At 41.6% G+C, this 72,089-nt stretch overlaps 3 protein-coding genes across 4 annotated transcripts; 1 reads left to right on the top strand and 2 right to left on the bottom strand.

The window, feature by feature from the left end:
• Positions 1 to 4,015: 4,015 nt before the first annotated feature.
• Positions 4,016 to 15,188, bottom strand: s100v2 (S100 calcium binding protein V2). Its single transcript, XM_038285888.1, has 3 exons — positions 15,032 to 15,188; positions 10,169 to 10,300; positions 4,016 to 4,561 (listed from the first exon to the last, which is right to left on the bottom strand). Exons 1-3 carry the CDS (start codon positions 15,038 to 15,040, stop codon positions 4,394 to 4,396), a joined length of 309 nt encoding a protein of 102 aa, XP_038141816.1. The 5' UTR covers positions 15,041 to 15,188; the 3' UTR covers positions 4,016 to 4,393.
• Positions 15,189 to 21,751: 6,563 nt separating this feature from the next.
• Positions 21,752 to 25,363, top strand: LOC119784043 (uncharacterized protein K02A2.6-like). Its single transcript, XM_038285892.1, has one exon. It carries the CDS (start codon positions 21,752 to 21,754, stop codon positions 25,361 to 25,363), a length of 3,612 nt encoding a protein of 1,203 aa, XP_038141820.1.
• A 10,165-nt stretch (positions 25,364 to 35,528) lies between these two features.
• Positions 35,529 to 65,480, bottom strand: tpm3 (tropomyosin 3). 2 transcript variants are annotated; one of them, XM_038285922.1, is made up of 10 exons: positions 65,256 to 65,480; positions 64,533 to 64,658; positions 57,091 to 57,224; positions 53,336 to 53,453; positions 53,088 to 53,158; positions 50,317 to 50,392; positions 42,486 to 42,548; positions 42,286 to 42,355; positions 37,168 to 37,250; positions 35,529 to 35,858 (listed from the first exon to the last, which is right to left on the bottom strand). In XM_038285922.1, exons 1-9 carry the CDS (start codon positions 65,367 to 65,369, stop codon positions 37,168 to 37,170), a joined length of 855 nt encoding a protein of 284 aa, XP_038141850.1. In that variant the 5' UTR covers positions 65,370 to 65,480; the 3' UTR covers positions 35,529 to 35,858. The 2 variants fall into 2 exon arrangements, with proteins under 2 accessions (XP_038141850.1, XP_038141851.1); XM_038285923.1 differs by having other exon boundaries at positions 35,529 to 35,860; positions 37,172 to 37,250.
• Between the last annotated feature and the right edge of the window lie 6,609 nt (positions 65,481 to 72,089).

The following is a 72,089-nucleotide window of genomic DNA, read 5'->3' as shown; positions in this document are numbered from 1 at the left end:
AAAGCAGTTTGAAATGTGCCTTGATAAAGTTCACTGTTATGTTGTTGTAATTAGAAGCATACTATGCAGTTTTGTTTTTTATATTTGTTGGTGCACTTGGAATTGAAGTTGTTTGTCAGTTAAATGAATGAAAATGTAAACAACTGACAGTAGTAGTCCATGTATGGATTTATGTGTATATGTTGTTCTGCATTTACAAAACAGAATATATTGACTTCAGTATGTTGTAATTTCTTTTTTTGTTGCCGTGATTACTCATATTCTCTGGCCCCTTATTTTGCCTCAGATTCATGAACTGGCCCCAATTCCAAATTAATTGAATAGCCCTGCTCTAGGCCATCACTCCACCAATATTTTAAGGAGAGAGCAAAGATTGGCTCTTTTTTTTTTATTCATAATTTCTTTGCTAATTGAATGTCAATGACTTTTGGTCTCATCTGGAGACTTGATAAATGTCTTTAGATTGGACCATAATGTGGAGCTTTTTGGGATCTTTTCGCTTGTTTCATGTTTTCAGGATACACATTAATAGTTTCTTCGTTCTAACGTCTGAATGAGCCTCCAGAAACTGAAACTAATCATTTGGTCTTGAACGGTGAGAGGCACCTCACAGCATCTATCTACAAGAAAAAGGGGAAGTGATGCTGGGGACTGGAGTTGCAGGGTCCCCTGATACCTGATAATACAGAAACTTCATGCCCTCTTTGCACAACAGGATGCAATTCATCTGTGAGGGGGAATCATTTGTTCATCCAAGGCTCGGTAACCTGTAAGAGGAGGAAAATAGGAGACACTGCTTTGGAAAAGTGGAATTTATACACTGAAATAAATTCTAAGTCTAACTAAATTTTTTGAATAATATCTGCATTTTTCTTAAAGTGACCAAGTAAATTCAATTCAATTCAATTCAGTTTATTTATATAGCGCCAAATTCACAACAGATGTCATCTCAAGGCACTTTACAGTTCAACCAGATCATACAGTCAAATTGATACAAAGTTTTCTATCTAAGGAAAACCAGTTGATTGCATTGACTCAAATACAATCCCCCACACTAAGCATGCTTGTAGCGACAGTGGAGAGGAAAAACTCCCTTTTAACAGGAAGAAACCTCCAGCAGAACCAGGCTCAGTGTGAGCGGCCATCTGCCGAGGCCGACTGGGGTTCAAGGAGACAGAAGCAGAGATACAAAAAGCAGCTGTAAAAGGCGGCCCCGTCCAGGAAACACACAGCCAGGCAGACGAGCTCCAAGGCAGCTCCCATGCCAGAGGACGAAGAGAGGACATCCACTCAGTCACGGTCAGAGAAACAGGACCACACTGGAAAACAGGCCGATCTCCAACATCTATTAACAAGGGTGTTGATAGAAGCAGCACAGCTGATGTTTTTTTCCAGGATGACGTCACAGCCAAACAGGAACAGACGAGGCAAAGCTACTCTGAGGAAAAGCAGAGAGAGCAGAAGGTTAGAGATTGAACTAACAGATTCTGCAGAATAGGAGAACAGAGAGAGAATGAAGCAGAATGATGAAATGGGGGTCCCTATGTCCTCCAGCAGTCTAAGCCTATAGCAGCATAACTATAGAGATAGCTCAGGATAACCTGAGCCACCCTAACTATAAGCTTTATCAAAAATGAAAGTTTTAAGCCTAGCCTTAAAAGTAGACAGGGTGTCTGCCTCACGGACTAAAACTGGTAGTTGGTTCCACAGGAGAGGAGCCTGATAACTAAAAGATCTGCCTCCCATTCTACTTTTAGAAATTCTAGGAACCACTAGTAAACCTGCAGATTGAGAGCGAAGTGCTCTGTTAGGAACATAAGGAACAATCAGATCTCTGATATCAGATGGAGCTTGGCCATTTAAGGCTTTATATGTGAGAAGGAGGATTTTAAATTCTATTCTTGATTTAACAGGAAGCCAATGAAGAGAAGCCAGGATAGGAGAGATATGATCTCTCTTTTTCATTTTCATTAGAACTCTGGCTGCAGCATTTTGGATCAGCTGAAGGCTTTTAACTACAGTTTGTGGACTTCCTGATAGTAAAGAATTACAATAGTCCAGCCTTGAAGTAACAAATGCATGGACTAGTTTCTCAGCATCACCCCTGGACAGGATATTTCTAATTTTTGCAATGTTCCTCAGATGAAAGAAGGAAATTCTAGAAACCTCTTTGATATGGGATTTAAATGACAGGTCCTGATCAAAAATAACACCAAGATTTTTTACTTTATTATCTGAAATCAGTTTAATCCCATCCAAATGAAGTGACTGGCTAATTCACTAATAAATGGGACACTTTGTCGATGGAATACAACAATTTACATTTTTAATAACAAATAATCAACTGCAGTCTCTTATTTTAAGTGCATAATATGTAATAATCTTATTTTAAGGGTAAAATACTCCTTTTGTTCGCAGATCATCTGATTTACCACACAAACTAAGAGTAAATACTGTTTTAAGAAATTTGCACCCATTTATTCCTATCCTATTATTCCCATAGTGTGCCACCTGCTCTAAATATTTGTTAAAGGAGAAGTCCGGTCATATTGAGAATTCAAATTACTGAAAGTTCTTTAAATATTAAATTATTCTATCTTGTTCAATAAATGATCAGTGTTTTTAATTCAGAGTAATTTTCATGTGAATGTGCTTTACTGGAGGCATCCATGTTTGTCAAAGAACACTACTGCCACCTACTGGTTAGTGACGTCACGGTGCGGTATCGGCTGTTGATCAAGTCCCAGTGCTGTATCTGGTGTTTGTCACAACGCGCTATTATCCAAGTCATCTTGAAAACATTCTTCTTCCAAATGTTGGCTACATATTACGGGTTTTTTCTCTGGCCAGAAGTTCGATGGCAGATCCTCCCTCTTCAAGTTGGCGATCCAACGACCAACCCGTCCGTGGAGGATCAGGAATCAGAAAGGTGAAATAACTCTTTTTTTTCACTTTTACCCGATGTATTCCAGCATCCAGCTGCCATGCACGTGGGCATTGTCAGTTTCACTATAGCTCTGGTGAATTTCAATGATGAAGTCCTCTGGAAATCTTCAATAATTGTTGTTGATTGCAGATGTGTCTAGTAGTTCCCATTGATTTAGCTTGGAAAGCGGGGAGAATGGCGCTAGGCTTACCGCACCGTGACGTCACTGCTGGAGGATGGCAGGAGGGAGGGGCTACTATATTTGGGCTAAAATGGCCGCTCCCAGAATCACGGATTATTTTATTTTTTACTGATCAATGCTAAATTCATTAAATCAAAGCAAATGTATTAATTTTAGGTATAAATAATGATCCATTGATCATTCCTTGCTGACTAGACTTTTCCTTTGATGGTCTATGTTAAAATATTTCCTATAAACTCTGGTCTTTTGTTTTGTCGCATGAACAGAATCTTGTGTTGGAATAAAAAAAATGCCACCCTTTCACAAACTGCAAACAATGTATTCACATAAGTGTATTTAACTTTAAGTAGGTAAATAAGGAATAATTTTTACCCTTAAAATAACATAAGAATAAAATAACTTAGATTTCAATTTTTTAGCAGTGCAAGAATAGGGTGTGGCTGTAGAGAAGGCCTCTGCTGGTTTCCTTGTTCAACCACAGTCATTTTAACCTCACCACCATCATTTCATAATCCTGAATTTAAACTGTGACATCATTCTGGGTCTATATTCAGTTACAACAGAACCAAGCCTCTCTTCTGCTTACCGCAGACATCTCGTCTGAACATGTACACTGATTACCTGCCGGTGAGGAACAGACTCTGGTAATGATACAGAAAGGCCTGAAACAATCAACTCTACTGAAGAAATGATCAAATGTACTGATTGAACGGCAGAGAATTCATTCACTCATTAAATACAAACAAAGGCAATGAATGAGGAGACATTTACCAGGGGGTGAAACTAAAATGTTTATTTTTGAGCAAAGAAGAAAGGTCTCTATTTGTGTGGTTGGACATCAAACATTTGTGATAAAAAAAATACACATTAAAGATTTTTTTTTTTTCTATTAGGTTTGTTTATTTAAAAAAAACTGTTTTATCTGTCAAAGGAAATCTCAAGCAAAATTTCAGCTTCGGCAGAAGAAAAATCTGGGAGTTAATGAGATATTATTTCATTCCATGTAGAATCAGTACATTTTCCAGTTGTATTTACTCTCAGAAGTTGTGATTTATTTCCCATGACAGTGACAGAGATGAAATCATTGGCAGATAAAGATTACACGATTTATATACCTAACCTCTTCTACGATAAGGGTTAAAAAACAATGGGTGGCATTGGAAATAACATCAGACATTTCCTATCCTTAAAATGTAAATATGAAAGTTGGAAACATTTGTTGAACTCCAGGCTGAGAACTTGTTAACAAGCTGAAAGCCTGCCCTTCACAGGAGAATGCAGCTGCATGATGAACCCGCCCGACTGAGGATACCATGCTGGTCAGAGGCTACTGACTCAATTAAGCTCCAGAAGTGTTTGAAAGAGATGCCTTCGCCATCTCCCACACCCATCTTTCTCAGAATATCTCCCATTCCTTGGTCTGTGTTGACCCCCTGTGTGCACAGAAAAAAAAATGAGAAGGGTGATTAATCCAAACTGTACAGCAAAAACCAACAAACACTCCACTGTTTGTCCCTTTTGCATTGTGGCCTGGAATAACAGCGCAGACCACGCTTCAACATTGAGCATAAATCAAAAATATCTGCATCATATCTGCGACACGCTAACTGCAACACACTGCTGCGGGAGTATAACCCACCCTTTAGTGTGAATTAGGGATGGAACGGTTTGTGAAAACCGTCCGAACCGTTCGGTTCGACTGTCTCGGTTCGGTTCGCGTGTGTTGCGTTCGGTTCATGCGCAGCTCCGTTTTCTCATAGGTGAAGCGTTTACACTCCAGAGCAGAAGGTGGCGGTACTGCGACCAAAGCCAACCACCAGTAGTAAACAAGAAGAAGAAGAAGCGAAGCAGCGTAGCCGGGTGTAGCAGAAAAAAATCAGTTGTTGTGGAGAATTGTGTGGGTATGGCGAGTGGGAAAGAACAGGAGTTGGAAGACGCGCCAGCAGCATTTTATAGGTCTGCTGTATGGGACCACTTTGCATTTAGAGTGACCTACGATGACGGCGGAAAGAAAGTTGAGCATAAAAGTGCAACAGTGTGCAAGCATTGTGCAACACGTTTTGTTTATGCTAACAGCAACATGACCAACAAGTCATGCTAACCCCGAAATCCCTCATACTCCATCAGCGCCTTGCCCCACTGCGCTCCAGACCGCCTGCTCAAAGCAAAGCCTACAGCCTCCACTGTGGCTCCCGTCCGCTCCGCTCTGAGTTCCTTGGAGATGGTAGAGAGCATGCGCCAGATGATTAAATTCAAAGCAGCAAAACATGCGGAAATGATCCAGGGTTTCCGCATTTCATTAAAAATAATTACAATTCATTATTTTTTGGGATTTTTTCATTAATTTTTATGGGATTTCGGTGTAACAATCAACAAACAACGAACCGAACCGAAAACCGTGACCAGAAACCGTGAACCGAACCGAATCGTGGATTTTGTGAACCGTTCCACCCCTAGTGTGCATGGAGGCTTAAGGCTGATTTATACTTCGAAACTAGGTAATCTGCGTAGGTGTCGCAGTGAACGCAGAGACGTCCCCGCCCCCCCCTGACACTCTGCCGCACCTCTCCCAAATTATAGGTGACCGCAGACAGGAGTCCTGTGATTGGTCAGTCTTACATCCGCTTTACTCTATGCATATTTCCTGTTTGCTACCTTAGCGGCTTGTTTTGTTTGTATGACCGCGATTGTGGAAAACGACTGGTGAAGATGGACCAGCCAGAAGAGCGAGGTGCGCGAGAACGCTGGGACCCTTTTTCCACCTGGATCCCTGCTCTTTTTGGCCCTCATGTCCCCCTGTTGTCGCAAAAACTTGCCCCCATTTCCTCACGGCCTCGGCAGTATCTAGAACCACAGCTAGTTTCTGATTTTTTTCGCTTTTGCAGTATGGCTTGGAGTAACATAGTGCAGACCACGTTTCAATATTGAGCATAAATCAAAAATGTCTGCGTCATACCTGTAACAAGCTAACTGCTACACACTGCTGCGGGAGGATAACCAGGCCTTTAGTCTGCTACCCATTTTGTCCTTTGGACCAAATTTCTTTGCAACTTCTGGGTCTTCCTGAAGTCTTTGCAAGAAGTTTCTACTTTTCATCAAGTTTTCCGATTACCTCCTCCTCCGAGGTTATGTTTTCATAGAGTTTGTGTGTTTTGTGCTTTTCAACTTATGGACATAATTTAATGAAATTCTAATCAGAGGCGTTTCTCGTGCCAATGAACAATGAATTAAATGTTGCCGATGATTCTAATCTAGATACAGGTATTGTTTGAAAGATTCTCTAACATTGTGAGTTTGGGAAATTTGGCGAAACAAGCAGTCCCCCCACACAGCCTCAGTATCAGACTCAAAAAGTCTGGAGTAATTTTACTGAAGACCAAAACACAAGAAAAGGGAACGTTGTTGGTTTGTTAGCAGGATCGGTTGAAAACTTACTAATGTATTTTAAGAACTTTTTTTTTTTTTTTTTTTTACCAGAGATGCCGATCATAGAAAGTTTTTAGTTATAGATCTAATTCACAATTTAGGGCGAAATGTGCTGCTTGGCTGTGGCCTGTGTTCTCAGAGGACTTTTCTAGTTATTCATTCAACTCCTCTTAGAGTTAGAAATAAGCATTAAGGAATACTTGGTGGGTAATGCTGACTCCATTACTAATCCTTAAGCGTTTCTCGCACAGCATCTTAGAAAATAAAACCTGTTTACATCCCATCGAGGCAAGGCTAATTCATTTATAAAACACATTTCAGTACAACACTAAGTGCTGCATCTGCTGTCAGCAGAAAAAAAAGGAAAGTTGGAGGGAAAATGTAACTAATGAAATTTAGATAGCAAAGAAAAAAGCCATTTTAAACAAATATGTTTTCAATCTGGATTTTAAAAAACGGAGGGTTTCTTTCTGGGAATTTATTCCAGATTAGTGGAGAATGAGCTGAGCAGAAAATTGATAAAATGGATGAATTGAATTTTCTGTTTAAGAATATTTAGTTTTTAGAAAAAAAAAAAAAATAAAGTAAAATAAAAAAAAAAAATTCAGCATTTCTTGGGCTCCTATAGTTGATGATAACATGAAATTATAATTTATCTTTCTTAAAATGTGTAGGCCTAATTATAACTGCTAAACTGTTACATTTTCATTGTCAGCTGTGAAACATTGTTTTCTAAGCATTTTCATAGCTTGAAATGTGTTGCCCTTAAAATGTGTCCCGCCCAGAAGGGCAGATGAGAACTTTTCCATGTTTGCTTCTGTTTTCTGCAGAGTAGATCTGAGTGGTTGATGCATTGATTAATGATCTGTAATGTATACTGGAGCTAAATAAGCTCCTGTATTTTAGAGCCTCTGTAAGTCCAGCTAAATAAAAGTCATTTAGAGCCGCAAAAATAGAATGACCTCTAAATTAAACAACTTTTTTTTGTTTTTTGTTAAAGATGTAAAATGGTAAATCTGGTGCCATTTTAACAACAGCTCATTTTTAAAAGAGAGACAAAAATGTTAAATTTTCATAAAGATGAAGCATTGATTTTAGATTTTGTTCTATAGGATGTTAGTTTACAAGTGAATTTGACAAGAAATATAGATCTAAAAACACATTTTTATTTTTGGATAGAATTCTATGGTGAAACTTAAATTAAAATGTTTTTCTAAAAACCTGCTGGTAAGAATAATATTTGTTAATAAACTATATTTAGAACCATGATTTGGCCCTTTATCATTTTTAGGAGCCCCTGTAGAGGGTCCACATGTGGCCCTGGAGCCGCATGTTGCAGACCCTTGTTACGAACTAACAGACGTATTTTGAAGTTTTGAGATACACCGTTTGATATTTGCTATAACAAACTGCTTTTGTTTACAATTAAGTTTTTTTTGTTTCAGAAATCCAGTTAGCAGCAAACTTAAAAAAATAATATATATATATATATTTAAAACAAGTGGAATCAAATCAAGGGAACAAAGTGTTTCAGTGGTCATCCAAACAGGAAATGTCTCTGGCATTTAACACACAAAGCAGGAAGTCACATGACCTCAAACACTCACATAACTACTGGGAATTGTAGTTTTTTCCTATTAGCTTAACATTTCCTGTTGTTGCTTAGCAACTGAGGAGGTGTGGGAAAGGAAAATGAAATGTTTTTTTTTCCTTTCTCTAAATAGTTATCACATTTATCATTTATAGACTAAATCTTTTTAAGAAGTGTCCAATTTTGCTGAACTTTCTGGAACAGTTAAAATTTTCTCTCTCCTCTTCTGTATACAATATCAATTATACCAATTAAAATCAGCAGTTAACAAAAGTACTTCTTAATTACACCAACAATTATAAAAAAATAAAATAAAACTATTTTAATGAGTTAAGATGTTTACAGGTAGATGACTTTTAAAAACTTAAGTATGACTTATGATAGTGGTAAGTATGCAGTGCATCAATCAAACAATGTTAACCGTATCAGTGTGTGCAACATCCAACCATAAAGGGCTATTATGTCTCAGTGTTTGTAATATATTATATTTTAACTGTCTTATATTTCAGTTAGACTGAAAAAGGTCAAAAACATCGGCTAAATGGTGATAACTCAATATTAAACTTTAAAATCCTAATATTTTCTTAGAATTGGTGTTTAATCGTTTTAGATGAAAAGAAACTTAAATAAAGTTCACGTTGACCCATTTTTATAGCCCTATCTTTTTCACACGAGGGCATGCAGAAGAATCTGACTTTTTCATTTACACAATAGCTAAAAGTAGCAGGGGGAATATGGCCAGGTGGTTTTGCATAGATCTTGGAATCCTGAGGTTCTGAGTTTGAGCCCCACTCCCACAGACTGCCACTCTGGGTCCCTGAGCAAGACCCTTAACCCCAGACTGCTCCCCCAGGGCGCTGTGCAATGGCCGCCCAATGCTCCCCAAATGGATGGGCTAAATGCAGAGAGTTTATTTTGTTGCTGTTCTATAAAAGGAATAAAAAGCTGGAAAAAAAAAATACACTAGAACTTCCTGACTGCCTGCAGGTGAGCCCCCGATAGGGTGACCAGATTTGGGTTTCTGAAAAGGAGGACACTTTTGTTTGGGGGGGTGAGGACTGCTCGGCCGCTGACTGGACTGGACCTCAGCAGAGAGCCATGAGCCTCAGCTGGAGGAGCGGGGCTGGGGACCCGTAAGGCAGATGAGGAGAAGCACGGGGCCACCGGTGTCCGGGCTACCGTTACGGGGTCAGGTTCGATCACTCCGTCCCCCGCTGGCTCCCTACCCCCGTCCACCGGAGGACCAGCCCCAGAGCTGACGGCTCTGTTCAAGTGCCCGGTGTGTTTCGACTACGTGCTGCACTGTAGTCGATCAAAATCCCGGACGATTTTGAAATCCGCCCCGGACATTTTTTTAGGTCTGAAGAGTAGGACATGTCTGGGAAAAAGAGGACGTCTGGTCACCCTAGTCTCTAATTGGTGAAATTGGTCCTTCTGGTGGAATACAGGCAGGCTAACGTTAGCATCCTTATTTGAAAAATGAAACAACAACAACAACAACAAGCCACTTTCACAATCAGGATGTTTAGGGATAATCCAGATGTTTAATTGTTTCCAACAACCACCTTTTAATTAATTATTAATGAGTCAGATTTCTGGTTGTTAACTCCATTATTCATGAGTGCTATTGTGATCCTAACTTTTAGAAACAGCATTGCATTAACACTCTTCCTAGTTTTGTGAATACCAAAACATAATTTACAATAATGTGTGTAATAATTAAACAAGAGAACCAGCCAAATAAAAGGGATCTGTTTATGTGTTTTAAATGTATTAAACCAACAAAGAATATGCTGAAGATGAGTCAAGTTCCTGCTTGTTGATAAAGACTGAAGATTAAAGAGTGTTACAGTGTTTTCCTTGTTTCTGTTTGCTGGTGCGTGCCTGCCTGGCTCTGCTGAGTCGGCTCCTGACCGCCTTTGTTTGAGCTGAGTAAGGTGAGGCCAGTCGCCACACCCAGGTGCTAGAGTCAACAGCAGACTGGGCTTAGAGGGAGGCACGTGGAGTCTACGGGTGCTTTTACCTTCGTCAGGTTAGGCATCTGGGAGGACAAAAGACCTTTGAATTCATCTGTTTTCAGTGTTGGACTGTTGTCCGCTGAGGCTGAATGGAACTGGCTGACCAGTGTATCAATGGCCTTCTCCAGGTCGGAATACTAAACAGGAACAGAGACAAAACCGTCCATTAATCACCAACTTTTAACAATAACAGAAACAAATCCAGAATGATACAATAGCTGGGTCTGTTCTTCACTTCACTCTTTAAGTATGGAATTACATCACGCCACAGCGCTTCAAATTATCCGCATATCCTTTGACTCCTATTATTATTATAGTATTCACACTAAAATCAGTTAATGATCAAGTTTACAAACTGCAATTAAAAATGTTAAGCTAACCAAGTCATTATATGTTAAAATGAGTGCATTTTTTTTCTTTAAAGTCAGTCACTTTGCCAATGGAACAAGACAATTTACATTTATAATAAGAAAAAAATTGCATTGTCTTATTTTAAGTGCATATTATATAATTATCTTACTTTAGGAGTAGAAATACTCACTCCCTTGGCAGATCATCTTATCTATCTACTTAAATTAACTGGAAATACACTTACACTGAAATTTTTTTACTTATTTCTCCCTTGCTTTTGCTGTGCAAAAGTACGGAAGAGGATTAGGGCCACTGGAAAAAAAAAGAAAAAAGTTAACAGATTTTTTTAATTTTATTTCAGTATATTATGGGGAAAAACTCAGAATTCTGAGAAAAAAGTCAGAATTCTGACTTTAATCTGACTTTAACCTCAGAATTCTGACTTTTTTATTGCCAGAATTCAGTCAGAATTCTGAGAAAAAAGTCAGAATTCTGACTGAATTCTAGCAATAAAAAAGTCAGAATTCTGAGGTTAAAGTCAGATTAAAGTCAGATTAAAGTCAGAATTCTGACTTTTTTCTCAGAATTCTGACTTTAATCTCAGAATTCTGACTTTTTTATTGTCAGAATTCAGTCAGAATTCTGAGAAAAAAGTCAGAATTCTGACTTTTTTCCCCCATGTTAAACTGAAATAAAATTTAAAAATCAGTTAACTTTTTTTTTTTCAGTGGCCCTAATCCTCTTCCATACAAAAGGCAGCCACAACAAGGCTCTAATAAAAAAGTGAATAAAAATAAAGGTTTATGAAAATTTTTCACCAACAAATGAGTAAACAGAACATCCTGTCATGTTTGTGGACCTTTACCAATTGTTTCCATCATTTACCGGCTATGTTAGACAGGGCAGAAAGGGTGGAAACCACTGAAACAGAGACGTGAGGAAATTCCACACGAGCTGTTTGGAATGCCGTAAACATTCCTGGCAAATCGGCACAATTTGATGTTCGCCTGCATTCTGTGCAATTAGTCTCACAGATAACTTCAGTCATTTGTTTTCAATTAGTCATATTCCAAAGCAGCGTCATGACCACTGAAGCCAGACCTGGATCCTATCTCCATTGCATTGGCGATAACTCAATTCTATCTTCTGTTTAATTTCAGCAGCTCAAGCAACTCATTGATCTGATCGAAAACAATTTTGATCTAACTTTGCATGTTTCGAATGACACGCCACGGATGGTTGTGAGGAATGAAGAGCACTCATGAAAGCCTGGAAAGATGCAGAATGAACATAGAGAAGCAGAAACTGAAGGCAGATGTGCTTTTATTCTATTATAGCTTCAGATAAATAAGTGTCCTGTGATTCTGCTCTGATTTTTGAACCTTTTGGTTTTGATAACTACTGAATTCTTATTGTTTTGAAGGCACCAAAACAATTCATTCTAAAATATTCTGTCATAATTTGTGGACATTTAGATCTAAAGAGAAGCGTCACCTCCTGGTTAGACCCTGTAATTCAGTAAAAAGGTGGAGTCAGAGTAAAAAAATATGCACGTCCAGGAGAAGGTCAGTGGCTGGAAGATGGAGGGGATTTTGCTGCCATTCAGCTGCCATCTGACTGGGAAAGGCCATGTTGAAGGGCTGCTACTGTAAGCTTTCTCTAGTTTTCATCTACTGGAGCGAATCAACCAGGTGATGCAATGCGTTGATGCTATGCCTGGCTGTAAGAAACAGGAAGTAAAGGTAGCAAGCAGGTGCAGATCCCTGATGAGTAATGGAACGAGGGATTTAATGAATGTTGCAATCAGGCAAATTAGTATTAGTATTAGTATTTGGGATGGTATCTGGGTCTGTAAGGAGAGAAATATAATAATAATTCTGGCATTCAGGGTGCTGGTGGAAAAAAATCTGATCAATATTGATGTAAATGTTTGTTGTGTCAGAACTTATTATACAAATGTGTTTCCATCTCTTCTTTATACCACTTTCTTAATTTCCATCAAGCTCTTCTGATCTCATACTTGAAAATGTCCAAACAAAGATGTTGATGAAAGAAAGTCCCACTTTAGTTATTAACCCCCCCCCCTCCTTTTCCCTAGTTTGCGACTACACATATATGGAAAAAATGAATATTTGTAAAAACATTTTTTTCTTTACATTAACAGAAATAAGTTGGGACAACTAAGGTGATTATTAAATAATTTTGTTTCCATGAGATCCAAGGGTTACATTCCATAAACAGTGCAGTCAATATATATCCTGTCAAGTTTGACAGTGGATGGATCCCCCCAGGATTTCTGGGGGCAACGATGTTTGGGTTTCTATAAGGTTTATTTCTATATCGCCAATTCAGAACACGTCATCTCAAGGCACCACCGGATCATCCGTCAAATTGATTCAAAGTTTTCTATCTCAGGAAAAGCAGATGATAGCATTGACTCATTGACTCGAAGGCAATCCCTCACACTAAGCATGGAGTGACAGTGGAGAGGAAAAACAAAAACTCCCTTTTAACAGGAAGACCACAGGTTTCAGACCTGGAGCTGGTACTTCCATGACCTGATCTAAAAGAAGACAAAGGCGATGGATGGATGGATGGATGGATGGATGGATGGATGGATGCGAAAATCACCAACATTCCTCTGAGAATTATAGAATTGTGTCGATGTTAACGTTAGTTATGCCTAAACAAATGAGTTTCTCCTTTATCTGACCCTAAATGCTTTAGTTATTGTTGACATCAGACGACCTGCTGTGTTATACTCTAGCTTGGATGAAAAGTCTTTGCTATCGAGTGGAATATCAGAACACCAAACGTCTTCAGCACCACCAGCTCCTAGCTAAGGTTAGCTGAACCAATCTCCCATTCTATCTTTATACCGAACTAACCAGTCTTGGTCTGTGGGGGCAAAACAAAACGTTATAAAGTACATTTCTAAATTAATTCAGATGTTAATCTGTGAGAATATCATATCCTGACAGTTGAAAGTCTCTGACTAAGCAAATCTGCCTGCAGGAGTAAAGAAAACATTGAAGCAATGGGCCTGGTTCTGCTGGAGGTTTCTTCCTGTTCAAAAGGAGTTTTTCCTCTCTACTGTCGCTACAAGCATGCTTAGTGTGAGGGATTGCTGAAGAGTCAATGAGTCGATGAAATCAACGGATTTTCCTTAGATAGAAAACTGAATCAATCTGACTGGATGATCTGATGAACTGGAAAGTGTCTTGAGATGACATTTGTGTTGTGAATTGGCGCTATAAGCGTAATTGATTTAAATAGAATTACTATAAAATGCAAACAGTAGATCAATGACTGTTTTATGGCTTGTATTTGGTTGATATCCTCTCTCTGTATAAATATCAAACCAACAGAATCAGCAAGTCCAGAAATAAATCAACGTTCTTTCTGAAAAGATCTGTAAAAACTTTGTCTTCTTTTTTTTATCTTAGAATCTTGGGCATCAGTCTGAACATTTCTTTAACCATTTTATTCTAAAGGTTCATGAAAAACAGGAATACATGGAAAAACATTGTATGCTCCAGTAAAACGAATCCATAGCAATGAAAATCTTTGCTTAATTTTATTTTTTTAAGCTGTGCTTGGTTCAGTCCATCTTCATCCGTTTCTCTTCCTGAAATAGTCTTTTCATGTCACATGTAGGCTAAGCTTGGGCCGAGGACAGGCTTTAGTTTTAGTGTCTACCACACCCAAAGGCAGCTCTCTGCTGCTGAAACAATGACCCGCGGTACCTCTGAGCTTTCAGCTGTTTATTCAACAGCAGACTTTAGGGGAAGTTTATTTTACCTTTAATGAAAACAGAGAACAAGCAGATAATCTGTTTTTTTCTGATTTATTTAAAGTTTTAGGGAGAAACCATCAACTTAGAAGATGTTTTTAGTAAAAATGAGCTTTTCAGCAGAGTTAGAAAGGCCTTCTAATAAAAGTACCTCCGATTTTCTCCCCTTATCCTCTATTAAATGGTCATTATTCATGTAAAAGCGCCCTGAGATGGAAGGAGCCGCGCCGCGTCATGCGTCCTGCTCGGTGAGGCCTCCGCTGCGCGCAGCCCCGCTCCCTTTAACGCCCATCCTGCTCCCGGATCGAGCCATGGCTGAGCAGGAGTCCATCATGCAGCACAGCAGCTACATGTTACAGAAGATTAGAGCTGCGCACTGCCGGCCTCCGAGGAGCGGCTGACGCTCCTTCTCAGGGAGGGGCTCCTGGCCGCACACACACACATCTGGAAAGTTTTTACCCGAAACAAAACTCCTCGATGACGCTTTTTTAAGCTCTTCTGAATCTAATAAACACTAAAAACTCCAACAATCCGGCCGCTATAAACCAAAAAGTTCTTCTATTTTCCGCGATGGAACTTAAAGTTGTGAAAATGTTGTGGAATCCTCCAACCCAGCAGCAAACACCAACCCCCGCCATTAAACACTCGGAAGGACACAGACACAATCAAACAGCAGCTTTATTGCGATTTAAGGCAAAGATGGAGCAGTTTTAGAGGTTCTTACCGCAGGCATGTCGGCTAGACGGGGCGGCTTCCTGTGAGAGTCTGCTGTGTGTCAGTGGAACAGAGGCGCTGTCACCAGTTGGCAGCTCTTCTGGATCCTCCCTCTGCAGGTAGGAGGAGCTGGGAGCTGTCGCAGAGCAGCCAGGTTACACCACACCGAAACAGAACACACCTTCCCCTCTTATCAGTTATGCTCTAATGCATCAAAGTCCTAAAGTTAACCTCAGAGATCCACCTCACAGCTCAGAGCTCCACAGATGACTCAGCCCACATCTGGAACTATTTAGTAGAGCTTTTTATTATTTTTTCACACACTGGTGGCCTGCAAGTTAAAGGTGGGGTATGTGATGTTTTCTGGAGCATGTTTTTACCATACTGATTGAAAACCTCCTCACGAGCCCATTGCGCCAACTGAGATAGAATGTTTGGAAAAAAAACGAAATCTTTTAGTCCAGTGTAGAGGGCGTAGTCAGAGGAAAACGCAAACCAATAGAAGTAACTATCATCCCTACTTCTACTGGTTTCTGGCACGCCCATCAACCGTCAGCTCTGAGCTCTCCCCACCCCTCCCCCCTGCGCGTTCACAGACTCGTGACACCCCCCCCCCCCCCCCCCCCCCCCAAGTGCCGCTGAAGGGAGGACCTGTTCGAATTTACAGACAGAAGAACTCTTGTGGTCTCCTTATTTTCAAGGACTTCGAAGGGTCCAGTTTAGGTAGACCGCGTCCTTGGAGGATGCAGCCCAGGGGTTTTGAATAGAGCCTCTGATTAAGAACAGGGCTGCCTGCACTGACGCGGCTCAGGGATTACGTCACACGGAGCGTCGTGCGCAGTGAAATCAGGACATTTCCTCACTTTCTAAAAAAAACCCGGGACGCCCGGGACAGGACGTGAAATACGGATATGTCCCGGGAAATACGGACGTTTGGTCACCCTAATCAATACTTCTTGAAATGACAACCGTGACAACTTGTTTACGACCATATTGAATTGTTCAACACTCTTACCGTACTAGGAGAAGACGACGCCATCATGGAAGTTAGCCTGTTATGTTGTGGATAGCTAGTAATAGACATGAGCTTCTCGCCTCATCCCGAGTCACGTGCACTCGCGAGGTCTCGGCCTGTTTCGTTCTCGGGAACATCCGAACATTCTCGACTGACAGCAGGCGCGTTCATGTAATTTGGAGGCGTGGTTTCGTGGGGTGGGCTGAAGGTGTGTATTTTCAAAAATGTAGCTGGCAGGAACCGTTTATCCAGGATCATATACCCCACCTTTAAGGCTGGTATTCCCCTTCTCTTCTAGACGTTTAACTTAAAGGAATAGTACACCCAAAACATGATTAGCCTTCATTTTCTACTCACCCCCATGCTGAACAACACTCTGGAGTACTTTTTTGATATCTCAAATGCATCTGGAGATCTGGGAGGCTTCTTGCTGTCTGCTGACATTCAAATAATGGAGGTCTATGGCGCCCGAGGCAGAAAGGTCCATAAAAGTCCACAAAAAACGTGTCAATATTCCTCCATACTGCTCGTCCAATGTATTCCAAGTGTCCTGAGTGGGTAGCATCCAGAATTTACTCGAAACGAAGTCATTTAGAATGTTTTTAGAGCATAAACAGTAGTTTATAGGATTTCCTGAAAGCGCGTTCACGAGTCTACGGAAACCGCGGCAGACCAAACCAGATGAAAGTGCGCATTCAGCGTCTGCTCTGCCGATAATGCAAGCGTAGAAGAAGAAATGTGCCGTTTACCTGTGCAAAGAAAGAAACAACGAAAGAAAAATGTCTGAGAACTTCAGTGTTGAGGAAGAGCATGAGTTCTTTGCCGAGCTGAATGCGCACTTTCATCTGGTTTGGTCTGCCGCGGTTTCCGTAGACTCGTGAACGCGCTTTTAGGAAATCCTATACACTACTGTTTATGCTCTAAAAACATTCTAAATGACTTTGTTTCGAGTAAATTCTGGATGCTACCCACTTAGGACACTTGGAATACATTGGACGAGCAGTATGGAGGAATATTGACACGTTTTTTTGTGGACTTTTATGGACCTTTCTGCCTCGGGCGCCATAGACCTCCATTATTTGAATGTCAGCAGACAGCAAGAAGCCTCCCAGATCTCCAGATGCATTTGAGATATCAAAAAAGTACTCCAGAGTGTTGTTCAGCATGGAGGTGAGTAGAAAATGAAGGCTAATCATGTTTTGGGTGTACTATTCCTTTAAGGCTGTCGTCTCGAAGTAGAGCTTCTAGAGGGGGTTTCTCATATAGATGGAGGCTGAGACAGGCTGAGGCAGAAAGCAGAGATGGGGAAAGAGGAGGGAACTGGTTGAACCACATTCCTTTTGTCTGATTAAGTCACACAGCTCACTAAAGCCTCCTCAGAAACTGCTGGAAAAAACAACATTTTAGAGCTGGTGAAGATTCTCAGTCATCCGCGGCAAAGTCATTCCCAAAAAAGTTAAAAAACAATCCTTTGTTTCCAAGTTTGAAGACGTTTCTCTTCACATCCAGGAAACTTTTTCAATTCAAAATGGCATAAATAGCGTTGAGTTCCAGGCTTTTTAGAGCAGACCAAAAACGAAGTCTTGTTTTGGCTTAGAAAACATTCAAATTGGACTTTCTGAAATTTTGAATTGAAAAAGCTTCCTGGATGGGAAGAGAAACGTCTTCAAACTTGGAAACAAAGTCCAGAGCATGTTGTTTGTTTTAAAAACTTCCTTGGAATGACTGAACCGAATGACTCAGAATCTTCACCAGCGACTCAAGCTTTGGTCTCCGTGGTCTAAGTTTTAATAAGGAGTCAGAGCAGCAGTAATGATTGTAATGACCCCTGCCTGCCTTATACTGTACACCACAGCAGGGGCGGATTTACCATTAGGCAAAACTAGGCAGTTGCCTAGGGCCCCAAGTTCCTGGGGGCCCCATAAAACTCATTTTCCATACAGCTATTACTTATTTGTGCACATTAATTATGTTTTTAATAAAAATCCCTTAATTAAAACGCCATCAGAATGCTTATAATATTAAGCATGTCTCAGGCACAGGTGTATTCAGCAACTTTTCAGACCCCTCTAGCACTTTTATTTCAAAAAAGCTCCTAGCGCCAAATCTAGAGACTTTTTTCTATTTCTGGAGACTTTGGAGACAACATCTAAAAGCAGCGAACTCTGCTCTCCAGAGCGAGTAGATTGGTAACCCCGCCTCCTGCTCTCCTCTATCTTGTCTGCTGTCATGATTCATGCAGCTATTATTTCATCCAAATGAAAAATGGAGAACAGATAAGCAGATCATGGCTTGTCTACAGTGAAAAGAAGGACTGGGTTATTTACCTTTGCTGTTGCCTTTTTGGAAACACAGGAAGGAGCAAATCGGTTAAGCAAGCTTAGTTTCATTCCTTTTGAAACGACATGAAAAGTCAGCTGAGTACAAAACAGAGGAAAACAAGAATAGGGACAAAACATAGAACAAATAATGAATTTCTGTATCTGTGGGTCTGTTTTATGTTTTGTCTTCTTAATTCAAAGGGCCCTCTGCCTGTCTTTGCTTAGGGCCCCAAATTTCCTAAACCCGCCTCTGCACCACAGTAAGAACTCCAGTGTAAATAATATGTTGGATTCATTCCCTGATAACTGCCTGCATTTAGTGATAAGAGAGACAGAAGAGATAATGATTAAAGATATGTTTGAGGATCCAATGCTAAAATGTCTCAAAGAGCAGGATAAAAACTGTTATCAACTCTGCAGCTGAACTCTTGATTTTTTCTTACCAAACAACAAGTTTAAGTCCCTATAAATTATGGACCGAATAGACTGATTACAAAGACAGAAAGGTTTTTTTTAAAGTGCAAGAAGGGCGGAGTGTGTTTTAGGAGTGAGGGCAAAGGTCCCCCATTTTAAAGCTTGATTCACACAATGATTCACAATGAGTCTCTGATTGTTTTCTTCATATTGCTTCACAAACAACACAGCTTTTGTTTTCCATTGTGGAGCAAATCCAGACCTTAAATGGCATAAAACAAAACAGTGGTGAAGTAACCAGTAAAATCCCTGTTTTTTCTACATCTAAGGAGAAAATATGCAAACTTGACAAATCAAAAAGAACCTTAACAGGGCAGCCCTGCTGGAGTCCAACATGCACCGGGAACAGGTCTGAGTCAAAGTACAACTAAAGCCTCCAGTTTAATGGATGTCAGCTGAGGACCCAAAGAGATGATTTCTTGCATTTAATTTAGAGGTAGATGGTAACAGAGGCAATAATTCGGAAACAAAAATAGGAGAAGCAGGTAGAAACATACATGAGGAGGGAAGATGACCCAGCAATGGGGAGCAGCAGAGGAGCATATATGGGAGACAACTGTTGACATCTGTGTCCCTAATTGATCCTGGTATCCACTTTTGGATGTGGGCGTGGCTTCACACCTGTGTGCAATCATCAATAAATAGCAGCAGCTCATTCATTAAAATGATTGCATGCAGGCCAAACAAAATAAGACCCATTTTCTAACTCTAGAAAATAATGAATGACAGTTGGAGCTATTTATTCTTTATTTCTTTATCCATTTGAATTGTGTTAATTCCTAAACTTTGTGGTGTATCTGAATACAGTACAGCAAGGGTTAATGCTTTACGCAGGTTACGTACAGGGAGTACTGTAGACCAATAGGATTGTGTATGTGGGATCACGGGGGTGTGTGACGCCTTACGTCTGGGAAGTTGGGTGTTCAATAAAGTTTCGGAGTAACGTCAAGACACAGTTGGTCCGCGCTGATTTATTTCCTTAAAAATAGGAGATACGACATGGTGTCAGAAGTGCTGTGTTTATGACGGAAAAGAAAAACTGAAAGTGAACCCGGTCCACGGCGACAGAGACGGAAGGAGAGACTTTGGTGGATGTTATGACCGAACAACGGGAGGAAAACGTTGACGTGCAGCAAAGGGAAGCGAGCATGGCGGCTAACGCACCGACTGCTACATTTAACATCCAGCCACCGGAGCCCTTCGATTTCAATAAACCGCTTGAGTGGACAAAATGGATCCGGAGGTTTGAGAGATTTCGGCAAGCAAGAAACTTGGCCACGAACTCCGAGGAGCAACAGATTGACACTCTGATATATTGTATGGGGGATGAAGCCGACAGTGATGGAACTAACGGCGTTGAAAGTAACGGCGTTACTAACGCCGTTACCTTGTTTTAGTAACGAGTAATCTAACTAATTACTTTGACTGTAACTATAACGCAGTTACCATTGCAGGCACCCCGTTACTGCGCGTTACTCAGGTCGCACAATGAACCTTTTTTCATGATAGGACTCGTGCGCAGCTGCGTGAAGCTGACACCCCACCCACGTCAAAAAACTCTGCAAATAGACTGAATGGTTAGTGCAACGTTAGTGCAGATTTGTGCAGAAAAAAATATTGTTTGTGCTACTTTTGTTTAAGAGATATTAAAGATTTATTTTAGGTCATCCAGAGGTGCGCGCCTTGTCCTGAGAGGGGAGGATGAGAATGGCTGATGAATAGTGAGATTCCGTCTGTCAGTTGAATAGGTGGGTGTTTCTGCTGGCGGGTGTTAACGTACAGCACACACAGAGAGATGGAGAGTGAGGATGACTCCAGCAGCAAAACAGCGTTTTCCACATGGAAATACCGGTGTTACGTAGAGCTGCGTTTCCCCATCACATAACGGTTTCCTCTGCATCTCCACACAGCGCAGGCGGCAAGAGTCACCGCGCAAGCGACAGGAAACGCGCATGCTCGCTAAATGCGCGCAACAGTCGCCCTGTGCTCGCGCCACAGGAGAACTATGGAGAGCGTGAACGATCAAATGAACCTGACAACAGCCAGAAATGATAGCCTATATGGAGAAAGGGAGAAATCTGGATGGATGGTTGGATGGATGGATGAATGGATGGATGGATGGATGGATGGATGGATGGATGGATGGATGGATGGATGGATGGATGGATGGATACTCTGCCTTCTCAACTTACTGTTTTTTTTATTTTAAACAATATTTGATGGCCTTTGTGGCAGGGATGGAGATCCATATTTTATGTCACACACAGAGTATACATCTAGATAGATAGATAGATAGATAGATAGATAGATAGATAGATAGATAGATAGATAGATAGATAGATAGATAGATAGATAGATAGATAGATAGATAGATAGATAGATGTTGCAGTATCTATAAAAACCCAAACACACAGGATTTCAGAATTAGACATCCCCAGTTATTAATTTCATATACTCACCGGATCTGAATGTCCTGTTATAAAACTTCACATGGCGTTCCCCCCTGATGTCATTTACGTTGAGTTGCAATAAATGCTAAACTGTCTGCAGGTTCTTGTCTTTGTCGTCCGCTCTATTCAGCTGGCTTTGGAAACACACGGCGAGAAGGTGGGGGCTGGGTGGTGAGGTTTACGGGGGCGAGAAACTCAAAAGTAACGCAATAGTTACTTTTACTAGTAACTAGTTACTTTTATTGTGGAGTAACTCAGTTAGTAACTCAGTTACTTTTTGGGAGAAGTAACTAGTAACTATAACTAATTACTTTTTCAAAGTAACGTGCCCAACACTGGAAGCCGACGATGTATTGAGAGGACTGAAGCTAAGTGATGCTGTCAAGAAAGAGTACGACAAGGTAAAGAATGGATTCGGGGATTTCTTTGTTGTGAAAAAGAACATTGTGTATGAACGCGCATGCTTCAATATGCGAAAACAGGAGCCAAATGAGACTGTCGAAGCATTTGTTACTGCTCTGCATGCTCTAGCTGAGCACTGTAAATACGGAGACTTGCATGATGAGCTCATACGGGATAGGATCGTAGTGGGGCTTGCAGACACCAGACTTTCCGAACGACTGCAGATGGAGGGGAATCTGACTCTGCAAAAAGCCATAGATATGGCAAGACAGTCGGAAGAAGTAAAAAAGCAACAGAGCACACTTAGAAGTGACGCTAGCAGCGTGATGCAGATGGAGGGCAGCTCCATAGACAGACTGATAAAGAAGGGACAGAAGTATGTATACTCAAAAAGCAGTGGTGCCCGTGCACGCCAACGCTCGCAAGGCAGAGACAAGGACATGCAGCCCAGCGCCCGGTGTTTCAAATGTGGAGGTCCCTCTCACACCAGAGCGGAATGCCCCGCCAACGACGCAAAATGTCGGGGCTGCGGAAAAAAAGGCCACTACCAGCGTGTCTGCAGAAACAAGGCTGTAGTAGCGTGCATTGAGGAAGAAGATAGGAAAAGTTTCTTCCTGGGTTCTGTGACATGCAAAAACAATAAGTGGGAGGTGGATGTCGAAATAAAAGGGAAACGGCTGAAGTTCAAAATTGACACTGGCGCAGATGTAACTGCGATTTCTGAAAATGACCTGAAAGACTTGTACACAGGGGCACAAAGGCCTGTTCTCCATGAGCCAGAGAAACCCTTGCTGGGTCCAGGAAAGACACAGTTAGAGGTAGTGGGCTATACAAAGCTGCAGCTGACATATAAAGCTAAGCAGACGGAGGAGAAGGTTTATGTGGTCAAAAACCTGGGCACACCTTTGCTTGGGTTACCTGCCATTATTGCCCTGAACTTACTTATTAGAGTCAACAGTGTCACTATGGACTCTTTAAAGACAACCTACCCAAAACTTTGCAAGGGTCTAGGCGACATTCAACGACCTTACCATATCAAGCTCAAGCCTAACGCTATACCATTTTCTCTAAAGACACCACGGAGAATCCCTCTGCCACTGATGGGAAAGGTGAAGGAGGAGCTCCAGCGAATGGAAGAGATGGGGGTCATCAGGCGCGTTGAAGAGCCTACAGATTGGTGCGCTGGCATCGTCGTTGTCCCAAAGAAGAACAGCCAGCGACTACGCCTGTGTGTGGACTTCACAGGTTTGAACCAGTATGTGTGCCGCGAGAAGTACGTCCTACCATCAGTCGAACAGAGCCTAGGGATGCTAGCTGGAGCCAGGGTCTTCAGTAAGCTAGACGCGAACATGGGTTTCTGGCAGATTCCCTTAGCAGAGGAGTCAGCGAAGCTCACAACATTTATAACACCTTTCGGACGGTACCATTTCCAGCGTCTTCCGTTTGGGATTAACTCTGCGCCTGAGCACTTCCAGCGTGTTATGGCTGAGGTCATAGAAGGACTGGATGGGGTAGTCTGCCACATCGATGACCTGCTGGTATGTGGAAAAGACCAAGATCAGCACGACGTTCGTCTACATGCCCTACTGAGAAAGCTCGAGCAAGTAGGGGTAACTTTAAATACAGACAAGTGCGAGCTCTCCAGGAGTGAGGTGGTCTTCCTCGGGCATGTCATCACCGCGTCAGGTATCAGGCCTGATCCAGAGAAGATAAAGGCGATCAGGGACATGAAAGAGCCTACGAACGTGAGCGAGTTGAGGAGCTTCCTGGGAATGGTGAACCAGGTGGGGAAATTCATACCCCAACTGGCAGATAAAGACAAAGCTCTCCGCAACCTCCTCTCAAAGAAAAACTGCTGGCTGTGGGGTGTGGACCAGGCGGCGGCTTTCAGGGTGCTGAAAGAGGCACTGACCTCTCCACCGGTCCTAGCCATGTATGACACGAGCAGGGACACCAAAGTATCGGCAGACGCCTCATCGTACGGACTGGGGGGTGTGCTCCTCCAGAAATGGGACAGTGAGTGGAGGCCGGTGGCTTACGCATCCCGCTCACTTTCACCCACAGAGCAACGCTACGCGCAGGTCGAAAAGGAGGCCCTGGGTCTAACCTGGGCATGTGAGCGCTTCCGGGACTTCCTGTTAGGAAAGCACTTCTGTCTAGAGACTGACCATAAACCACTCCTTTCCTTACTGGGCGCACAAGCGCTCGACCTGTTGCCACCAAGGATACAGCGTTTTCGAATGAGGCTCATGCGCTACTCTTACGACATCGTGCATGTTCCAGGGAAATCGCTCTGGACTGCCGACACGTTGTCACGGTCACCAAATCAGGAACAGATGACCGCAGATGACACCGAACTAATGGAGAGCACGAACATTTATGTGGACTGCATTGTCAATAATTTGCCGGTCAGTCCCACGTTTATGGACACACTAAAGACACAGCTGGAGGCTGACAGTGTGTGCTCTCGCGTCATGAAAATGTGTGCAGACGGATGGCCAGAGCACGCAAAGCAGGAACCGCTCCTAAAACACTTCTGGCCTGAACAGGCCACACTCACTGTACAAGATGGATTGTTGCTGAAGGACACGCGTCTGGTCATTCCAGCAGCAATGCGGAACGACGTGCTGGACAGGCTGCACGAGGGTCATCAAGGGGTTGTGAAGTGCAAAGCACGTGCCCGTCAGACCGTGTGGTGGCCCGGGCTCGGACAACAAATCACGGAGATGGTGCTCAGATGTAGAACGTGTCTGCAAGAGCGCCGTAATCACAGTGAGCCGCTCATGCCGTCAGACTGCCCTGAGCGCCCGTGGCAAAAGCTGGGGGCCGACCTCTTTGAGCTAGGGGGGAAGATCTATCTCCTCGTCGTTGACTACTTCTCCAGATATGTCGAACTCGCCCTGTTGACACACACAAAATCCAAGGATGTGATTAACCATCTCAAGTCAATGTTTGCCAGGCACGGCATCCCAGAGAGTCTCATGTCTGACAATGGGCCTCAATTTTCCGGCCAGGCGTTCACTTCCTTCGCCACAGCATATGGGTTCAGACACCTTACCAGTAGCCCCAAATTCCCACGTAGCAATGGCGAGGCTGAGCGAGCTGTACAGACCATGAAAAATCTTCTGAAGAAAGCATCCGACCCGTACATGGCTCTTCTTGCATATAGAGCCACTCCTCTTCAAAATGGATACAGCCCGGCACAGTTGCTCATGGGTCGACGTCTCCGCACCACAGTGCCGACACATCCATCTGAGCTACAACCTGCGCTGCCTGACCGCAGCTTGCTGTTTCAGAAAGAAAGGGAGAAGAGGATGTCAGATGCTGCAAACTTCAACAGGCGTCATCGTGCGAAGCCACTTAGTGGCCTGTCACCAGGTCAGGAGGTGTGGATGACTGACTCAAAAACATCTGGGACAGTAATCCAGAGGCACACCTCGCCGAGATCTTACCTTGTGGACACACCGCATGGGGAGGTAAGACGAAACCGCATGCATCTTATACCACTCCAGTCGCCAGCACAGGATGAGGGTGGACAGCAGCAACAGGAGCCACTGCCGGTCCTAGAGCAGGATCATGCTCCACCTGTTTTGGGGTCTCCAGTGCCTTCTCCGGGAGATTCTACTCCCAGAACCAGGTCTGGAAGGGTGATTAAACAGCCCACTAGACTGAACTTATGAGTAAGAGAAAAAAAAAAGAGAGAGATGGTGTTAATGTTCATAATGTGCGGGAAATGTTGTTTTATAATGTACCGGTTCCAGAGGAAAAGTGTACTAAAAAAAAAAAAAAAAGAAGTTTGAAAGCGCGTTCACGGCGCTATGGAAACCGCGGCAGACCAAACCAGATGAAAGTGCGCATTCAGCTCGGCAAAGAACTCATGCTCTTCCTCAACACTGAAGTCCTCAGACATTTTTCTTTCGTTGTTTCTTTCTTTGCACAGGTAAACAGCACATTTCTTCTTCTACGCTTGCATTATCGGCAGAGCAGACGCTGAATGCGCACTTTCATCTGGTTTGGTCTGCCGCGGTTTCCGTAGACTCGTGAACGCGCTTTTAGGAAATCCTATACACTACTGTTTATGCTCTAAAAACATTCTAAATTACTTCGTTTCGAGTAAATTCTGGATGCTACCCACTCAGGACACTTGGAATACATTGGACGAGCAGTATGGAGGAATATTGACACGTTTTCTGTGGACTTTTATGGACCTTTCTGCCTCGGGCGCCATAGACCTCCATTATTTGAATGTCAGCAGACAGCAAGAAGCCTCCCAGATCTCCAGATGCATTTGAGATATCAAAAAAGTACTCCAGAGTGTTGTTCAGCATGGGGGTGAGTAGAAAATGAAGGCTAATCATGTTTTGGGTGTACTATTCCTTTAATTTATAGGTTAATTGTTGCATTTTTGTGTATCTATTTTTTGCTGTTTTATTATTCTTTCTTTAGTTATTTTATGTAAAACAGGAAGAAATGTGGGCTGTCCACTTTCTATAATTGTAGGAGCCTGGTAAGGACCAGCAGGCATTTGGGTTAGGGGCCTATGGGTTTTTACCAGTGCAAGAGAGGTGACAGGGCAAGGAAAGTTTGAACTCTGTAATGTTGCAAAATATAGAAAATAAATCAACTGAACATCTACAAGTTTGGACTTCAACTTCTTTTGCCTGCGTCAAGAAAACGTGACCCCAGTGCCTATAGTGGCTTATTGGAACTTTATTGGATGTTTTTGTTTGACAAACAATTGCCACTACAATGACTAAGGGGAAAACTAGAAGACAAGGGACTGGAGATAACAAAAAACCAACAAAGCCCCGTCACATCTTGACGATTTGACCAGCATATGCCTGACGTACAAAAAATCTGGCAAAAATCTGGCAAAAATGCTGGCATACGTTGGATAAGTTACGGGTACATTTTGTATCAGTTATGAGCACGCTGAAGCATCCTGGCACACGTGTGCCAGTCATTTTCAAGTTTTCAAGTTTGAGCTAAAAATTTCTTGACGTATGTCAGCATATGCCATACATGGGCTATAAGTTATAGGCAAGTTATCTGGTGGTAGAAATACATTAAATGTCGGTTCCTCATCAGTCGTGGCGTCTAGCTTATCCTAAACCTCTGAGTAACTTGTGCATAACTTCTTCGTAACTTATCCAGAACTTTTCTCAAAGCATATCAAGGTATCTGCCGTGTTCCAGACGAGCGCTGAACGTGTTTCTAACTTCCAGCTGCTGTATAATGGCGTATTGGCAGCGTTTTGGTATAAAGGGGGTTCTTTCTTCTTCTTCTTTATTGTTTTTTATTTATTTATAAATTTATTCTCTCTTTTTTTTATGGGTAGTAAACAGCAGCTTATTAATACGTTGATCAAAGAAATCTCTTTATGTAGAACGTGCGCCACCATTGCTGCCTCCTTCAGGACGCTGGGTTGTGCATAATTTCATGGGCATTAAGCTGCCGTATGTTATGCATAAATTAGGCTGTTGTTGGACATAATTTCTGGACTCGTTATGAATACTCTATGCATACATCCAAAATGTAAAAAATCCATAGAAAGATGAGTTTATGCCAGCGTTTTAAGAGATTCTGAGACGTCAGGCACACGCAGGCTAAATCAGCAAGGCTGAACAGCTGCCCAAAACTAAGATATAATAAAAAAGATGATATAATTTTAACCATAAAAACTGAATAACTAATCCAAGCCAAACTGAAAACCCTAAGTGATCCCTATCTACCACTGGCATTTACAGCAATACAAACATGGCAACAAGGGCAATCCCAATGAGAATAGTTTTGTGATGGAGATGGCATTTGAGACAGAGAATTTTTCTTCTCCATCTTTCCCAGAAACAGAGTAAATGTGGCGAAGAGAGGAAAGTTCGGTGGATGAGGATGAGGACACCAGCAGCCCTGATTTCACCAGAAAGTAGTGATGTTATGAGATGAGCCGAGTAATGGAGGGGGCGTTTCCCCAAAAAGCAAGTCAAGGTGGGATTCATTTAGGGGAGGAACCCTAATTAATGACACCCAAAGCCTGTGTACCATGATACCACGCGACCACTTCGGGAAGTGGTTCAGACTGCGCCAGAACTTCAACAGGAACTTAAACAGCCTCAGTATTCAGTCAAGATATGGGAGTTTGTAGGAGAGTTGCTTTCAGTTTGATAGAGTTTGGATAGATGCTAAGAATATTTTGGTTGCAAAACAACCACTCTAGTTATTTAAAACTATTTTGGTCAGATTAAATAATAGAATTATAAAAATCTGAGCAATCCACTTGTTACAGTTGTAACATTAGTAATACGTAGTACAGGGTTCGTACGGGTGCTGGAAATCCTTGAAAATGCTTGAATTTTGACGTTGTGCTTTCAAGGTTTAAAAAGTGTTTATATTTTGGATGAAATTTTTGAAATTGTAACTATTTCTTTCGCAACAAATCCCTATCTAACTGAATCATGTTTTTATTAAATGGAAAAATAAAATGTTGGAGAGCCCGAAAATGAAACCTGCTCGGTTATGTGTGACTGCGATCTGCCAGTCTATTTCCATGTGTGACTCCGCCCCCATGAAACCACTACTGCACCATGCCGGGAGGTTGTCGTTTCAATGAACGTTGGCTGGAAGATGAAAAATACAAATTATGGATTAAACCCCACGAGTTGCCTCTTGTGTTTGTGTTTGTCGTCTTCATCATCGGTGAACTATATGTGGAAAGCTAAGTAGTTAATTAAAACTGATAATAGAAGATAAATATCTGCCTCGTGTGCTTTGACAAATTAAGATAGGATTTAGTTTTATGCATTCATTTCAACACCCCCCCACCCCCGGCCGTCATCCGCACAAAAATGGTTCCGTAAGGTGCTGGAAAAAGCTTTAAAATGGATCTTGAAAGTGCTTGAAAAGTGCTTGATTTTGACTTTGGAAAAGGTGTACGAACCCTGGTAGTATTGCTTTCCAGAGGGCAGTTACCATTGCTAATGGTGTCAGCTCTAACACATGGACTTCCACTCTGGAGGTTGATGGGTCAAGACCCACCTTAGACTTTTTAAAGTTGTGACAATACTTAGCAAGTATTTTGGCTAATGTGTTTAATTTGTATTGGTTTGCCCTAATATAAATATAGATTGGGTAAAAACACTGCCAAATTAGATTGATTGGTTTCATCAAAAGATTGCTTGAACACATAACTTCCAACGTCATTAAAACCAAAAACTGTGGAAAAATGTGAATAAAAATTACTAAAACCTTTGATTTTGCGTATCATTGCCCAATTTGCACACTTTCACTGTTTGCTTGAGCTTATTTCACTGTGTACCTTAAATGATTGTTCTCTACTAAGACATTTCACACTTACAAAAGATTTTATTATACTCACCAATCATGAACAATTTCAAAGAAACTTAAATGGGAATAAAAAACTAGAAAAACGCATGCAAAAAATCACAGATTATATTGCTAACTGTAGTTCTGCACTCCACCAGTAGGTGGTGACATGTTCCCATGAGGCTTCATGAACTGTGGGGATCGTTGAAGTAATTTTGCCAAACGGTTCAACGCCTCATGAGGCTTCGGCTGTGTTTTAACTTATGGGCCGATTACGTTATAGCGCGGCGCCAAAGTCTGGTTGGATTCCAACACTCCTCGTTATGCGGCCTATAAATGCGTCCTTCTTTTTGCCTGATTTGAAGGACGGGTCCGGTGTATCCTATCTAGCCTTGGATATCCCAGGATTCATTGCAAGACCAAGCAAGCCGGCTGCTCTGTGATCAGAGGAAATGGTACTTGGCGCCGAACAGTGATGAATATTGGAAGTTCAGTTTAATATAATATAAGTATGAAAAGTTTCGTCTGAAATGAATGAAAATCGTTGTTTTAATGGTTATTGAGTCAGATATGTGGCGGTAATGTTTGATTTATCTAAAGGTTTTTATCTGTTCCTGTGTAAATGGGTTTGGCTGTAATTAAAGGACAGATTCTAATAGATCTGCAGGGTGGGGACTATAAATCTGATAGGATTTGTATTTTTTAATTGCTATTTTGCACAATTTGCTTAACTAAGTATTTTTGATGCTGAATATAACAGATTTAGCAGATATATTTTTTTATACAGTGTTTAGATTTACTTGAATGTTTTTACCCCTTTTAGAGAATACAATAGAAAATTCCTTTATTGCCCCACAATGGGCAAATTCTGGTGTTTATAGCAGCAAAACTATCATAGGAAAAAATTGTCACACAAATGTGGACCTTAGAAAAATTTATTAGAATAACATAATAGTGAAGAGTTAAAATATAAACAATAAAATACTGTACTGTAAATTCTTTTAACAATATAAAAACTGTGCACCTGGAGAATAAATAACCAATATCCAGATATGGACATTTTTGCAGTAATGGATATTTGAAAATAGCAGCAACATCAGAGATGTGCAAAATGACAGCAGCAGGTTATTTAACTGACTAAGGTTTCTATCATTACATTTGATTTGATTTGTTCATGAACCCGGTGGTTGGAACCTTTATTCCAATCTTTATTATCATGAGTTTATGTCATGATCTGGCCTGTTTGCTCTCCCTTAATTAGTCATTCCTCTCACCTGTCGTTTTCCCTCCCTGCCTCATTATAATTTATTCCTCTCACCTGTTTCCTCTGGTTTATATTCAGTTCAGCCTGCAGCATTCAGGGCCAGATCATTGCTTGTCTTTCTGTTAGCCTGTCTGTTCAGTTTTAGTTCATGGTTCATGTCCTGGATCCTAGCAGCCAGTGGAAAGAGGGTTTTAGTGTTTGTCTCGTCTCCTGATCGTCCACTGTTCCTCCCCCGCGGAGTCCTCTGGGTTTTTGGCTCTATATGTGGGGAGGTTCAGTTTTTATCCAGTAAGCTTGGCTCCAGGGAGGAGACCAGTTTAAAGTCCTGCATCAAGTTCTGGTTCCACGTCCTGTCTCGGCTACCCTCTTCCACTGAGCCTGCCTGTCTGCACCTGATCCTGTCTGCTCCTGTGCGTGACCACCTGGTCATGCTTGTGGTCCCTCCTGGGAGCCTGTGGATGCCTGGAAGTCTGGATCCTGCCACCTGTTTCTGTTCCTGCCTGATCTGGATCCTGCCTGTTCTGTCTGTTCTGGATCCCTGACCAGGATCAGCTTCCAGCATCACCTCTGGGACTGCAGCACTTGGGGACATTCTTGGTCTGGACTGTTAAACCAGGTAAGTGCCCACGATGACCACGATGACCCACGATGACCACGATCATCTAACAGATGATCGTGGTCACTTACCTGTGTTTCTCCCACTACAGAGTGTCTGAGATTGGGCGGTGCCCCCACCCCCCCCACCCCACCCCCGAGCAGTGTCCGCGAGCCACAGCTCTGCTTTTGTTTTGTTTTGTTTATTTAATAAACGTTTGAACTTTCCTACTGACTGTCTCTCCTTGAATACTGGGTCCATCTGTCCTCGGTTCATGACAGGTTAGTCTTTGTTCACTTCATAATTAAAAAAAATTAATAAAAAGAATCAGTTTTGAAAAGTTCAGTATTCATTCTTTTCCTGCTTTGTGTATCAACAGTCACGGTTGCTAAGCGACAGAGTGTAGGGCTGTGATGGCTGGACCTGTTTGAATTCACATCCAAAACTCTTCCTGTTTCATTATTTTAACAGACTTTGAAGGATCCAGTCCAGGTAGAGCGCGTCCTTGGAAGACGAAGCAAATGGATTCAAATGCATCTCATGCCTGCGATGCAGTAATACAGGAAAAAGCAGCGCAACCAAATCTTGAGTGTTTTAGAAATGAAGCCTGACCTTCTGTTTAAAATGTTCACTATCATAGATTCGCTGTAACTACTCACATTTTCTGAGACAATTTATTTGAATTTTTATAGTCAGCAATCCATAATCATCAGAATGACATGAAATTAAAACTTCAAATAGTTCATTTTAATCATTTACTGTAAATAATATAAATTTAGTTTTCTCAAAATGAGCAACAAAAAGTACTGATCCTTTTTTTTTTATGATATCCTAAGTTTTAGAGATGATTTAATTAGTTTTCTTCTTTTTCCTGCAAAAGGTGGTCCTAGGCCGCTCTCTGTTATTTGTTAATCTAATAAAGATCAGCTTCAGCCATTGTTCTGTGCTGCTTTGCTCCTTTTCTTTCTGGCATATTTACAGCCGTGTTGGGCTCCACATTGTTTTTGTTCAACATTCATTTTATTGTTCTGTTTGCTCTTTTGTTTGCTTTTGTTCTTCGGTGAATCTACAAATCTGCTTAAAATAAAACTGAGGGATTCTTTATAAATATGATTTATTCTATTGAAAATTAGATCATTGGCACCACTCTATGATTGGTTTGTCTCTGGAGGGGGGGGCAGCATCTGAGGTAGTCATGGAATCTGAACCGGGTTTAGACTGCTTTGATCCAGTTGAACTTTCAGAGTTAGAGAAACTATTGTCTTCATCTAAGCCTTCAGCTTGGATGTTAGATCCAGTTCCAACCAGATTATTTAAGGAGGTATTCCCTTTGATCTTCTCCTATATTTTAGATGTGATTAATCTATCTCTGTTACAGGGATATGTACCTCAGGATTTTAAGGTTGCTGGAATTAAACATTTAATTAAAGGTTTAGTGGAGGATTTTAGCAAATTTTTGAAAAGATTATAAAAAAGATAATAAAAAATTTACATGCACAACTCTGTATCCTCTTCTGAGAGGGAAGGTTCTATTAAAAGCGTGCAAGAGCCCAATTCTCCTCTTGCACTCTTTTTAAACTTTAAGCACGCATCACCCTAAACTCTCGCACATTGATAAAACAGATTGAAATATGACGGAGAAGAGAACTTTTAAACATATTCGTAATGTTTTGTCAGAAATGATATAGACTGGTGTTGATAGCAAAAGCAGGAACTGCTATCCACTGAATGGAGAGTATTTTCATCAGACAGTGATTTTAGCACATCGACTGAAACATGTCTCCGTACAAGTAAGAATTGTATTAATTCAAATTTATCTGTCCACCAAAAGTCTAAATTTTAGGGGATCCATGCATAGGAAATATGAAAACATTAAGAACATATTTAAAAAGTTCCCTTTTGGTTAATTTAAATCCGTTTTCTCATCAGTGTGTGAGAGCTGAGGTAATTCTTGGCAGCCAGGCATTTTTCGGCACATGGTTAGGAGAAAATGAGGACTAGCATGTAGGACAGCCTGACGTAAACATGTCACCAGAATGATTGACAATTAGGAGGACCACTTAATTAGAAGATCCACCCAGAAAACGATCATCCTCCACTATAGATTTAAGAAATATATTCCTCCCCCTGATGACTTGGTCAATTATAGACCTATATCCAATCTTCCTTTTTGATCTAAAATTCTTGAGAAAATAGTTGCCAAACAAGTGTGTGATCACTTACACCATAATGAACTTTTTGAACAGTTTCAGTCTGGCTTTAGAGCTCATCATAGCACTGAAACCGCTCTGGTGAAAGTCACTATTCTCATTGTTAGGATTCCAGTTTGTGTGGGTTGTTTTTGTGTTTTTCTTTTCTCCACCACCAGATGGTGCCCTGTTCTCATTGGGCCTCCTTGCACACATGCGGCCCGTTGGGTCATTACCAGAGGAGTATTTGAGCAGTGGGCTGTCACTACCTCGACGCTAGAGTGTTTGCAAGTTCTGGGTACTCTAGCCATACTGAGATTAGCAGAGTCTAACCTTAGTCTTGTCTCTCTGCGTCTAAGCTTGTTTTGTCTTCGGCAGGAAGCCTTACTGAAACACTGGATAAGCCTGGACCTTCTAACCCCCTGTAAGGATTATCTGAATCACACTGAGCAAGGGGAAACCTCCACATGATCCGTTCAAGTCCACGTCTGGAAAACCAGGTCACAGTCCGCTCCTTCTTCTCTTGATTAAACCCCACAAACTGGATCTAAGGAATAACCAAGAGCCCCCCCTAAGTGTGAGTCCCTCTCCAGCAAAATATAAGCCTCAGTCTTTTTTTCCCACGGTCCCTGAACTGATCATAGTGATCTTCCTTCAGAGTTTCCGTTTAACCAGTCCACTGAGGTCCAACATTATAACCCAGCAGAATATCTCTCACCGTCTGTGTTTCTTTGCAAACCTTCAATAAATCTGTTAACTTTTACCCTTGGTCTCTGAGTGTTTCTCTGCATGTGGGTCAGATCCAGTTGATCACAATATTCTTTTAGAAAGACTTGAATATTTTGTAGGAATTAAAGGAACAGCACTAGACTGGTTTAAATCTTATCTATCTGATCGATTTCAGTTTGTTCATGTTAATGATAAATCTTCCTCATGCTCAAAGGTTACCTGCGAAGTACCACAGGGAGCATGTCTGAAGACATAAAAACCTGGATGACTCTTAACTTTCTCCTTCTGAATGCAGACAAACCAGAAGTTATAGTCTTTGGACCAGAGTCTTTGGAAAAGAAGCTGATTAGTCAGTCACTTCATTTGGATGGGATTAAACTGATTTCAGATAATAAAGTAAAAAATCTTGGTGTTGTTTTTGATCAGGACCTGTCATTTAAATCCCACATCAAAGAGGTTTCCAGAATAAGAAGAGAATGAGAAACTAGTCCATGCATTTGTTACTTCAAGGCTGGACTATTGTAATTCTTTACTATCAGGAAGTTCATAAACTGTAGTTAAAAGCCTTCAGCTCGACTGCCTGGCTGTGCGTTTCCTTTTTCTATGTGTGCTTCTGTCTCCTTGAACCCCAGTGGGCCTCAGCAGATGGCCGCTCACACTGAGCCTGGTTCTGCTGGAGGTTTCTTCCTGTTCAAAGGGAGTTTTTCCTCTCCACTGTCGCTACAAGCATGCTTGGAGTGAGGGATTGCTGAAGTCAATGATTTTATGCAATCAGCTGGTTTCCCTTAGATAGAAATCTTTGAACCAATCTGACTTTATGATCTGTTTGAATTGTCTCTGTAAAGTGCCTTGAGATGACACGTGTTGTGAATTAGCGCTATAGAAACAAACTTAATCGAATTAAAGGTATACTATGCAACCGGTGTTGATTTTCCAGCGAGGCTCCCCCCAGAGGGCGAAAGTAAAAGTGCACTGTCGTAAATATGCTCAGCTGTTCTCCTGGTTTCTCCGTCAAGCCAGGCACGGTTGTTTTGAGCTTAGCAGACAGGCGAACGCAACGAATCACCACGTCTATTGCGGTAAGTGACTATTTTGTTGTTTTGTTTTCATACATTATTTGTTATGCATGTGTCTAAATAACAAAGATTGTAGTTAGCCAAATTCTCGCCGTAAACCAAGACCGACTCTCGCGATGCACGAGACTTCTGAGCCTGTGGGTGCGGGCCAAGGGCTCCTGCAATTGCAAGTACGGTATTTCCCCCACAGACCACCAGGGCGGCCGAGAATACCTTTGTTCAACCTGAAATGACTCATTTAATCATCCAAAACGTTATGGAACACATTAATTAACTGAAAAATGTTGCATAGTATGCCTTTAAATAGGCTGAAGAAAAAGTTTTTTTTTTTTTAATCATTGAAATAAGAGAAAATTGGTTTCATTTCACAATTTCTTTTGTTCCTCAAGGTAAAGTGAAGGTTTTGGATTGACTCAATCCTAAGTCTGATGGGAAATCTGTGAAGAGAATGAAAGATTAGGGTGATGGAAACAAGGGCTTCCAACCCCATAGACTTGAAGGCAAGGCTAAAGATAAACCAGCAGAGGTAGAACACAGACAGCTGAGCTGAACATATAACATGGGTTGGGCTTTTCATTTGCCAATAAAGATGTTTCCATCCAAACTAAGAGGGAATTTTTAATAGCCTCATGTTTTTAAATGGAAATAAAAACACCTTTGTTTCCATACTGATATTCTTTCTCTTCACTTTATTTTATTCTCTTCTGAGAGATGCCTTCTTGATGTCCACTAAGACACAACATTTTTGGTTAAATGAAAATAAGTTTAAAATCTAAATCAGACAGAGGGGGAATCACTTGTAGCTTAACTGCATATAAAACACAATTAAATAGTGTTTATATGCAGTTAATTAAATTAAAATACAAAATAAGTAATTAAAACAAATACAATGAGCCAGAATTTTTTTCCATCAGAATAAGGAGCGGTTGTAGCAGCAGCAGCAACCACCAGGAGGTGAGGATGAGGAGGGAGAAGAAAGAAGATCCAGGTTCTAGTTTTTTTAGCTGAAACACACAAAATTTTTAATCTGTTAAAACTTTGAGAGCAAAACAGGTGAAATATTTTAGATCCAAACTTTCTGCTGTTATTACAGCAGTTCAGAGTTAAAACATTGGTTTCTAAAACATCCATGCATTTACCTGAGGATGATGAGGAAGATTATGGTTCATTTTATTTAAATCAAATAGCAACTTCCAGCCGTCTGATTTATCAACTATGAAATCCTGAATCTGGATAAATTTTTAAATTAGTCTCTATTGTATTAGAGATAAACTAATATACATACTTTTCCTTTTTTATTTAGAGTTTTATAGGGAGTTACACACATGTCCAACTAATGTATGGAGAGAAAATAGTGACAATATTATTTAAAGCTAAGCAAAGAACTTCTTTCAAAAATGGGAACTTTAAATAACTTCTTAATTAAAAAGAAAGTATTTTAAACATTTGTCAAAAAGTTTACTGATATTTTAAAGATAACTTATTTTCCAAATGTAATTTTTTTTCAACTTTTTTTTATTTCCGCCAGATTTTCATTTTTCATCTTTTTGAGGGATTACAGATTTCAACATCCACTCATCTGGATGGGCTGTGTGAGAAAAAAAAATGAATACAATCTGAAAAAAGGGTAAATAAATATACGTTAATTATATAAAGATATGTTCTGCAAAAATATTTTGAAATATAAAATTCAGAAAATAAAAGCTGTGAAATGTACTAAAATGTACAAATATAGGCTGATACTCTGCACATTATATTTTATTCTCAAAACCTTTTTTTTAAGGTCCAATTTTTTCCGCTTTCTACATATTCCCTTTGTTTTTTAAAAATGTTCTTTGCATTCAGTAATATTGGAACAAGTTTCTCTTCATACACTGTGGACAACCTGCAGTTAAGGAGTCAATTTGAAGCGAATAAACATGATTTGAAGTCTCCTAATTTCTTTATGAATGCAGGACGGGTATTACTATGTTATTACATAGATGTCTTATGATGCTGGCCTCCCTCTGCATCCTGCTTCAGAAGTAACTTTTAAAAACACCCAAAGTATGTAGGTGTGTAGGATATGAAGTGTGTAGGAAGGATTGATAGCATATTCGACTAGCGGTTAAAATGGATGGCTGCCTGTCGGCCATCTTGGATTCAGAGGGCAATGAATCCTGGACATAAGAGAGAATCCTAACGTCTGATAAACATTTCCACCATAGCAACGCTTGCATCCAGTAGAAAATGCTGGCCAGCCTCTGTGATTAGTCAGAGGGTTAGTACAAAATGAGCCCGCTGTGTTTGATGAACACCCATGTCCCAGTTCTTACATGGAGGTCATGTCGTTGAGAGCGTGGTCCAGCTCCTCGCTGATGGCCTTGTATTTGAGTTTCTGAGCGTAAAGCTCATCTTTAGAGAACAAAGAAAAAAACAACAGATGAAGATAACAACAGAATTAAAAGTAAACGAGAAATAGAGATGTGCAAAATAGTAAATAAAACAGCCTATGGGGTTTTGGTTTTCTATGAAAAAAATTAATAATTTCATTGAAAAGGCTGAGAGAAAAAACCTAAAGGGCCACCACTGCAAAGTTAGGAGAGTCTCCTGTCAAACCTTTAAATATTTCCTTTTCATTTTCTGAAGGTTTGTCAAACTGAATAAAATGCAGCGCGATAATTAATATCCATACGATGCTCGGATGCAATGGAAAAAAATCAAAAGTCTTTTTTTCTTAAACTAAGTGCATTTGTTCTTTGATTGAAGAGGTAAAAGAGACATTTTTCCAATGGAATAAGACAATTTACACTTAAAATAAGAAAACACAATTGGTTTGTCTTATTTCAAGTGCATTTTATCTAATTATCTTATTTTAAGAGTAAACATACTAATTCCATTGGCAAATTATCTCATTTACCTACTCAAATTAAGGGTAAATACACTTAATTTAAGAAATTTTTACTTATTTCTAGATCGTTTTTTCAGGGTGATGTGAACAGCCTATATTATGCCAAACTTTATGAGCTTTTAGCTGTTTTGCTTCATCAAAGCAATATTTATAGTTTTATTTTAACTGATTTGTGAATTTCCAAATAATCTTAAATAAATGTTGTGCTCTGAACAGCAAGTACTGAACAAACTAGCAGCTACCACCATTGTATGCAAGTGTTAACCCCCCCCCTGAAAGAAAGCAACCTACCTGGACCGCGCTGCACCTGCACAGAAAGCAGACCGCCACTTTTCTCTAAACCAGTGTTTCCAAACCTTTTTTGACTTGTGTTCACCTTTGGGCAATTATTCGTACCATGAATCCCCCCCCCCCCAGTCAAAAGTATTGAGGACTGTCCAAAAGTGGAACGTATAACAACTGAAATAAAGACTATTTTACTTTATCTTTTAATTTGAGCGTTTCATTTTTAAAATTTTATGCTTTTCATCTCAAATAAAAAACAACATTATGTTGCCTAAAAGTTAGAAAGGAGTCGAAATAAATAATAAAATAAAACCCTCACCCTCCCTGATGGAAGAAAGCAGGTGTTTGTTTACATTGCTGAATGCGGCGGCTTTCACAACACCTGCAGGTGGTTTACCGCTCTGCGTTACAGATGAACAGTGTTTACATCCTGGACCACATCATCAAATAGGAGGAGCTTCAGCTGCATGAAGCTGAAATCCCACAGATATGAAAAAACACTCAACAAATAGACTGAATGGTCATTGTTTCATTCGTGCAGGATACTGCTTTTAAAATGGTCATTTAAAAAAATGTCCTACTGTTGCTTCAGAGATTTAAAGATCATTTTTCAGGTCACCAAGAGGTCAACTTTCCCTAGCCTGGGTGCCAGTCCAAACTTAGTCCCGCCCACAAAGTTTGAGTTCGGGGAAGTTCGGTCTGGCTCTGCTCCATAGTAGCGCGAGTATTAAAGCCCACTGTCAGGCGATCCAATCAAATTGTCAGGGCGGGCTTTATACTATGATGGACAGATGACAAACAGTAACGTAATCAACCACGTCACCAAAGCGCGCTAGGGTGACAACAACAATGGCTGCCGCTGGAGAGTTGAGGTGAGTAGATTCTGCTATTAGGTCTGTTCTAGAAGATATCGACAGCAAATTAATTTTAAAAGAGGAACAGAGAAACGCGATCAAGGCTCATCTTCTTATTCTAGGCGTGCAACTGCACGCTTTGATTTTTGTGGACAACAACTATGCGTCGCTTAACATACGTCACGCACTCCGTTGCTCTTATTGGTTGTAGGTCTATCCAGTTGAGTGCAGGGGCATTTTTTTTCCTGGTTCGTTCAAAACACGCCCCATAATCACAGCTCTATGGAGCAGCATCAGACTCATTCTGACTAGAATTGAGTAGGACTACGTCAGGCTAAACTTTCCCCCCATTAAGCTCCAAATTGAAGCAAAATTATGTAGCCTACTTTTTTTCTACTTCCTTTGTGCAGGTAAAACTATTTTCTGCACTTATCTGGTTTTGAAGATTTTTTTTAATAACCATCCCAGTGGATGTTAGTCCTGATATGAAGTTATTCCGTATCATCACATGTCATTCCTGTGCTGGTAATGAATATAACGGTGGGCATGTTTACCTTATTTAGTGGCTGGAATGATTGTTTGATGTTTAGTAAATCATCAGCCTCCCAGACCCTCTGATCTCTATTCACTGGATTGCTGATTGCCAGTTGGTAGCACGGGGTTAAAGTGAAGCCACTGGCCGCCATATTGGTACTCCCTAGTTAGACCGGTCGCAATGTAAACAATTTGTGCGCTACAGCATCAAACAACGATGATTCTCTCATTTTCAGGGGGGCGTAATACTTTTAAAATAAAGATAAATTCATCACTTTGACACAGACTGGCTGTTTTATAGCATCAGCAGATTACTGTAGTTCGCATTGCATAGTCAGTATGAAGTCTATAAATCATGTAATATAACATATAGAAATCCATCACCACAAAATTAGTGTTTCAATGGAGCATAGGTATAATAATACAATGATGGGCCAAAAGTGCCAAATTGATGATGTACATGTAATATAAATGTATTGATTACATTGTTATGGTAATTATATTACATTGAAGGCATTTTTATGGCGCGACTCTGTGAAAGTGGGGAGTACCAAGATGGCGGCAGGTGACTTCAGTTTTTTCAGCCTATCAGAAATCCGGTGAATAAATAGAGATCAGTGCCCATCCCTGTGGACCTACCGTAACCCCTGGCAACCCTATGTCATTTCCTGTCAAGGTCTCGCTGTCAGCATTTCACAATGAAAGCACAGGTGAAACTTAACACCACTGAAAGCTGCTAAATAGTTTTCTATGAACAACTTTTGAATGCTCTTGGGGAGACCATCAATTTTTGGAAAAGATCCAAAAGCTCTGAAAAAAAAAATAAAAATAGTCCACTTTGGTTCATCCAGATGAAGCTCTGATTCGGCAGGAATGTTGGGCGGTGGGCAATGACAGACCGGGGTCTGGGCTGGAGATAAGTGAGGACGATTAACATTCTTTCTAAATGTAGGAATAAATTAAAACAGCTTTTATCTAAAGTCTCCTAAAAACATATTCAGATCTTTCCTTATATCTATCTTTTTTATAACATTATTTTCTCTTTATTCCATTTTAAGACCTACAACCAGTCCCTGATTGGCTGCCGTGTCATCACAGAAATGTTCAGCTGGTTTCCATGGTAGCGATCACCGCTCCTCTCTCTCAGTGCGGTGCTGCTGTTCCCACCTCAGCTCTATCTTCTGTAGTAGCACCAGTTGAGGGAGGAGCTGTAAACGCATGTATACACATTTTATGTGAATCTACTGCACTCACTGCATTCTTCGCCTTCTGTGTGAACATACTACTACAGTTGGTTCCTCTTGGAGCGGCATTCTAACGTAGATATTCTTCAATAGCTAGTTTTACTGGACTGAGAGGGGCTGCAGCTCAGGCAGTAGAACTCATGAGGATTACCCAAACAGGCATTAATTAAGTGAAATGCCACATCGTGCTTAATTTTGATGAGGTAATAATATTAATAATAGAACTTTATTGATCTCACATTGAAGAAATTTACCTCTGCATTTAACTAGGGTGACCAAACGTCCGTATTTCCCGGGACATATCCGTATTTCACGTCCTGTCCCGGGTGTCCCGGGTTTTTTTTAGAAAGTGAGGAAATGTCCTGATTTTTTAAATTACCTTCATTGGACCATTAAAATTACAGGCACTAGGGCACTGCGCACCACGCTGCGTGTGACGTAATCCCTGAGCCGCGCCAGTGCGGGCAGCCCTGTTCTTAATCAGAATATAGATAGCGTGGCTGTCAGTACGCCAACAACATGCAAAAGCGCAAATGTATGTTTACCGACGATTTACAAAAGAGTTTCCCCCGCTTTCAGACCGGGTCGAGACAAATGGGAGGCCTTGTGCACAGTGTGCAAAGCAGCCACATATGTCTCAGTGTCCAATGGAGGTGCAAGGGATCTGAAAAGCCACCTGGACACCGAAAGTAAAGATAGTCTATTGATATGTTTGTTCGTTTTTGGTACATTTTGAGTTATTTTTGCGACACAAGAGGTATTTTTTGTTAATTAGCTCATTTGTTAATTAATTTTTTCCAATAGCCTACAGAACAGACATTATTTCGTTCATTGCTGAGGCTGAGTATCATCTGTTATTGGGAGTTGAGAGTTATTGTTAACTTTTATTGTTAAGTGAGGGATGTTTAGATGAGACATTATTTCTTTCATTGTGCTATTCATTCATTACAGGAATTGTTAAGCATTTTTAATGAATACATTTAGAATGAAATTATCGTTTGTTATTGGAGTTATTGCTGTTGACTTTTACTGAAAAGCATTTTTAATAAATCTACTGTAAATATCATGTTATTGTAGGATTACGTAGGTCTATGTTAAGTGAGTGCATGCCACAGACATCTCTATGCATGGGAACAGAGATCCCCCCCGCTCCAAGGTGTCCTGGTTTTCCCAAATGAAAATATGGTCACCCTAATTTAACCCTTCCCCCTGGGGAGCAGTGTGTGGTCAATAGTCTTTGCTCAGGGACCCAGAGTGCAGTCTGTGTCAGTGGGGCTCAAACTCAGAACCTCAGGATCACATGCCCTAACCACTAGGCTGCAATTCCCCCTAGATAGGCCGCCAACCCTAATGGTATCATAACTTAGAAAAAGTTCACACAAGTTGATTTTGCAGGATATGGGACTTAAGATTAAACAGCTCTTCCTGGTTGCCTCCAAATTACAACACTAAAAGATGGTCTTTCTAAGATGACGTTATCAATAAATGAAATAAAACAGATTTTAATCCAATTAATGACAAGAATTAATAGTAAGTGAAGTATTTGTCTGTATCCTTAGTTATCATAACCGCTCGGTGCTTTTTTCTCCGTGTGGTGATGAATGTAAGAGGAAGCTCTGTACCTTCCAGATCATCAATGGTCTTCTCCAGCTTGGCTACAGATCTTTCAGCAAACTCAGCTCTTGTCTCAGCCTGAGAACATATAAACAAAACGTCTGATAGGAAAGTAGCTAGGGTAAACCCAGTATATTAGTGAAAAGCATTTTAAGACATATAATGAAAAATTGAGAGATGTTTTCTGGATTAGATTCTCCATGCGCACCTCTTTCAGCTTGTCCGTTAGGATCTTGATTTCTTCTTCGTACTTGTCCTCTTTTTGAGAGTACTGCAGGGAAAAAGACAGGTTTACTCATCATGAGCTCTGCTGTGCTGCCTCTAAACCCTTCGCTTTGGGATCAGCCAGGGCTTCTAGAATGAAACTGATATGCATTACAGATTATTTTGCAGACGTGAACTCTAAACCTATGCCTCTCAGGACTAGTGAATAATTGTTGATGACCCAAAAGCAGAGCTGAAGATGCAGACATAATTTCTTGCTAAATTTAATAAGGACTAGGAGACACAAGGGAGTGATAACCAGCAGGAATAAAGATAATCCAGTAACTGCAGAGGAGGAGTATATATGACAAATGTGGACAGAAGGATCTAGAAGGGAGCTAGGGGAAAGGGGACTGACACAAGGGGGCAACAGAGAGTAAACAAGAAATAAGAAAAGGTGCTTAAATATAACTAGAAAATAACTTGGATGACACTAAATGGTAATGAAACTAACTTAACAAACACAGAATGAAATAAATCAAAGTGAAAACCCAAAGTAAAAACTTAAACAGAACCAAACAGTCCAGAAATGGCAGAATCATGACAATGCCAGGAATTCTGATTTAATAGTGTACTAATAGACATGTACTGCATCTGTAGTATTTCTGAAAGTGAGCCAGCCTCCCTGGTAAGGTCTAATCCGGGGTTCTGGAAAGGAGGGTCCGTCGGATGGTCGAAGGATTCAGGAGGAGCAGTGTGGTTTTCATCCTGGCTGTGGAACACTGGATCAGCTCTACACCCTCAGCAGGATTCTGGAGGGTGCATGGGAGGTTGCCCAACCAGTCTACATGTGTTTGGTGGATCTGGAGAAGGCATTAAACAGTGTCGGGGGGTCCTGTGGGGGGTACTCCGGGAGTATGGAGTACCAGGCCCTTTAATAGGGGCTGTTAGGTCTCTGTACGACCGGTGTCAGAGCCTGGTCCGCATTGCCAGCAGTAATTCGGACTTGTTTCCGGTGAGGGTTGGACTCCGCCAAGGTTGCCCTTTGTCACCGATTCTGTTCATAACTTTTGTGGACAGAATTTTTTAAGTGCGGCCAAGGTGTTGAGGAGATCTGTTTCGTTGGCCTTAGGATTGTGGCTCTGTTGTCAGCAGATGATTCTGTTCTATTGGCTTCATCAGGGCGTGATCTACAGCTCTCACTGGAGCGGTTCGCAGCCGAGTGTGAAGCGGCCGGGATTAGGATCAGTGCCTCTAAATCCGAGACCATGGTCTTGAACCGGAAAAGGGTAGTGTCTTCTACGGGTGGGGAGGATGTGCTGCCCCTAGTGGAGGAGTTTAAGTATCTTGCGGTATTGTTCACGAATGAGGGGAAGATTGAGCGGAAGATCGATAGGCGGATTGGTGCAGTGTCTGCTGTGAAGCGTGCGCTGTACCGGTCTGTAGAGATGAAGACATAGCTGAGCCAAAAGGTAAAACTCTCGATTTACCAGTCAATCTACGTTCCTACCCTCATCTATGGTCATGAGCTTTGGGTCATGACCCAATGAACGAGATCCCGGATCCAAGCGGCTGAAATGAGTTTTCTCAGTAGTGTGTCTGGCTCTCCCTTAGAGATAGGGGGAGGAGCTAAGTCATCCAGGGAGGACTCAAAGTAGAGCCGCTGCTCCTCCACATCGAGAGGAGCCAGTTGAGGTGGCTCGGGCATCTGGTTAGGATGCCTCCTGGGCGTCTCCCTGGTGAGGTGTTCCAGGCACGTCCCACCGGGAGGAGGCCCAGGGGGAGACCAAGGACACGCTGGAGGGACTATGTTTCCCTCCTGCCCTGGGAGCGCCTTGGGATTCCCCCTGGAGGAGCTGGCTCAAGAGGCTGGGGAGAGGGATGTCTGGGCCTCCCTAGTGAAGCTGCTACCCCCACGACCCGACCCCGGATAAGTAGAAGAGGATGGACAGATGGATGGGAAAAAAAAGTAAAAATAATATTGCAGATTAAATGTTTGCAGTTGTAAATATTTCTTCTGTTTATTATATGTTTAAGCAATAATCGGGAGGTGCTGCTTACTCAATGCTATGATGGCCATGTAAGCATGATTGGACCTTTATTGCTTAAGCAGAACTTGGAATAAAACCTGCAAAAATCAGAAAGTAGATCAAAGTTTATTAAAGAAACTAAATCTAATTTATGTTGGTAAATACACTATATCACCAATCAGGTGTCCAATCACTTCCATGGTGTATAAAATCAGTCACCTAGGCATGCAGACTGTTGTTCCAAATGTGTGAAAGGATGGGATTGCTTTCAGGGGCTCAGTGAATTCAGGCGTGGAGCGGTGATCGGATAAAACCTCTGCAACTAATCCAATTAGGAAATTTCTCTGCTCCTAAATATTCTGCAGTCAACTGTCCGGTGTATGGTCAGAAAATGGATAGTCTTTGGGATGACAGCAACTCCGCCACAAAAGGGTCAGACTTATAAACTGATGGAGCTGGTCAGAGGATGCTGAAGCTCATACTGCAGTCAATCCCAACACACCTCCAGGCTTCATGTTGAATTCAGATTAGCTCCAGAGCAGAGAGCGTAATTGAACAGGTTTCCATGGTTGAGGAGCTGTATGGAGTCAGAAAGGGGTCAAAATGTTTGTATACTGCTATTATAAATCTTTGTTGCAACAGAAAAAATAAAAGTTGAAACAGAATAAATATAAGTTGATATTAAATGTGAAATATTTATATATACACTCACTGGCCACTTTTTGCTCATTAACACTTAATTTCTAAGCAGCCAATCACATGGCGGCAACTCAGTGCATTTAGGCATGTAGACATGGTCAAGACAATCTCCTGCAGTTCAAAGCGAGCATCAGTATGGGGAAGAAAGGTGATTTGAGTGACTTTGAACGTGGCATGATTGTTGGTGCCAGAAGGGCTGGTCTGAGTATTTCAGAAACTGCTGATCTACTGGGATATTCACGCACAACCAACTCTAGGTGTTATGAAATGGTGTTTGTTGAGGAGGACCCAAATGCAGACGCGAGTTGGCAGAGGTGAATTTAAGTGGTTTAATGAGGTTCTCAGGCACTGAGGCAGGAATCAAAAATCCAACAAAATAACTAACGAACCAGAACCAAGGTGACATCAGGGAAAACCAAAATCTAGGAACCAGGGAGAGACGAGGAAGGCAGACAGACGATGACGAGAGGTTAGAAGAGATGTAAGACGAGGATCCAGCAAACAGGAACTGAAAAGGAAAGGCTTTTAAAGGGGACAGAGACAGGGAGAGGGCTAATGAGGAAATTGAAAACGGGTGAGGGCTGAACAGAGAACAGAGCAAGAGAAAGAGGACACAAGAGGGCAGAAGAGGACAACAAATGGAAAACCTGGAAGACAGGAACTAATAAAGAAAACAACAACAAAATAATAATCAAATAACTAGGATAAAGAAACATGGTGAAAAGAAAACTAAACACTAGAAATCAAGGAGCAAAAGAAAAACATAACAGAAACAGAAACCTAACACAAGGGTTTACAGAGAATGGTCCGAAAAAGAAAAAACATCCAGTGAGCGGCAGTTCTGTGGGCGGAAATGCCTTGTTGATGCCAGAGGTCAGAGGAGAATGGCCAGACTGGTTGGAGCTGATAGAAGGGCAACAGTGACTCAAATAACCACCCGTTACAACCAAGGTGGGCAGAAGAGCATCTCTGAACGCACAGTACGTCGAACTTTGAGGCAGATGGGCTACAGCAGCAGAAGACCACACCGGGTGCCACTCCTTTCAGCTAATAACAGGAAACTGAGGCTACAATTTGCACAAGCTCATCGAAATTGGACAATAGAAGATTGGAAAAACGTTGCCTGGTCTGATGAGTCTCGATTTCCTCTGCGACATTCGGATGGTAGGGTCAGAATTTGGCGTCTACAACATGAAAGCATGGATCCATCCTGCCTTGTATCAACGGTTCAGGCTGGTGGTGGTGGTGTCATGGTGTGGGGAATATTTTCTTGGCACTCTTTGGGCCCCTTGGTACCAATTGAGCATCGTTGCAACGCCACAGCCTACCTGAGTATTGTTGCTGACCATGTCCATCCCTTTATGACCACAATTCACCCAACTTCTGATGGCTACTTTCAGCAGGATAATGCGCCATGTCATAAAGCTGGAATCATCTCAGACCGTTTTCTTGAACATGACAATGAGTTCACTGTACTCAAATGGCCTCCGCAGTCACCAGCTCTAAATCCAATAGAGCATCTTTGGGATGTGGTGGAACGGGAGATTCGCATCATGGATGTGCAGCCGACAAATCTGCGGCAACTGTGTGATGCCATCATGTCAATATGGACCAAACTCCCTGAGGAATGCTTCCAGCACCTTGTTGAATCTATGCCACCAAGAATTGAGGCAGTTCTGAAGGCAAAAGGGGGTCCAACCCGTTACTAGCATGGGGTACCTAATAAAGTGGCCGGTGAGTGTATTCTGAGAATCTAAAAAAAGCAACTATAAAAGAATAAGAATTAAATCTAAATTCTTCCCCTCGGCTTGTAAAAACTCATAATTCAGTTAAGTATTTTAATTACACTTTTTCTTTTTTATTTATTTTATTCATTGCAGTTTTAGATTTTATATTTTCAGATTCAAATCCCTTTCTTTGAGTTTCTATTTTTTTTCTTTTTCCTTTTTTCATTCCAAATTCCTTTTTCAGTTTCAGGATTTTTTTTTACACTTTCAAATTAGTTTTTTTGACATTCAGATTTTGACTCCAATCTGACAGAAGTGGGCGGGGAAATGTGATTGACAGCTTGCAGCAGCGCGGGAGCGATGTCCTGTCCCATATTGCATTCATGGACTGTGTGTATCCAACTACTTGAGCAAGTAGTTGGAGTTCCCATAGTACATAAATGCAACATTGAAAGGGACATTTGATCACTGCTGCACTTTAGCAGTGGTGTCAAAAGTTCACACATTTGTTACTTCAGTAGAAGTATAGATACTGCAGTTTAAAAACACTCTGGTATAAGTTCAAGTATCAACTTGACCTCTTTACTCAAGTAAAAGTGAAAAAGTATGTGCTCCAAAAACTACTTAAAGTATAAAAGTAACCTTTAAAAACAGCCAGGTGCCACTATATGAACTGAAAGCTCAATTTTTCGACTATTTGGAAAAATTCTTTGAGATAGGGCCAAGGAGGAGGGAGGTCTTTCAGACATTTCAACATGTTTTTCTGAATCCCACATTGTAGCATGGCATAGACAATTCACGTTAGCAGTTTGAAAAACACCTGCTTGCTTCTGATGATTTCCTTTAGCTAACCAATGAGTGTTTGCGTTCTATGACTCATCAAATCACACTAGTTTTCACTAGATGTGGGTGGAGCCAATGATCTGCATTGGATGGAGCACAGACGGGAAATAAATATTTAGAAATATTAAACAGAAGCCAAGAGTAACGAGTAACGTTTGTTTTAAAAATGTAAGGAATAGAAAGTACAGATACTGAAATATAAGTAATGAAGTAAAGTATAGATACCTAAAAAGTGTACTTAAGTACAGTAACAAAGTATTGTACTTTGTTACTTGAGACCTCTGCACTTTATGAAATTGAAATTTTCATTTCACTGTATACAAAATAACAATAAAAGTTACATCTTAGTCTAACCCTCCAGCGCTGCAGCAAGCTGTCAATCATATTTCCCCGCCCATTTCAGTCAGATTGGTCTGACGGTAAAAAAACTGATTTGAAAGTGTAAAAAAAAAATCCTGGAACTGAAAAAGGAATAAAAGAAAAGGAACTGAGAGAAATGGATTTGAATCTGAAAATCTAAAACTGCAATAAAGAAAAGAACTAAAAAAGAGAAAGTGTCATTAAAATACTTAACTTAATATAGATTCCTATTATATAATGTTTGCTTTTTTAGTTTTCCCATTAAATAAGGTAAACATTTGACTAATTTGATTAAATATCAAAGTCTATTTCTTCAGTTTCAACTAAGATTTAGAAATTTACAAACATTTTCACCCCTCTTTGACTCCATACAGCTGATCGAAGCCGTGGATCACAGGTGCAAAGCATTGAAATCAGTGGTGTAAAGCACGCCATCACTAGACTCCAGAGCAGAGGAGATGTGTCCTCTAGTGCAAAACCGTCCTTCTCCATCTAGAAATCTGATGGATGAGTATAGCTTTGGTGGTTGCAATGCTTTTTTGCATTGTGTCAAGTGAAGTTTGGTGGAGGGGGAGTTATACTGTGGGGTTGTTTTTCAGGAGCTTTGCCCCTTAGTTCTAGTGAAAGGAACTCGGAAATCTTCAGCAGACCAAGACATTTTGGACTGTTTCAAACTTTTAACTTTAAAGGAACAGTTTGGAGCTGGCCCCTCCCTCTTCCAACATGACTTTGGACCAGAGCAGAAAGCAAAGACCATAAAAATATGAGTTATATATACTGAGTTTGGTGTGGACGAACGTGACCGGGCTGCAAAGAGTCCTGACAAAAACCCAACAGAACACCTTTGGGAAGAATGAAAGTGGAGACTAAGAGACAGGCCTTCTGGTCCAACATCAGTGTTATTATAGAAACAGCATTACCATAAAAATGCCTTTAAAGCAAGTATGCTTTGGAAGAATGGTAAAAAATTCCCATAAATCCTCCTAGACCTTATGGACAGCCTTCCTGGAAGAGTTGAAGCTTTTCCAGCTGCAAAAGGTGGAACAACTTCATAATGAACCCCTACAGATTAGGAACGTCACTGAGGATTATATGTGAGTCAAGGCAGGTGAGTGAATACTTTTGGTCATTTAGCACATGCATCAGGAAATCAGGAAAACATCATCAAGCCTGTTTCTTAATGCTAGTCCTTCTGATGGCTCATTCTAGTCATATTTCAATTAAATACAATAATATGACCATTTGAGCCAAGAGGTGCTGAAGTTAAGGCTTTAAAGGAAAGGTCACATTCAGAATTCAAACTTCTGAAAGTACTTTAAGTATCAAATTAATAAATAATGTTTAATAAATGATCAGTGTTTTTAATTCAGAGTAATTTTCATGTGAATGTGCTTTACTGGAGGCATCCATGTTTGTCTACTGCCACCTACTGGTTAGTGACGTCACGGTGCGGTATCGGCTGTTGATCAAGTCCCAGTGCTGTATCTGGTGTTTGTCACAACGCGCTATTATCCAAGTCATCTTGAAAACATTCTTCTTCCAAATGTTGGCTACATATTACGGGTTTTTTCTCTGGCCAGAAGTTCGATGGCAAATCCTCCCTCTTCAAGTTGGCGATCCAACGACCAACCCGTCCGTGGAGGATCAGGAATCAGAAAGGTGGAGTAACTTTTTTTTCAGTTTTACCCGATGTATTCCAGCATCCAGCTGCCATGCACGTGGGCATTGTCAGTTTCACTATAGCTCTGGTGAATTTCAATGGTGAAGTCCTCTGGAAATCTTCAATAATTGTTGTTGATTGCAGATGTGTCTAGTAGTTCCCATTGATTTAGCTTGGAAAGCGGGGAGAATGGCGCTAGGCTTACCGCACCGTGACGTCACTGCTGGAAGATGGCAGGAGGAAGGGGTTACTAAGTTATGGGGAAAAATGGCCGCTCCCAGACTCAGTGATCGCGCTAAAAATGAGTCACTGCGAATGTATTAGTTTTAGGTATAAATAATGATCCACTGGTTATTCCTTGCTGACCGGACTCTTCCTTTAAAGTGACCTCCTCATATATTCTGATAATTTAAAATGAAAACACAAAAAAATGCCTCATCAAATTAAACAATATTTGTACACCGAGCATGATTAGTAGACATATTTGCATCCCCTCCCCCGCCCCCAATCTATCACCTTCTCAGCTTGTGCCTCCAAAGACTTCAGGTTGTTGGTGACGTTCTTCAGCTCCTCCTCCAGTTCAGCACATTTACTGGGATTTTATGGGGAAAAAAAGATGACTGTAAGGGCATTACTCCAACATGGCAGAAGTGAACACTCATGTGTAAAAGCTAATTTAAAGTGCTAGAGTTCAGTCCCCATGGCTGCAGCCGGGGAAAAAACTTCAAGCAGTAAACCATCTGAGGCGTGTCTACGTGACTTTCAGACACAAAGAAAACAGGAAACAAACAGACCAGCTGTTATTATTTAATGGCAGACAGCTGAGCCAGAGGCGATGCATTTCTCATGTTCAAGTTAATCAGGAAACTCTCCTGAGGCAGTGCTTTATTCTGAATAAGATCAGTTTGGAATGTTGCAGAACTGATAATAAAATGTGCAAAGATGCCATCATGTGAGGCAGACCGCTGGCTCTGATGGAGGTTTTTTTTTTTTTTTTGTTGGCAAAATGTTAATTTGATTTGTATTTATCTGACTGTGTTAATCATTATTCCCCCAATAATAAAAAAAAATCATAATTTATTATTATCTAGAGCAGGGGTCACCAACCTTTTACAGCTGAGGGCCACTTCAAGGGTACCGAGACGCAGGAAGGGCGACCATTACTGACCCATGAGCTGCAAGGGTTAGCGTTAGCCTAAACTTTGTATATTATCAACTTATTTTTATTGTTTCTGTTATTTTTTAAGTTTATTTAGACATTGTGATTTTTGAAATCTCTATAAATGATTACAAAGAAGAGCAACAGAATAAAATAAAATGTCAAACTTAGCCCACTGGTGGGTTGTTCTTTATTTAGAAGACTCTGAGGGACCCCCATGTGGTCCTTGAGGGCACCTTGGTGCCCACGGGCACCGCGTTGGTGACCCCTGATCTAGAGACTATTAACAACAGGGGGTGAAATGCTGGCCTGGGTGCCATTCCGAACTTAGTCCCGACCACAACGTTTGAGGTCGGGAAGTTCGGTCTGGCTCTGCTCCATAGTAGCGCGAGTATGATCGCCCACCCTCTGGCGATCCAATCAAATTGTCAGGGCGGGCTTTATACGATGATGGACAGATGATCAACAGTAACGTAATCAACCACGTGACCAAAGCGCGCTTGGGTGACAACAACAATGGCTGCCGCTGGAGAGTTGAGGTGTGTAGATTCTGCTATTAGGTCTGTTCTAGAAGATATCGACAGCAAATTAATTTTAAAAGAGGAACAGAGAAACGCGATCAAGGCTCATCTTCTTATTCTAGGCGTGCAACTGCACGCTTTGATTTTTGTTGACAACAACTATGCGTCGCTTAACATACGTCACGCACTCCGTTGCTCTTATTGGTTGTAGGTCTATCCAATTGAGTGCAGAGGCATTTTTTTTCCTGGTACGTTCGAAACACGCCCCATAATCACAGCTCTATGGAGCAGCATCAGACTCATTCTGACTAGAATTGAGTCGGACTACGTCAGGCTAGTGAAATGCTAGCCTGGGTGGCATTCTGAACTTAGTCCCGCCCACAACGTTGGAGGTCAGGAAGTTCGGTCTGGCATTGCTCAATAGTAGCGCGAGTATGATCGCCCAATATCTGGCGGGCCAATGAAATTGTCAGGGCGGGCTTTATACGATGATGGACAGATGATCAACAGTAACGTAATCAACCACGTCACCAAAGCACGCTTGGGTGACAACAACAATGGCTGCCGCCGGAGAGTTGAGGTGAGTAGATTCTGCTATTAGGTCTGTTCTAGAAGATATCGACAGCAAATTAATTTTAAAAGAGGAACAGAGAAACGCGATCAAGGCATGAAGACGGTTCTTCCAGCTGGTCTCCTTCGTCCTCTGCCCATTTTTTTTAACACAAGCATGTCGCGTTCCAACCGTGTTATAACGTTTTGACAGGACCGACAAATGCGATGCGATTTATTTGACGTTTTGTAGAGTTGTAATCCTAAATGGAGAACTTGATCGTATGTGCATTCGCCTTTACTGTTTTTCTTAAAAATGAGGTTCGTGTGTTGAATGACTCCTTGTATCCTCAGGTTCTTTTTGCAACACCGGCAAAAATCGTTCACGCTCATCTTCTTATTCTAGGCGTGCAACTGCACGCTTTGATTTTTGTTGAAAACAACTATCCCTCGCTTAACATACGTCATGCACTCCGTTGCTCTTATTGGTTGTAGGTCTATCCAATTGAGTGCAGAGGCATTTTTTTTCCTGGTTCGTTCAAAACACGCCCCATAATCACAGCTCTATGGAGCAGCATCAGACTCATTCTGACTAGAATTGAGTAGGATTTCAGGCTAGTGAAATGCAGCTCCAGACCAGCTTTAAATCCAAATTCAACATAAATTGAAACAGAAGCGTACCGGAGTATGCTTCTGGTTTGTTTGACCCAGATTTATTCTGTGCACTGCCATTCTTCTAGAGTCCAGACTTTCCTGTGTTCTTGTCAAGAACATACTTGGCGAGAACACGAGTCCGTACTCGCAGTCTTGTGATCTGAGAAACGGCCACGGTCTCCATTGAAGACTCTGGGTTTGTGGTTGCTTCAAATTTCTAAATGAATTAAGAATAGTTTCCATGTGGATGTTGTGGCTCATGGATGCTGCTGACATGGATCAACTCCTTCATGGTATTAGGATGCAGTTCAACATGGCAGCCTTGTTGGTTGATAGAACCAGCCTGTCTTCCCCGGTTCTGATCAAAGGTCAGCGTTTTATCCCTTTAGCTTTCAGATACTTACGCCTCAGCCAGTTCTGCCCTCTCCTCTGTCCGCTCCAGCTCTCCTTCTACAATCACCAGCTTACGAGCCACCTGAAAAAAGCAGATCATATGACAGTTAGCTTGATTTCCTACATATAGGTAACAAAGTATGCTCACTCTGTTAGTTAGAGCACACAAAAAGAGCCGGCTAAATAAAATGGTTTCCTTACAGGCCATGAATTAGCATAATTTTCTTTGTTTAGAGACATTAAAGTAAAGAAAAATCACCTCCTCGTATTTGCGATCAGCTTCTTCTGCGATGTGTTTGGCCTCTTTCAGTTGAATCTCCTGGAGTTCCATCTTCTCTTCATCTTTTAGGGCCCTGTTTTCAATCACCTTCATGCCTCTGCAGAGAGAACGCATCACATCTCTCATTTAGTACAATCAATTTACCAAAATCGTATTCATCGCCTTGCTTTTAAAATCTCCCCCCCGAAAGAAGCAACAAGATGCATTTGCATCCATTGTATTGAATCAGCCAGGTGATGCAAAGCTTGATGTCTTTACACATTCAGGTTAGAAGTGGCCGTAATAAACATGAAGTGGAAGTAGCAGGGAGCAGTAATGGAGCAATACTTTAATGAAAGTGTTGCAGTTGGGAAACTTGTAGAGGCTTGATGCTATCTGGCTTTACATTTAAATAAAGTTTTTTATATATATATATATATATATATATATATATATATATATATATATATATATATATATATATATATATATATATATATATATATATATAAAACTGTGACAAGCGACAGAGATGGGGGATCTGGAGCCAAGAAGTCATCTCTAGGTCATGTGTTGGCAGGGGGGGGATTTACCATTTGGCAATACTAGTTCCAGGGGGGGCCCTTAAAACTCTGTTTCCATGTGTTGTAAATACAACTATTCCTTATTTTTGAACATTAATTATGTTGTTGATGAAAAATCTTTTGTCTAAAATGCCATCAGAACGCTGATAATATTAAGTGTGTCTCAGCCCCCCCCTTCAGTGTCCACCATATTGGATCAGTCCATTTGCTGCACATGTTCAAAAGGTCCAAACAGACAGCAGCAAACCATTTGAAAACAAACCATGCAAAGAGCAGTGTTGCCAACTTAGCGCTTTAGTCGCTATATTTAGCCACTTTTCAGACCCCTCTAGCACTTTGATTTCTAAAAAGCTCCTAGCGCCAAATCTAGAGACTTTTTTCTGCTACTGGAGACTTTGGAGACAACATCTAAAAGCAGCGAACTCTGCTCTCCAGAGCGAGTAGATTGGTAACCCCGCCTCCTGCTCTCCTCTATCTTGTCTGCTGTCATGATTCATGCAGCTATTATTTCATCCAAATGAAAAATGGAGAACAGATAAGCAGATCATGGCTTGTCTACAGTGAAAAGAAGGACTGGGTTATTTACTTTGGCCTTTTTGGAAACACAGGAAGGAGCAATCAGCTAAGTGAGCTTAGTGCTTGGAAAAAATCTTTCATTCCTTTAGAGACAGCATGAAAAGTCAGCTGAGTACAAAACATAGAGAGGAAAACAAGAAGAAAAGGGACAAGAAGAGAGGGACACAACCTAGAACAGATAATGGATGTCTATTCTATTAACATTTCTCTATCTGGAGAATGGGTCTGATTTATGTGTTGTCTTCTCCATTCAGAGGGCCCCCTGCCTGTCTTTGCCTAGGGCCCCACATTTCCTAAATCCGCCCCTGTGTGTTGGTTCAGTGGCTGGGCGGAACAAATGCATGACATAGAGATGGCTTGTTGGCTCTAAATCCCCTATTTATGTGAAGCGGTAACAACCATAATGGTTTGCTTGGCTGTCATCTCGCTCTGGGACAGAGACTCGGGTCACAAAAAAATAAAAATATTGTGCCGTTACTTCTACTCTATATGGTCCATTCTTAGCATGAACACACAAACTGACCGAATTTTATAAAATCTTAATTTTGCACTTTGAGATACTTTTTGTTGTGTTCAGACTTGATCCCTTCTGATGGACGGGGAAACATCAACCATCCAGCTTATTTAGGGGTTCCATGCAGGAGATGCTTGGACTACACCAGACCACCACCTCTGGGAACCAGACCTTCTGCAGCACCTTTACTTTTTTCAAAAGAGTGAAAAATCATTGGATCCCTGAATTCAGTGAGACACCAGATCAGTGAGCGTAGCGCTGAGCAATAAGACCTTACAGATTCCGTAATAAGAATCTTTGGGTGGGGGCTGGGAGTGGTGACTTAAATCATAAACTCAGGTTTATAATAACATTCTTTGCACAAAGACAGCTGTTTATTTTTCACACAAAGAGGTGAAAGGTCACATTCTTACATAGAAACAAGCATTTAGTTTCTAACACTGCCTTTCTATCCCAAGGATTATAATAGATCAGAGATGGCAAAAGTACTCACTTTCTGTACTTGAGTAAAAGTACAGATACTTGTGTTAAAAAATAGTCTGGTAAAAGTGGAAGTACTGATTAAACTTCTTTACTCAAGTAAAAGTAACAAAGTACAGGCTTGTAAATTTACTTTAAGTATAAAAGTAAAAGTAGAAACCACTTTTTTCATGCCGTTGCCTACATTTTAAATGGATGTCTGCCAATAGGACTAGATCTCCGTTGTGTTCATTTTCAATCTTCTCGTCGTCCATGCTACTATGCTAACGCCACCGCCACCAAGCTGCAATGATTTGCCGCCAATGAATACCGCCGAATCTGTCGATTCATCTTGTAGTGGTGCGTCAAATGCAACGTAGATTCCCATCCAATTAGATTGAATTTGGTATTGATGACGTGAAAAATAATAACGGTAACTCCACTGAAATGATTCAAAACTAAAGTAACGAGCCAATTTTTAAAAATGTAAGGAGTAGAAAGTACAGATATTTGTGTAAAAATGTAAGGAGTAGAAGTAAAAAGTTGCCATAAAAATAAGTAGTAAAGTAAAGTAAAAATATCAGAAAAATCTACTGGAGTACAGTAACGAAGTATTTGTACTTCGTTACTTCCTATCTCTGTAATAGATAAATGGAAACACTGGGAACAATTTTAATTTTGACCAGCAGTTTTTTATTTTTTTATTTATTTAATTTTTTTATTATTATTTTTATTTTTTATATTTTTTTATTATCTTTTTTTATTTATTAATTTTTTTTATTATTATTTTAGTTATTTTTATTTATTGAATATTTATTTTAATAAAAAAAAAAAAACACGTTTTGTCTTGACTTGAGAAGGTAAGTAGGAAACTTTGCCAATGGAACAGGACTTGTTACATTTAGAATAAGAAAAGAATAATTGCATTTTCTTATTTCAAGTGCATATGATCTAATTATATTATTTTAAGAGTAAAAGTATTAATTTCATTGGGAAATCGTTTTATGTACCTACTCAAACTAAGGCTAGATAAACTGTGTTGACATATTTCTAGATTGTTTTTTTGTAGTGTAGATAGACAGACAGCCTTTTGGTATTGGATTGCACTTATTGTGGTGTCAGTAAATGACAAAATAATTTCATTGCCAGATGCATTTATCCTTCAGATAAAATTATACATTAACTTTTGTAAAGTAGAATGTAAGGTAAAGATTCTTCAGTGAAAAACATCTCACTTGCACTAGTCCACCTTGGCAATTTCAAAAGCTCCAACAAGGCATCATTATAGGCCTCCTAATAACCTCACTCATATTCTAATATATGTTTTCTGCAAGTGTTACATGAATTTAAAATTTAACTTTGCATAAAATATAATTTACTATCCTGGATGAATACGGCAGGTTTTTCTTTCAGTCGTTTTTTTATTTACTCAGTAAAACCTGATGAAGCAGAGTTTTAAAAAGAAACCAAACCGATCTTTGATGTGTAAAATAACATCACTACTGACTGCATCTGATATGGTTTTCTATGTCCCAGCCTGACTCTGTTCCACATGGAAGGACTGGTTTCCATCCATAACAAAAGGGATTAAAACATCTATAAAAATCCTGGTTAGACGTCACCTCTCGCTCTCATCGGCCGCCTTCTCAGCTTCCTCCAGTTTCTGCAGAGCTGTTGCCAGTCTCTCCTGAGCCCGGTCCAACTCCTCCTCCACCAGCTGGATGCGTCTGTTCAGGGAAGCCACTTCTGCCTCCGCCTGGGTTCAAAACATGGAGATTCAAACATTCAAGCAAAATCAGCTGAACAAACGTTTACTATCTGACACAGAAAGTTTTCAGGTTCAAAACCCAGATTTAACATCTGCATCTCTTTACATACGGTCGGTCATGTCTACTTCTGTTGAGGCTGTCTTGCTTCAGCTGGATGTCAAGAAGAAAATCATCCAAAGCTTCATTTCAAACCTTTTTTATTTGATGTATTAATATTTATTAGGGATACACGATATTGGGATTTTGGCCGATATCCGATATGCCGATATTTTAAAACTCATGTAGCCGATAACCGATATCGATACCGATGTTAAAGCTGGACAAAAATAAGTAGTCATTGAAAATAGCAGTTTTGTTATCCATTTCTGACACTTTGAAAAATAATATACTCAAATATATTTTCATATGCTGATATCAAATTGATTTTTAAAAACGCGGTATCGATCTATTTTACTTTAAAAATCTCGTGAAATTTCATCGTTCTGTTACAAACTCTCGTGATATTTTGCAAATTCTGTTGAGATTTTGTTAGTAAAATAGATCGATGCCGCGTCAATATATCAACATATAAAAATATGGCAACATTTGGTGAATTTTCGGGGGATTTCGTAGCATAACGATGACATATAGCAATATTTCATTAGTAAAAGAGATTGATATGGTGTTTTTAAATGGCAATATATCAGCATATGAAGATATTGGGATATTTTAATGTATCAATATTTTTTCCCTCGTCTTTAGAAGTTTTTAAGTCTGTAAAAAAGAAGTTTTTGAGGACGAAGAAGAAGTAGTATTTATTATTTTTTTTAGACTTTAGAAACTCAGAAGCTGATCAAATATCGGGTTAAATATCGGTGGGGTGGCCGATGTCCGATATTCAGTTTTAAGGCCGATACGGGGCTGGTTATATCGTGCATCCCTAATATTTATATATTTCCACTTTGGTGTTGTATATTTCCTTACTATTTCACACCACTGAAACCAGGTGTTTTAATGCAGAATTTAATATTAGAGAACGTGTCTAAAAAAAGAGAAATTAGTCTAGTATGGCAGGCTGTTTTGACATTTATTAAAGCATGCTCCTCTCTTGTTTCATTTGTAGATTACATAAATAGGATTATTCCAAGTCAAAATCAGATTCCTTATAAAACTCCTATAATAGATTTTCTTGATTAAATTTACACTACCAGAAACTGAATTTTACTACCAGAAATATGACTGTGTGAAAGCATTAAGTGCTCAGAGGGCGCTTTGTTTCAAAGTGCCTCTGGACAGTTGGAGATATCACAGAAAAAAATTAAGTAATTCAGATGGAGAAAGCCTGAACAACACCAGAACTTAGCTCAGCAGTTAAAACAGAAAGTGAATACGTTATTTCATCGTCTCACAAACAGCAGCAGTAGCACCCTCTATATATATATATATATATACACTCACCGGCCACTTTATTAGGTACACCTGTCCAACTGCTCGTTAACACTTAATTTCTAAGCAGCCAATCACATGGTGGCAACTCAGTGCATTTAGGCATGTAGACATGGTCAAGACAATCTCCTGCAGTTCAAAGCGAGCATCAGTATGGGGAAGAAAGGTGATTTGAGTGACTTTGAACGTGGCATGATTGTTGGTGCCAGAAGGACTGGTCTGAGTATTTCAGAAACTGCTGATCTACTGGGATTTTCACGCACAACCATCTCTAGGGTTTACAGAGAATGGTCCGAAAAAGAAAAAACATCCAGTGAGCGGCAGTTCTGTGGGCCGAAATGCCTTGTTGATGCCAGAGGTCAGAGGAGAATGGCCAGACTGGTTGGAGCTGATAGAAGGGCAACAGTGACTCAAATAACCACCCGTTACAACCAAGGTGGGCAGAAGAGCATCTCTGAACGCACAGTACGTGGAACTTTGAGGCAGATGGGCTACAGCAGCAGAAGACCACACTGGGTGCCACTCCTTTCAGCTAAGAACAGGAAACTGAGGCTACAATTTGCACAAGCTCATGGAAATTGGACAATAGAAGATTGGAAAAACGTTGCCTGGTCTGATGAGTCTCGATTTCTGCTGCGACATTCGGATGGTAGGGTCAGAATTTGGCGTCTACAACATGAAAGCATGGATCCATCCTGCCTTGTATCAACGGTTCAGGCTGGTGGTGGTGGTGTCATGGTGTGGGGAATATTTTCTTGGCACTCTTTGGGCCCCTTGGTACCAATTGAGCATCGTTGCAACGCCACAGCCTACCTGAGTATTGTTGCTGACCATGTCCATCCCTTTATGACCACAATGTACCCAACTTCTGATGGCTACTTTCAGCAGGATAATGCGCCATGTCATAAAGCTGGAATCATCTCAGACTGGTTTCTTGAACATGACAATGAGTTCACTGTACTCAAATGGCCTCCACAGTCACCAGATCTCAATCCAATAGAGCATCTTTGGGATGTGGTGGAACGGGAGATTCGCATCATGGATGTGCAGCCGACAAATCTGCGGCAACTGTGTGATGCCATCATGTCAATATGGACCAAACTCCCTGAGGAATTCTTCCAGCACCTTGTTGAATCTATGCCACGAAGAATTTAGGCAGTTCTGAAGGCAAAAGGGGGTCCAACCCGTTACTAGCATGGGGTACCTAATAAAGTGGCCGCTGAGTGTATATATTCAGTCAAACTAATATATATATCAAAACAGCCAACGGCAGTTGTTGTAAACACGATTACAACAACGAATCAAAACATTACGGGGGAAACTTGTTCATTGCTTGAATGTTAGTGGATCAGTATATTTATTGACCCACTACCATCCACTCTTACATTTAGGTGAAATCAGCTGACATCAGGTGAAGATTAAGTCTAAAATATTGTTCTAACAAGTAGGGCTTGTTCACCATCTCATGGGTTTCCTCCTCATGTCGATTCTGGCTGCCATTAGATGGTAAATATCAGTTGGCAGTTTTCTGTAATGCTGTTATCCCACATCAATGTTCTCTCACTGATATCCGGTTCTGTTTATCACTTTAAAAGAAGTCTGTGTAATGCTGCTAAAATGAGGACAGATAAGGTCTGGGCATGTGAGGGATTGTGAGGTGAAATTGTAGCCCTTATAAAGATAACTTTCTGAATATAAAGGACATCTATTATCGTTCTGAGAAGGTTTGTAGCACTTTGACATTTAGACCACTTCTATGAAGTACTGTCATGATCTTGGCAGTGATGTCTGGCTTAATTACTCATTGCATTCACCTGTCTAACTCTGCCTGGTTTCTCATCACTTCTCATTCTTGTTCTGCCTAGCTGGTGGTGAGAGTGTTGTTAGAGAACCTTTGTGTTTCTGATTTTCTGATCCTGACCTCACTGCAAAAAATGGAAATCTACATAAGTCATTTTTTCTTAAACTAAGTGCATTTGTTCTTGAATTGAGGAGGTAAGTGAGATACATTGCCAATGGAACAAGACAATTTACATTTAAAATAAAAAAAAGCAACTGCATTGTCTTATTTCAAGTGCATATTATCTAATAATCTTATTTTAAGAGTAAAAATACTCATTCCATTGGCAAATCATCCCATTTACCTACTATGAAATGAAGTGAAATGAAATGAAGGGTAAATATGCTTGATTTAAGACATTTTTACTTATTTCTAGACCATTTTTGCAGTCAACCACTGAGACTGCCTGTTCCCATCTGATCTGATTGCCTGAACTACTGTGTTTTGGCCTCCTGGATCTTTGAGCCTTCCTTTTCTGATCTGTTTGCCTGACCTGGCTTTAGACTCCTGCATGTTCTCTGGGGCTGCAGCTTCTGGGACACTCTGGGCGGCGCCTGCCTCATATTGTTGGCAGCCAACAGGTTAGATCCTACCTCGTTCTCTGGCTACAGACTGAACTTGTAAACCAGGTTAGTGACTCACAATCATAATCTTCCTCTGTTAGATTATTGTGGTCACTAACCTGTGTTTTCCTCTGTCCAGAGTTTCCTGCCTCAGGTGCCCTACCCACTGCTACTGCAGGTCTGCAGCCCTTTGTTTGAATAAACGCTTTTTGAGCACCACTCTCTGTCTTGCCTGAAAACTTGGTCCTTCTGTTCTGATTTGTGACAAGTACATTACAGATAGTATTTAGTATTATTATCGTTATCATTTCTTGGATAATTATCATCATTATTACCTCCGACTACATGGCTTGGAACCCCGTCTTTTTTAAAGCAACACTCAAACACAATCTGATCATTTTATTGGCCGCAGCAAACTGATGCGGAGGTCATAATGTATTATATTTGCGAAGCGATCTTTGTAGATCACCCAACCCAATTGCTTGTGCAAAAAAATACTTCCAATACTCTATTTAGCGTTCCTTATTATGAATCTCTGAAAAGTAGGCCCTCACTGACTTTTAAAGGTACACTATGCAACCGATGTTGATTTTCCAGCGAGGCTCCCCCCAGAGGGCGAAAGTAAAAGTGCACTGTCGTAAATATGCACAGCTGTTCTCCTGGTTTCTCCGTCAAGCCAGGCGCGGTTGTTTTGAGCTTAGCAGAGAGGCGAACGCAACGAATGACTAATGCTGCGTTCACACCGGACGCAGCTGGCGCGACAGAAGCAGCGAGTTTACATGCAAAGTCAATGGTTGACGCGCGTCAAGGCGCAGCAAAAGGTCCCGCAGCGCGTTTTGAGCAGCAGGCGCAGCGCGTCTGAGCAGCTGAAGCAGCACGTCGGGCATCTGAAGCGCATGACGCGCCGCAAACGCGCTGCTGCTCGAGATGGAAAAATTGAATTTTTGCTGCTCGACGGGCCGCGTCAGCCAATCAGAGAAGCTGATCTGGGAGCTGGCAGGGAGAGAGACACAGCGCTGATGATCAGAGCGCTATTATCACTCCTCTTAAACAGTTTATTGACGCCTAAATTAACTTAAAATGCAGAAATCTGCCGGCAGAATATGTTCGATTTTATTATCCTGCTGCCTGCAGTTTAGATTATTTAGATGAAAAACACCTACCAGCCGCCGTGGTGAACCGCAAGGAGACGACCCGGCCAGAGGCTGCTGATGAAGGGATTCCTACTGTCGGCGCATCCCTGGTATGTGGGGGTCTGAGCGGCTCCGACAGAAAAAATATTGTAAGGGAGGATGATAATCTGAATGAACTGACTGCACTGATTACGTTTTCAGGTGTATTTTCTCACTTAAAAACATATTAAAACTACTTTATTCCCACTGATCACAGCAAATATAGCTGCAAGGCAGAGAAAGGATAGTGAAGCTCCGCCCAACGCGCGTCAGACACATTTTTGCACCGCGCAGCCAGAAGAGCATCAGTACTAACTGGTACAAGCAGCAAAAATGAAGCAGCAGACGCGATTTTGCTGCTCTTGCTGCGTCCGGTGTGAACGTAGCATAACTGCACAAAGATCGCCACTGTGCTAGCAACGAGAATGCTTTTAACTGGGGGGTGTAGCAGTTCTCGCCGTAAAGCAAGACTGACTCTCGCGAGACTTCTGAGCCTGTGGGTGCGGGTCGGTGCTCCTGCAGTTGCAAGTGCAGTATTTCCCCCACAGACCACCAGGGCGGCCGAGAAAACCTTTGTTCGACCTGAAATGACTCATTTAATCATCCATAACGTTATGGAACACATTAATTAACTGAAAAATGTTGCATAGTATGCCTTTAACCTAACTACATCACAGTTACTACAATGAATACAATGAAAATTACTTTTATTTGTTTTACTAATGACAGGAACTTGACAGAAAGCAGCAGGCTGGGATCATGAAATTATTGTTTTTAAACAGATTACAGCTTTACTTTAGATCTACATGTTCAAATCGGGGAAGTGAGAAACATGGTGCAAACCAGCGTTTTTACCTGACTGCTAAAGAGCGTTTATATTGCGAATGACCTGCTGTGAAGAAACCAGGCATCAGTTGTTTATTGTCTGCATCTATTCTCTTAGTGACGACTGTTTCTTCAACAGAAGACAATGAGAAATGATTCACCTTTCACCCAGACAAAATGTTTTATCACAAATACGCGCCAAAATTTGGCAATATTGTGCTAATTGAAAAAAAAAACATAATTTCACCATATCTGTGCTTCCATTAAATAAGAAATTAAAATCAGACATGAATACATTTGCTTATTCTATAACATGTTGCTATCATCTTCCTGCTACTTCCTGTTGTCTTCATCTCTTTTTCCAACCGTAACGGCTGGTTTGTCTATCATGTGACTTGTATAAAAAAAAGAATCAATCAAATGCAATTTTTTGTTGAGGAATGAAGCAATTTTGGCAATTTGCACAGTTTTTTTGTTGTCGGCCAGAGAAAAGTAACTGTAAGTAGTACTGAAAAGATAAGTTTATTTAAAAACTAATAAGAATCTGAAGCTCCAGGTAGATCGGATCATGGTGAGCACAAAGTGTCAGACAACTGTTAAAACAGAAGTACTACAGAAAACCTCTCTGAGAAAACAGTTCTGGTTAAACTACAGGAGCGCCGCTAAATGGTGACGATGATGTTTGCCTTATGAAACGCCAGCAGTTGCTGATCATTGACCTGACAGGAATGAGTGGAGCCCCAAAAATGGACATGAGCCATTGTTAAGCCTACAGTCAAGGCTGAGCAGGTGACATCAGAGTCAAAATAGGTCCCTGAATCCTCCCGACAGCTGTGAGGCTTCCATCCAGGGCCCGGCGAGAATGGAATGCACCCGAGAGAAAAGGAATCAGACGGGCTCAGTTTGCAGCGCTGCATTCAAGCTGCTTCTGTGCTTTACATCTCACATCCACCGCCTCGGACAAAACCTTCATGTAGCTTTGATAGAATTACAAAAAAGTTAAAAAGCAATCCACCGGACTTGGTTTCCAAGTTTGAAGACGTTTTGCTTCCCATCCAAGAAGCTTTTTTAATTTAAATGTCAGAATTAAACATGCAAATTTAAGCCGAAGAACAGATCCGGCGCTTAGGAATGGAGAGTAGTTTGGGGTTCTTTGTTAGCCTGCAATACTGGGCTATGCCTCTGAAAAGGGGGGTCGTTTGTTGGCATGGCTGCCCAGGCGAGATGTTTTAATAGAACCTTTAATAGAACCATGCAATACATCATCCGTATTGTTGATGCTGCCAGTTTGATGACAGGTTATTTTTAAGACTCTACTGGATTCCACCGACAAACTCATATCTGTGAAACTAAAAAACATTTTTTAAGACTCAGTGTAATTACTATAAACAGGTACGCTTCCTCTGTGTCCCAGAAGGAAAATCCTTGCTAGAACGTTCTTCGCTCAGCTTTTTGAAGACTGTTACTCACATCAGCAGCCTTTTTGTCGGCGACCTCCAGTTTTTCCTGGGCATCCTTCAGAGCTTCAGAGTATTTATCCAGCTCATCCTCTGTCCCCTTGAGCTTCTTCTGCATCTGCAGGAGCTCATCTTCATGCTGTAAAAGATCAAAAGCTTTAGAGGGCGGTGGGATTAATTAGAGATATTATAGATGTTGAAGTTGTGGTGAAACCTTTTCAATGTTTTTTAAGTTTTAAAAAAGTTTATCTAATCACTGATGTTGTTTCCAGAAGGATTTTATCAAAAATAACTGATAACAGTCACATCTACAGCTTTAACCAGAGGTCTGCTGGGAAAGACATGGAGTGACAAGTTAACCATAGATACACTGCATTAAATAGGCTTTTTGTTTTCTAAAATCACTAAAAAAGATAAGTGCATGCTGTTTAACCTATATTGCAGTGTTAAATATTTTTCTAAAAGCACTAAAACCCATTTTAAGCCATGAAGTTGGACGAACTTTTTGGTGTTTGAGGTAAGTTCAGTTTCTTAATGAATTAAACTGAGAATCTTTTTTATTTTTTCTCCAGTAACAAAATGGAAGACCTGTTAATAAAGTGTTTTTTTCTTTTAGTTTTCACTCCTTTAGACTTTTTTTAAAAAGTGAAACTGTTTGAAAAGCCCTAAATGGATTGGTGAGAATTTCCACTGTACTGTATGTGATTCAGAACCTCCACCTGCTGTCCTGACTGACCTGTTTGCTCCTCTCCTCGGCTGCTTTCTTGTCCGCCTCAGCTTGTTCGGCTCGATCCAATGCATTCTCCTTGTCCAACTTCAGCATAAGCATCTTCTTTTTGACGGCTTCCATGTTTGCTGTTGGACGGTGTCTGCAGACAGAACCGAAAAGACCAAGATGAACGTCTGCAGGAGAGTGAAGCTGGTAGCCTGGCAATAACTGGAGGACAAAGCAAACTAAAGATGACAGCGGCTCATTTATATGACAGACACTGAGAACCTCCCATTACACACCACACACCCCCCCCCCCCCCCCCCCCCCCCTCCACTTACTCATAAGGCTTTAAGGAGAGACAACTGGAGGGAGCCTCCAGTTGTCTCTCTCTGTGTGTTAGGAGCCCATAGGAACTGTGATGTTTGACTGTGGAGAATTTAGGATTAAATTTAGACTATTATGGTGTTTCCCAAACCCCCCAACAATCATGCACACAATGCCCCCCTCTCCGCCTCACACACACCATGGGAACCACTTGGTTAACAAATAGACAACAAATTAAGACTTTAGACCAAAAAAACAGCAGGTTGCTTCAGACGTTAACATTTTAAGAGAATTAATTTAACCTGAGTTATCATATTAAGGGACTTCAGTCAAAATAATCTACATCTATTAAAGTAAAAGTCCAGTCAGCAAGGAAAAACCAATGGATTATGATGATGATCATGATGATGATCATGAGGTATAGATGATGACATCATCTCTACCTAAAACGTTTGCAGTGATTTAATGGATTGAGTAATCAGTAAAAAGAATGAAAACAAAATTTTTCGACACAATCACTGAGTCTGGGAGCGGCCATTTTTGCCCAAATATAGTAGCCCCTCCCTCCTGCCATCTTCCAGCAGTGACGTCACGGTGCGGTAAGCCTAGCGCCATTCTCCCCGCTTTACAAGCTAAATCAATGGGAACTAATAGACACATCTGCAATCAACAACAATCATTGAAGATTTCCAGAGGTATTCACCATTGAAATTCACCAGAGCTATAGTGAAACTGACAATGTAAAGCATATTTAAATGCAATTTATTCCTATTAAAAATATTTATCATTTAGAGGACAGTATTTAATAATTTCATACTTAAAGTACTTTAAGAAGTTCGTATTCTGAACGTGACCGGACTTTTCCTATAAAATTCCTCAATATGATCTTACATTGCAACCATAAGCAAATACATTTCATTAGAACTGTTTGTGATTGCAGCCCATCTCTGTGAAGCAGGAAAAAGAAGCATCTCATTGTTTTGCTTCTAAATAAAAACCTACATTTTCCCCCTGAAATTTCAGCCTCCACAGCTGCAGGAGTTTTCTGGGTTTTTCAGAACCACATTTGAACATCTACACACGCTATAGCCGTCATTCACAGCAACTCAATGGAGAGGAGCTTTAAATGTTGACTTTACCTTTCCAAGATGAATATGCTTTAAATAACTCCTTCCCTTTCAGGTCATGCTGCATGTTGAAGGTTTCTGTCTTGTTGGAAGGCGGACCTCCATCTCAAACTTGTGTCATTTCAGCATATTTTCTTTCATCTTCAGATTCCTGCTGTGCCTGATGAAGAATCCCTAAACAAATGGTGACGCCACCAGTTAATTGTCACATTTTGCTCCTATCTGACCAGAATGCCTTCTTCACATTTGTTTCTTAACATGGGGCTTGTGACTAACTGCAAACCAGACTTCTCATCTTGCTTTCTACATGGCTTTCTCCTTGCACCAACCATCCTCGTCCATCAGACTGCATGTCAGAACTTAACCCTGCTGTAGCGCTCTCCCTTTCTACATTGGTTATTATTTGAGTATTTTTTTCAATGAAAAAACAATAGAGCAATTTGAAAGAAGAGTGCTGAAACTGATAATGTAGAAATCGCAAGAGGTAATGAAGATGAGGAGGACCAAATGGAGGAAGAGGGAAGAGATAGCGGAGGAAGAACACTCCCACAGGGACATCTGATCCTACCCCCCCACGCTGCTTACAGACAAAGGAATCTACTGATAGACTCTCTCTTTACTGTGAGTCTCTCCTGAGGCTGAGTGGAGTTGGTGGCTGACTCCTGAACCAAACTGCTGCAAAAACACACCGTTCTGCAACATTTCTGGTTTTTCAGGAAAGGTTGAGATGCCAGAGACCAGAAGAGTGAAGCATCTGAGGACAAAGAACTTCTGCTGCAGGCGTAACCTGCTAAGCTGCTGAATACTAGAGACAACATAACCTTTTCCAAACTCAATTTCATTTCTATAGTGCTGATTAACAACACATGTCATCTCAAGGAACTTTCCAGTTCACCAGATCATCCAGTCAAATTGATTGATCAAAGTTTTCTATCTAAGGAAAACCAGCTGATTCCATCGACTCATTGACTCTTCAGCAATCCCTCACACTAAGCATGCTGGTAGCGACAGTGGAGAGGAAAAACTCCCTTTTAACAGGAAGAAACCTCCAGCAGAACCAGGCTCAGTGTGAGCGGCCATCTGCTGAGGCCCACTGGGGTTCAAGGAGACAGAAGCAGACATAGACAAAGAAGCATAGATACAAAAAGCAGCTGTAAAAGGCGGCCCCATCCAGGAAACACACAGCCAGGCAGACAAGCTCCGAACCAGCTCCCATGTCAGAGGATGAAGAGAGCACATCCAGTTAGTCAGAGAAACAGGACCACACTGAAAAAAAGGCCAAGCTCCAACATCTAGAAACAAAGGTGATGATGGCAGCAGCACAGCTGATATTTCTCTCCAGGATGGAGTCACAGCCAAACAGGAACAGACCAGATGAAGCTACTATGAGAAAAAGCAGAGAGAGCAGAACGTTAGTGTCATGCTCCAGGCCTGGGTTCAGGGATGGGTTGTCTCTCTCTCTCTCTCTCTCTCTCTCTCTCTCTCTCTTCTCTGCAGGGTGGACTGGCAGGTGCTCCTCATCACTGCTGATTTCAGCCCTTCTTAAGGAGCAGAGACCAGGAGGAGGGCGTCAGTTCTTTCTCGCTTCCTGCGTGGTACATGACCCAACAAAACTTTCCAAGTTTCATCCGAACCAGACCTGATATTTTGTCTCTGTCTTTTCCTCCTTAGAACCTGAAATCCAAGCCAGAGAAATCACAAGCCAGGGAGCTGGACTCCTCTGATCGCCTGCCTGTCCACCCTCAAAAACCATCTGCACAAGAGAGACTGAGGGAACCGCTGGATTGCACCGGACCACAGACTTCACCCCCCCTGGCTCCGGGCAAGCCTCCCACTCTGTGAGTTTTGAGCTCTCCACATTCTTACTGCCACAGGCTGTTTCTGACCACCTCCTTCGCCCTCCAAGCAGGCCAGAAGATACCAAACCAGTCATCACCTGTCTACCAGCACTTTACAATAAACCAGTTAAAACTAACCGTCTGTCTCCGTGGTTGCTCTGATCCTGAGTCGTTCTTTTCTATCAAGACAGAAAGAACTGACCAGCCTGACTCAGGGGCGCAACTTCAGAGCGCAGTTTCCCACCAGGGGTTATTGCTAGGACAGCATGAGGCTCTATTACAATCTATGAGCCAACAGCAGGCACAACTTTGTCAAGCCATGAGTTTACTGACTCACGAGATTCAGGACCTAAGAGGACAATTAAGCATGAATCAACCTACCTCTCCTTCTCCCCCAGCTGTCCAACCTCCCGCTGATATCGCGCCGCCTTCGACCTCTGGTGTCGGGGTGTCCGCGCCTTCTCCAGAACCTTTCTTTGGTGAGCTGAGTAAGTCCAGGGGTTTCTTATTGCAGTGCTCCTTAGTCTTCTGTCGTTCCCCCCAGTCTTTTCCAGATGACGCTGGGAGGATTTCCTATGTTGTCGGTCTCCTCAGAGATAGAGCCTTGAGTTGGGCGGAGTCATTTATTGATGAAACGAGCATCCTCAGTCTTAGTTATGCTGACTTCCTCGCTCGGTTCAAAAGAACGTTCTCCTCCTCGTTAAGCGAGGAGGAGGCTGCTAAGAGACTGTGGTCTCTGAAACAGGGAGGCCGCTCGGTAGCCAACTTTGCGGTCGAGTTCCGGACCCTGGCTTCTCAGACAGGTTGGAACGCCCTAGCTCTTAAAGCGGCGTTTCTTAATGGACTCACTGAAAAATTAAAAGATGAATTAGCCACCCGAGACAAACCATCAGACCTAGAGGAACTGATCGGTCTAGCCATTCGGGTGGACGATCGGCTCCGTGAAAGAGCCCGTGAGAGACGGGGACAGGACCCTCTTCCAGCGCGACGCCTCGCCCCTCCCTCCTCGGTCACGCCTCCTTACCGTTCGGCTCTCCCAGAGAGCCAACCGTTGGACGAACCCATGCAACTAGGCAGGGCTCACCTGTCCCCGGAAGAAAGAGACAGGCGTATGAGGGCTAAACAGTGCCTCTACTGTGGCACCTCTGGGCATTTTCGTTTTGACTGTCCCGTCGGCCCAAAAGATCCAGCCCGCCAGTAGTCCAGGGGATACTGGCGGGCGCGTGTTCTGAGACCCCCGCTCCCTGGTTTCTTTTACAATCTGTTATTTGTTTCCAAGAGTCACAACATCCGGTCTCAGCCCTCATAGATTCAGGCTCAGAGCAGAATCTTATTGATCCAGCCTTGGTTAACAGACTTCACATACCTGTTCGTTTGTTACCATCTCCAGTCTCAGTAGTTGCTTTGGACGGCAGCCCCCTAGTCACCATTACCCATCAGACACTTCCCCTTAAATTCATTTCTTCTGGTAATCATCATGAAGACCTCTCTTTTTTTGTATTTCCCACCAAACACTCTCCTGTTGTTTTGGGCTATTCGTGGTTGGCAGCCCATAACCCTCTAATTAATTGGAGGGAGTCACGAATTGAAACATGGAGCACCAGTTGTCTGGCTTCGTGTCTGCAGTCAGCCCTTCCCCGTTCTTCAGTAGACCCTGTTTCCCCAGAGGTTCCTCCTGATCTGTCCCAAGTTCCATCTGATTATCTTTACCTCCGGCGTGTGTTTAGCAAGGATCTAGCTCTAAGCCTCCCCCCTCATCGTCCCTACGATTGTTCCATCGATCTCCTCCCAGGGGCCCCCCTGCCGTCAGCCCGTCTTTATAAACTGTCTCATTCTGAACAGGGAGCTATGGAGAGATATATAGCAGAGTCACTGAAAGCGGGCATTATTCGTCCATCATCCTCCCCTGTTGGGGCAGGTTTTTTCTTTGTCCAAAAGAAAGATAAAACACTACGTCCCTGCATAGATTACAGAGGCCTCAATCAGATAACTATCAAAAACAAATATTCCTTACCCCTTCTGGCTTCAGCCTTTGATACAGTACGTGGAGCCACAATCTTCACCAAACTGGACCTCCGCAACGCTTATCATCTGGTCCGTATCAGGGAGGGAGATGAGTGGAAGACGGCTTTCAAGACACCGATAGGCCACTTCGAGTATCTGGTCATGCCTTTCGGCATGACTAATGCCGCAGCTGTCTTCCAAGCCCTCATAAATGATGTACTCAGAGACTTCATTAATCATTTTGTGTTTGTCTACATAGACGACATCCTCATTTTCTCTAGAGACCCCAAACAACATCGGCAGCACGTCCGCCAGGTCCTCCAGCGGCTCCTAGAGAACCGTTTATTTGTCAAGGCAGAAAAATGTGAGTTCCACCGTGAGTCCATAAGTTTCCTCGGCTTCATCTTTGAGGGTGGACAGGTGAAGACGGATCCAGCCAAAGTCAAAGCTGTGGTCGACTGGCCCACACCCAAGACCCGAAAGGACCTCCAACGCTTCCTTGGGTTTGCCAATTTCTACAGAGTGTTTATCAAGGACTATAGTGTCATTGCCTCGCCCCTCTCAGCCCTCACTTCCACCAAGACAATCTTTACTTGGTCTCCTGGAGCCGATCAGGCTTTTAGTTTCCTCAAGGAGAGGTTCACAAAAGCCCCCATCCTGGTTTACCCTGATCCTTTGGCCCAGTTCACCATGGAGGTCGATGCCTCGGATACCGGGGTCGGGGCCATCCTGTCCCAGATGTCTGTCTCTGATGGCAAGCTCCATCCCTGTGCTTTCTTTTCTAGGCGTTTCACTCCAGCCGAGAAAAACTACGATGTGGGAGATCGTGAGCTGCTGGCCATTAAACTGGCTCTGGAGGAGTGGCGCCACTGGTTGGAGGGGACAGAGTTGCCAATTATTATCTGGACAGATCATAAGAACCTTTCCTACATCCAGTCTGCTAAACGACTGAACTCTCGTCAGAGCCGTTGGGCACTTTTTTTTTCACGTTTCCATTTTACCATCACCTACCGCCCTGGCTCCAAAAACGTTAAACCAGACACACTGTCCCGACTGTTTCCTGCCGCCCCTGATTCCACTGATCCAGAGACCATCATCCCCAAATCCTGCGTCATTGGGGCGATCGCCTGGGGATTGGAGAAACAGATTCAACGGGCGCTGGAGAATGAACCTGATCCTGGAGGCGGCCCTCCCCGCCGACTCTATGTCCCTTCTGCTGTCCGTTCCCAGGTAATCCGCTGGGGGCATTCATCTAGGTTCTCTGGTCACCCTGGCTCCAGTCGTACCATCGCCTTCATCAGACGATATTTCTGGTGGCCGTCCCTAAACAGGGATGTTTTTGAGTTTGTTTCTGCCTGTCCTGTCTGTGCCCGCAACAAATGTTCCAGCAGACCACCTTCTGGCCTCCTCCAACCTCTACCCACGCCTAGTCGTCCGTGGTCACACATAGCCCTGGATTTCGTCACTGGTCTACCCCCATCCAATCACAAGACGGTCATCCTCACCGTCATCGACAGGTTCTCCAAGGCATGCCATCTGATACCACTGAACAAACTTCCATCTGC

This window comes from Cyprinodon tularosa, unplaced genomic scaffold, assembly GCF_016077235.1.
Source record: "Cyprinodon tularosa strain WSP-4 unplaced genomic scaffold, ASM1607723v1 ctg217, whole genome shotgun sequence".
NCBI classification, from domain to species: Eukaryota; Metazoa; Chordata; class Actinopteri; order Cyprinodontiformes; family Cyprinodontidae; genus Cyprinodon; species Cyprinodon tularosa.
Note: the sequence above shows the minus strand (reverse complement) of the source record. Positions and strands in the feature narration are given on the sequence as shown.

Coding starts and splice junctions, on each gene's coding strand:
- LOC119784043 (XM_038285892.1), top strand. CDS start 21,752: ATGCGAAAACAGGAGCCAAATGAGACTGTCGAAGCATTTGTTACTGCT.
- s100v2 (XM_038285888.1), bottom strand. Junction 4,562..10,168: donor AGATGCCTAACCTGACGAAG/GTAAAAGCACCC, acceptor CTGTGCACACAG/GGGGTCAACACAGACCAAGG.
- tpm3 (XM_038285922.1), bottom strand. CDS start 65,369: ATGGAAGCCGTCAAAAAGAAGATGCTTATGCTGAAGTTGGACAAGGAG. Junction 53,159..53,335: donor CTGATCGCAAATACGAGGAG/GTGATTTTTCTT, acceptor TGCTTTTTTCAG/GTGGCTCGTAAGCTGGTGAT. Junction 42,356..42,485: donor TAACGGACAAGCTGAAAGAG/GTGCGCATGGAG, acceptor ATATGTTCTCAG/GCTGAGACAAGAGCTGAGTT.